Genomic DNA, 72,089 nt, shown 5'->3' with positions numbered 1-72,089 from the left:
AACACAAGAATGAATTTTTTTTGAGGTTTCACTTGCTAAACTCAAGGTTGTTTAAAATGGGGGGTCTTTTATGGGAAAAATAGGCAACAATTTTTATTGGTTAGAGGCAAAATGGACTAAATAGTTACCGTACCTCCTAGAAAGCAAGGCAAGAGAAACACATAACACGACCTAGTCAAGACTTACCAATCTGGCACAAGGTAAAACATTTCTTATAGTTCCTAACATAACAGTACATCACATTATTCACAAGTTCTTATTATTGGAATAAAGATGAGAGAAGCATGTTGATGCACAAGAGAAAATTATAATGCGACAATCATGATGCATGCTCATTCTAGTCGTCTTCTCAGACCTAACTAATTGTTCGGATGCTTCTACAACATCCTTATTAATAGTAGTAGTAGCCTTTATGGCCTATATACATCGCCACCTAGCTACCCATCTATTTCCTAAGGCTTCACGTCCTAGGTCTAACCTTATCGTCCTGATATCTATCCAACTTTGGTTTCTAAGCAAGTTTTACTTTAGAAAAGGTTGGTATTTATGACTTATTGACTTCTCTGTAATGGTATTCGCTCTGATACCAGCTGTGGCGGAACCGCCCGAATTATTCCAGCTTAAGTGCCCAAGTCGCACCCTTAAGGGCAGCAACACACTTAAACATGAATAACCCGTCAGTCCCTCGGATCTAGTCCGATAAAGCCACTTATCCAGGATCGAATACCACTAGCTCACACGAAGGTGAGGTGCAGAGAAATACAATAAAACATAATACCACAAATTTAATAAGTATCATTTGTGATTATATTATCGAAGTTTCAGAAATAATAACCATAAGTTTTAATGCAGCGGAAATAACTAACAGAGAAAACCGAGTAACATGGCGAAGCCTGGCCACGCTACTCCTCCTGGTCCTCTCCTGCGGAAGCAGTAACCCACTCGACCGTCTATCCCGGTGGCAGGGATGGAGGCCAAGTCACACCAGCAACCAATCAAGGAGGTACCTGCAAAAATTATGCCACAAGCAAGGCTGAGTATACTAATACTCAGCTAGACTTACCCGGTGTGAGGAGTCTACTCCTCTACCTCTAGACATGCAGCTGTTTGGCTGAGGGGTTTGGTTTGCCAAAAGCACTAGCTGAGTCTAAAATCAAGTTTTAGCTTTTCAAGTTTTAGTAAGATCCTTTTTAAACTAGATGTGTACCTAGCTAGTCATACATGGTATCAAACATTTTATCAATCAACATCTTTTGCCAGTCATCTCATTTCCACTTATTACTCAATGCAGTACAATGGATCAAGCAGTCTCATTAGCTGCGAGAAGCAGACGATTCGAATCGAGTTTTTATCCTTGCAAGGTAAACCTAAACACACGACGTGGCGAGGCACTCCGTCCCCACACACATCAACCATCCCCATCGATTCCCCGTCAGCAGATCAGGGCTCACCGCCTTGGCGTACAATGCCTCACTGACCCCGACTGCCGTCGTGCAGTGACCGCACTTGTACCCACCATAACCGGAATGGGAGACCACGTCTCAGGTCGCGTGAGGGGTAAAGTCCACTGCCAGGTTCAATCAGGTACTAGGCTTACTGATTTACCATATTTCTCGGCATATGTTTAGTACGTTCAAACGCTTGACACAGGTATCCGCACGTTAATCCTTATTCCAATTTCCGTCTCGTAGACCACGCGTCCCCATGGACCCGTGTCCACAGACCATCATCATTCTGTTATCAAAGTGGATACAACCAATTCCTGACCTCACACGAGTGCTAGAAAAATTACTCGACTTCTACCGAGATCCCTAATTAGCAAAGCAACTACTCGACCTAGCATACTAGTATCCATTTCAAAAAGGAATCCTGAGTTCATGCAACTAGGGTTTCAGTCAACTCCTACACTTAAGTGCACAGTACAATCCTACAAACATTAAGTGTAGTAAAATAGCATATATAAACGGTTATGCATAAAACCGGGGCTTGCCTTTTCTTTAACACTTAGATAGTGTTTGCTGGGTGGCACTCGCTTGGCGAGCATTCACTGGTTATGTCCATCCTTCCTTGGGTTGTCCACTAGCTGCATCTTGTGGTTGGCACCACATCACGTGCACGATCAGCATCTCTCGGTCCTAAATGAGATGCAAGATGCATATGGATGAATATAATGAAAGTAGCACAAGATATACAAAGACACAGTGGCGAACTAAACATTAAATTGTAAGACACTGTAACAACTATATGCTAGCATTAGCTATGTACACGTTATCGGCGTTCGACATTAATGCCATTGAAAAGACAACAACATTTTATTTATTTACGCAACACAACTACAACATCACAAGTACGCACATTTTATTTATTTGGATATGGCTTCTCAGTAGTTCTTCTAGTGATCATACAAAATCATCCCAAACAACACAAGTTTCACAGAGTACCTAGGCATCAATAACTACGGAACTCCTATCCACAGCTAACTACAACAAGCAAGCACATTAATCATGGACACATGTTAACTTAAGTTTAGACATTACAAGTCTGGGTCCGTTAAGTGCTAACTAAGCATTTTTAGTCAAAGGGTGAACTAAACAATTAAATGTGCACTTGCAGATTTTTAGGACAGCAGCACAGCAGTCACTCGTTTCAATCATAATTCTTCAAATATTAATCCAAAAATATCAAACTAAGACTTTATGAAAAGCTTAAAAGGTGAACTACAACTTCGGTATTTAGACCTCAACACGATTCAACACTTAGCAAGGTCAAAACGCGCTAATACAACAGCTCTGTCCAGATTTAGACAGATTCAGACTCGCGACTTTAAAAACTCATAACTAGAGATTCAGACATCCAAACAAGGTGATTCTAGATTTTCTGGAAAGGTAATGAAATTGTCTACAAATTATTTATAAACATCACTGGCTGGTTTAACATGTATCAAGGGTAGAATACACTATGAAGGTTGTGCTGTCCAAAACTGGACAGATTCAGACTTCACACTTCAAACGCATGTAACTTAATCTTTAGACCACCAAAAAGAGTGATCCAAGACTTTTTGGAAATCTTGGCAACCGCACTATATAACTTTTATAATCACCAAGAAGTGATTCTAGGTTTAATCAAATCAAACATTACAGTTTTCGAAATCTGTTCTGACAGAGGACTGAACAAAACAACCAGTTTGTAAATTTCATAACTCTTAAACCGTCAGGCCTATGGTTATGAAATTTTAACACAAGCAAGATGAGAAAAGCTTCTACAACTTCCTTATAATCGACAAGGACTGATTCTAACATTACATTAGGCAAACAATGCAGTTTCTGAAATCTATACAGAATTTGGATAGATTCAGTCACTGAATTTGTAAAAATCATAACTCCTAAACAATCAGACTTATGCCTGTCAAATTTTAACACCAGCAAGATAATAAAGTTATCTACCACTTTTCTTTAGCATATATTTGCAGAAAATACAATTTAGTTCATCAAACATACAGCACGACAAAAACAGCGTGTGCAGCCCAAAACAACAATTATTAAAATTCAGCTTCTATTTACTTCAAAAATTGCCGCGTTCTAGAGACTCGACTTATTCTAACTTATAGCAAGGCACACTTAAGCATAGTCACATGATAGATGACTTGACGGCTACGTAGTCATGCCATCACTTCACCCTACAATCCCAAGTAACAAAATAACTCTAACCGAACTTGGCATTTAGCCGATCGATTCCTAACCCATTTTTCATACCACCACTACACGACATGCCTAATACGTTAAATGACTCGTTCACAATTCACCTACATCTTTACCAAAACATTCCCACTTCGCTTGAAACTCAACCTAAGCTTCACTACACAATTTTAGGACATCTACTTAATTCATGAATATCATCGTCACACACATCGACTCGATTTGAATTAACCACATATGTCTATCACATGAATGGAGCATTTCAACAAATATCCTAAAACAAACTAACTTCATCACACATCTTTCATTACAAACCTACTTGACTTATTTGAAGTGTCTACTCGAAACCGTGAGTACAATCATACACTATATGTGAAGCATAATTTAAGGAACGCCTAACGTGTATAGACTCGACTTATAATTATAGAGGAAGTGATGACTACTTACGGCATGTCATCACCTCTCTACATAAGCCAAAACAATTTCTACTATCGACTAAGAGTTCTAAGTATTAAACACACGGTTACTTTCCATGCGCAAGTAAATCTCAACTTAACACTAGTGACACCGATGGATTTTTACTAAACTCATCATGCGCATAACCTTGTCTCGCATACAACCATATGGTGGCGTGCACCCGAGACACTTAAGCATTTCAAGAAACATGCACGCTTTTGTTTACTTCTAATTTGTCTCTAATTCTTCTTATAATTATAAAACGTGTGTCATTTAGCAATATATGAAACTATCTAATTTGGAGCTGGAATTTTTATGCGGCATAGGTAATAACAAATCATGACTAATGTATAAATTTCACATGCCCAGGTTTTATATTTTATTTAATACAAAAATAACAATTTGTTAATACAATAAAGCATGTGAGAGCAAGTTAAATCTAAAACTAATTATTTTCTGTGGATGCATGACCATATTAAGTTTTCTTAGCCTACTATAATGTCATGCAAGGAGAGTGGAACACCATTTTTCATTTTTACATCTATATATTATTTTTAAATCATTTAAAACTACTTAATGTGCATTAAACAAGTTAAATCACTAACTTAATCATACATGCACCACAATTCATGAAATGTTTACCTGTCACCAAGCATCACACCAAGAGTCTACTGTAAAAATTTCAACCCATTTAGAGCAAAAGAGCTACAGATCCAAAAATAACAATCAAAACAATCATCTTTTTCCTATTTAACATGTTTTAATTAACACACTAATAAAACATTGAACAACATATAAGTTTTATATTTTTCCTTGATGGAGTATGACAACATCTAACTAACAAAACATGTTTCATCATTTTTGGATTTTTATAAATAAAATTATGGAGAGAAGCAAGTTCGTTTATTCTCTAAACCAGTTTTTAAATACGAATTTCTACCGCCAAATATTTCTACTAAAACATTCCAACATATGTATCCATGGCATAGAGAATTTCACAAGGATTCCAAAATGTCCTCATTTACTTTTTTATGATTTTTACACAGTTTTCTATAGATTTTCAAAGTTAAGCATAAAATCTGGAATTTGTGCACTCTTAGACTCACCCGAGGGCCCACCTGTCATTGGCACTAGGCGTCTTCTTCAACCTTGCCTCCTGCACGTGAACAACAGGGAGGAAAAAATGGAGCTGCTGCTGTGTGGGGAAGGAGAGGGACAAGCAGAGGGGCTGCTTGCAGGGGAATGGAGGCTAGCCGACGACCCTAGGCGCAGCCATGGAGCTGTGCTCGGCCATGGGAAGAGAGATGGCAGGGGGGCGCCATGGCCAGCCGACGCTGTGGCCAAGCACGGAGGCTCCATGAGCACCTAGCAGAGGTCCGGCCATGGCTGGATGGTGGAGCTCGGGAGGTGGGCGTGGAGGTGAGAGAGGAGGCTGCTGCTGCATTTTGGAACAGAGAGAAGGAGAAGTGACGTGTGGGGGAAGGGAAGGAGAGGGGTGGGCTGCCATTTATTGAGCTGGAGCTCTAGACATGTTAGGTACCAGTGAGCAGTGGCAGGTGGAAAAATGTGGACATTGGGCGGCCATTTTTGGCATTTTCTGCTTGTTTTCTGACCCTGGTCGTTGTATAAGATTTCTTCCTTGATGTACACTCTACAAATCTTGTATAGAGATTGAGGTGATTCGGGCACTAGTTAGAAAGTTATAGGCCCACGAAAATTGGTTTGTCAGTGGGTCAGAAATCAGTGGAAACTTGTGAAAACTGAATGTCAAAGCATGTCAAACGGAATCGGATGAATACCATCTTTTAATATGTTGTGCCTCTATTAGTTATTAACAACTTTTATATTTGGGGAAAATTTAGTTGTTCAACAAAAATTTGAGAACGCGAGACGTCGACCCGAACGACACTGATTTCAGACTTAGAAGAATTCGAATCCTGAAATCAGATTTTTATTCTGTCTTGATGGCACTGTTTGGGATACTTAGAGATTGAATTAAGGCTTGGTTTAAATAAAATATTTGTTGTATAACACATGTTCTGCAACCTTTATTAAAGGTCAAACCTCATATCTCGAATTTAAATAAAAGTTTCACTTTGGTCAAGATAGTATCATTATAAAGCTTCAATTTATATTTTTAAAGCAATCGAAGTATTTTCTCGACATTTTCTTGGCATTTTCTCTACATGAACCCTTAATAACTTTTGTTGTAGAGTTGATATAGAGTTGTTTGAGCAAGATGACAAGGTTTTGTTGAATTTCAATGTTTGCATTTGTTCATACGAGCAGTTTCAAGCATGTATAGGATTTATCTTTTCATGTCAGTATTTGCTTTAAACTTCTAGAGTTCTTTAGAATACGCTTGATGGATAGAGATGAATGATGATATATAGAAAACAAGTCGAGTTGCATAAGAATTAATTAGAGGTTCGCACAAAGAGATCCTGCGGGAGAATGCGGATTCAGATTAAGTATTTGGTCGTAGACCGACTATCGAGACAGCGGTTTCGGACATAGATAGGATAATATCACAACTGTCAAGAGTCTGAATAAATGAGTCTGGACAGGAGTTACGAGACGATTTTGACTTTCGAATTTGCATTTGCTCCAAGAAATAAAAGTTTTAACAGGCTTCAAATTTGGCTGTTCTCGAGATAGAATAATTCCAATTTGGTGAAACATTCATGAGTAACTTGATAAATGGAGATAAATGTGATAAAGAGATAGAAATTTTCACTGAGCATCTGAGATTAGGATAAATCTCCCGACAAAACGCGAAATAGACACCTGGGGTGTCACACCTACCGCGCCGGTGAGGTCTGCTCCCGTCCGCCACTCGACGCGCGCACGTCGGTGAACATGGACCGGCCAACCCGAGCCGCCACTGCCGAGTCGAAGCACACGAACGACTTCACCAGAGCCTGGTGAAGCTCCTAGGCTTCTCTTTGGAAGCCTACCCACACCCGAGGTGAGGATCACCGCTGCCGGACCTTCCCCAGCCGCCCGCCTATACGCGAGGACCGGACGCCACCGGCCTCCTCCGACCAATCGCCGCTGTCACCAAGCTCGCCGGACCCCCACAAGACCCCCTGACCTCTTCCCCGACTCGCTACTGCCGCCGGTAAGGTACAATCGCTCACCGGAGTTCGTGTTTACTGTTCCGGCGAGGGTGGAGCGTGGGTTAAGGATGGGAAAAACCCACGGGGGGTTTCCACACTGTCAGTGACATGAATGAATAGTGCTCTAGGGACCTAGATTTAATACGAACAGTAGAAAAGCCCAGGGACCAGCGCAAGTTGGCTTTTCTTTCTTTTTCCTTCCTTTTATTTCAGCAGAGAACTTCAAAATTTGGTAACTTAAGTAATACTAGCCCAAAAATTGTGAAACCAATTTTGCTCCACCACAAATAAAGTGCTCTGCCTGTTAAAAATATAAAACTAGGTAGTTTATGTATCTGATCAAGGACTTTTGATTTAATGTTGAAAACTGCCTAAAACAAGAAAATAGAGGAAAAGTAGAAGAACAGTTACACTAGAACTGAGAAAATTTGTGGAGTTGCCCAGCATGTAGTTACACCATAAAAAAATACTAATTACCCCAATACACAAGGTTAAGCAAGGATTGTTTACTTAAACCTATTTCTGCCCAAACCTTGGAATATAGAAAAAGACACAAAAAATGGAAATGAGAGAGCAATAGTAGTTTTCCTAGCATGATCGAGTGATAGAGTTCATAAGAAAAATATATGAAACCCTAGTCCAGTACTGATCTAGAATTTATGATTTTATTTAGGTATTAAGTATTTAATAAAGATAATGATTAAAAATATGATGACATATGCAATAGTGGTAAGAAAAATTTAGTAGACCTCAGACCACTAATGCACCACTGTAAAAAATGGTAACCACCCCAAAGTATCATAGTAAATAGGTTAAACAAATAAAATTAGGATTTTCCAATATTTCAAAAAAATCAAAACAAAGACTAAAAGTGGGAAACAGGGAGCAACTTTATTTTTCCCCAAGTACTTATGATGTGTACTATAAGGGAAAAATATAAAACTAAGGTGAAAATACAATGGAATACACCCCACCCCTGTCCCATGAAAAGATCATATATTCTAAGAAATCATACAACCCATCCCTATAAGTAAAAATAACCAACTTTAAGAATGATTGCTCTTGTGCAAAGAAGACTCTAGAAAAATTGGGAAATCTGATGTTAGACATTTTTCAAAAAGAGTGGTAGTAGAAAGCACCACTAAGCTCCCAAACTTTAGAAAATCACCATTAATTAACCATTAGGTATCTTTGGCTAAAATTTGGCATAGAATCATGTTAATATACTTAGATACCATAAAAAATAACCCTTAGGGTAGAATCTACTCCTAGATAAGAGTTGTAGTTCAAAGTACCCTCTCTGTCATAGGTTTTAATATTTTTGTGCAGAGAAGACCACTCTCATTTTAGACCTCCATTTTTTAGAAAAACTTATGTGAACAAGTGGGAAGCCACTGTAATTTTTACAGGATTTTTGGAAATTTTTAAATCAATATTGTAGTTCAAATCCAGTCTAAAGATATAAATAGAAAAGGAAAAAGAGAGAGTTGGGAGAAGTGATTAATCCTACACATAATAACTTCAGCAAAAACCTTCTTAAGTCTTCACTAAGTCATCAAAGGATTAGTTAATTACTAAGTTAACCCAACCTTCTAGTCCTTGGCCACACCTGGTTCTAATCACTAAGTATACTACTAAAGCCTTCAATAGTAAGACTAAGCTCTGTCTTGCTAACTTAGTTACTTCACCATGCATCATAGTTACTAAATTGCATATCATAGCATACATGTATCTTATTCATTGCATTTATTAGATTGCAACCTCGCTGACGGAGAGTACGTGCTCATCCCCGAGCAAGGAGTTACCCAAGAGGAAGTCCAGGAGCCAACTCCAGAGCCTACCACCGAGGACCTCCCTGCAGCCTCAGCTTTTGAAGGCAAGCCCCGGTTTTTATGCATAACCATTTATATATGCTATTTTACTACACTTAATGGTTGTAGGATTGTAATGTGCACTTAAGTGTAGGAGTTGCTTGAAACCCTAGTTGCATGAACTCAGGATTCCTTTTTGAGATGGATACTAGTATGCTAGGGCGAGTAGCTGCTTTGCTAATTAGGGATCTCAGTAGAAGTCGAGTGATTTTTTCTAGCACTCGCATGAGGTCAGGAATTGATTGTATTCATCTTGATAACGGGATCTATGATGGTCTATGGACTTGGATCAAGAGTGGATGCCTCGTCTATGAGACAGGAATGGAATTAAGGATTAATGTGTGGATACCTGAGTCAAGCGTTTGAACGTACTAGACACATGTCAGGAAATATGGTAACCGATAAGCCTAGTACCTGATTGAACCTTCCCACGGACTTTCTCCCTCATTGGACCTGGGACGGAGTCCCCCATGCTAGCTATGGTGGGTACAAGTGCAGCCGTTGCACGGTGACAGCCGGGGACAATTGGAGCATTGTACGCTAAGGCCGTGATCCCTGTTCTGTTGCTAGAGAATTGATGGGGACGATTGATATGTGTGGGGACAGAGTGCCCCTACATGTCGTGTGTTTAAGTTTACCTTGCAAGGCTAAAACTCGATTCGAATCGTCTGCTTCTCGTAGCTAATGAGACTGCTTGACCCCTTGTACTGCATCGAGTAAAAAGTGAAATGAGGTTTCTTGAGATAACATGTTGATTTCACTAAATGATTGTTACCATGTATGCTTAGAGGAGCAAACCTAGCTTAATTAAATATGCTAGAATTGGAAAAGCTAAAACTGTTTTTAGACTTAGCTAGTGCTTTTGGCAAACTAAACCCCTCAGCCAAACAGCTTCATGGTCTAGAGGTAGAGGAGTAGACTCCTCACACCGGGTAAGTCTAGTTGAGTATTAGTATACTCAGCCTTGCTTGTGGCATGTTTTTTCAGGTACACTACAGGACATGGTTGATGGTGTGACCTGGCCTTCCATCCTGCCACCGAGTTGGACGGTCGAGTGGGATGCTGCCTTGGCAAGAGAGCACCAGGAGGAGTAGTGGGCTAGGCCTTGCCCTATTCTTCAGTATCGTCATTATCGATTATCCGCTGCATTATTAAGAACTTGTTATCTTTTATCAAACTTTGATTTATGTAATAACTCTAGTACTTAATTTGTGGTTTCATGTTTATTGTATTCTCTCTGAGCCTCACCATCGAGTGAGCTAATGGAACTCGATCCTTGGTAAGTGGCTCTATCGGACGAGATCCGAAGAACTAAACAGTTTATTCTGGTTTAAGTGTGTTGTTGCCTTTAAGGGTGCGACTTGGGCACTTAAGCTGGGATAATTGGGGTGGTTCTGCCACATAGTTGAGAGTGTCGACTCTTCGATACCTCGAGAAAAATTAGAGGAGTCTTCTAAACCCTAACTTTACATTTTGCACATACTTTGAGCAATTTACTTTGAGTTTTTACATTCCAAGCAATTGCCATGATATGCTAGGGTTTGCTTAGTATTCTTAGATTATTGCAATCTAGTTAAGTAGTTGGGTGAAGTTGGGCTTGATATTACGGTTTAATCTTTTGCAAGAAATTTAGAAATCGCTATTCACCCCCTCTTGGACATCATGATCCTTTCATTATCAAAGGAAAAATATAGCTGGTACAAATAACCTAGTTCATGATACATGTGAGGGAGTGGCACCAAGCTACAAGGATCTTTTTCTGTACGGATTTGAAGTAAATATGTGGAGCTTGGAAGACACACAAAGAGAAATAACTATATACAACACATAAGTCAGTATCAGGTAGCAATATTGAATAAGTGTCCAAAGTTGTTATCAAAGTTGCTAGCCTAAACATGTTCCTAGAAATACTTTAAGCAAGTAAGTCATGTATCCAAAGTACAAATAACACAAAGGATGCAAGAACTTATGATATTTTTTCTATTATTTTCTTTTTATGTAGCTCTTTTCTTACACTTGGTTGTTTAATCTCTTTTTTACTCAAAAGTACCACAAAAACAAGATACAACACACGATTATCAAAAATTCCTCGTTTGTTCGTCACAACTTTTCTCCTTTAACTTCAATAGACTGTTTGATAAATCTAGTGGCCTCAAACGCAAAACCTCACAACAGGAAAGTCGTAGGACTACCTTTTCTATTTCTTTTTGTTATATACAACACCTCTTTTGGATAAAGGATGTGGGACATATTGACCCCACTAGTTAGAAATTTCTAGGTCAGAAACAGATTTGTTTCCAACACTGATTACACCTATATAATGATGTTTTCTTGAAATCTATAATTGACGAAGTTGTAGATAATTGTTGAAGCTTTCTAGAAAGTATAAGAAGATCAAAATCCAAGTTTGTATGGTAGAGTTATGATCAAAATACCAAACTAGACAAAAACTAATTTGATAAATTTGGGATGATAGGATGAAAAAAGATACAATCCCTAGTTACAAAACTCAAACCACATTAAGAATATAATATATACTAGCAACAAGACCATGATCTAGGTTATAAACTCAATACGATGTTGAAACTGAATTATGCAAAGGCTATAGCACAGAAAGTTGACAGGAAACAAATTATGGTAGTGGACTATGGGATAAAGGTGAAAACACTCGAACTAGGGAATAGATGTGAACCTAATTGTTGGGTTTTTGATCTTCTATCAGATTCACAATAACTATCGATTTGTTGGAGATGCGACACACCGATCCAGCTTTAGATCATGAAGACTCGAGCCTTGCAACCTTCTCAACACTTCTCCTTTTGTTGTCAACTATGTCACAATCTGGTTGTCCTTGCCAAGAAGGCTAGTCCTTGTATGGGAACCAAAGAATACAAGAAAGAATTTAAAAGTACATAGCTCAATTAAAGTGACAACTACAGAGGTATAACGAAGATCTCGAATGTGGGGTTCTACGAAGCAATGAAACGACAAAACTGTATAAAACAAAATAATCTAAGCAAAACCCATCTAATCTAATAGATACTACTGAATATATATAATATGACTAAGGCGGTGACCAAGGAGGTGGCCGAGCAACCCTAGGGTGTACAAGGTATTTGGGCCCAAAAACAGGTGTTGTTGATTTTAGGCAGATTCTGGACATCATCTTGTTACAATGGTTACTATCGACTATAAGAAGATTTTGATGCGGGACCAGTTGGGTTAGAAAGCTTATCTCCTTAGCTTTTCAATGATATCTAGAACGACCAAAACAAAGTCTGTATGTGGCCTAGGCATTCGTTTTCATGAGGCCCACTCTTGCAGCCCGAAACGGTGAAAGTCGCCTAGAAGGGGTGGATAGGCGGAATCTGAAATTTACAACTTTAAACACACACTACAAGCCGGGGTTAGCGTTAGAATGAATATTAAGTCCGGGAGAGAGGGGAAAACAAATCAACCAAAAAATAAAGCGGATGAACACGGTGATTTGTTTTTTATCGAGGTTCGGTTCTAAAGAACCTAGTCCCTGTTGAGGTGGTCACAAAGACCGGGTCTCTTTCAACCCTTTCCCTCTCTCAAACGGTCACTTATACCGAGTGAGCTTTCTTCCTTGATTTATCGGGTCACTTAGACCCCGCAAGGACCACCACACGATTGGTGTCTCTTACTTCGCTTACAAGGCTTTGAGAATAAGAATGAGAGAAAGAAGAAAGCCAACCAAGCAACAAGAACAACTAAGAAACACAAGAATGATCCTCTCACAAGTCCTAAAGCAATAGAATTGAATTGGTGACTTTGATTAGATCGGTGGCTTTGATTTGTGTCTTGGAGTGTTGCACTTTGCTCTTGTATTGAATGAGGTGTGATGAATGCTTGGATGGTTGGAGTGGAGGTGGTTGAGGGGTATTTATAGCCCTCAACCACCAAACAACCGTTGGGGAGGGGCTGCTGTCGATGGGTGCACCGGACAGTCCGGTGCGCCACCGAACACTGTCCAGTGCGCCGCCAGCCACGTCACCCAACCGTTAGGGTTCGGGCGTAGTTGACCGTTGGAGCCTTTGTCTTCTAGTGGCACCGGACAGGTACTGTTCACTATCCGGTGCGCCTCTGACGGGCGGCTCTGCTCTGCCGCACACTGTTGCACACTGTTCCTCTGGAATTCAGCTTTTGCAGGAGACCGTTGCGCAAAGTAGTCGTTGCTCCGCTGGTGCACCGGACAGTCTGGTGGCACACCGGACAGTCCGGTGAATTATAGCGGAGCGTGTTGCTTGAAACCCGAGGTGGCGAGTTGGGCATTGTACGGTCCTGGTGAACCGGACACTGTCCGGTGGCACACCGGACAGTCTAGTGCGCCAGACCAGGGCACACTCGGTTTCTTGCTCCTTTTGAATTTGAACCCTTTCTTCAATCTTTTATTGGTTTGTGTTGAACCTTTATGCACCTGTAGAATATATAATCTAAAGCAAACTAGTTAGTCCAATTATTTGTGTTGGGCATTCAACCACCAAAATTATTTATAGGAAAAGGTTAAACCCTATTTCCTTTTCAATCTCCCCCTTTTTGGTGATTGATGCCAACACAAACCAAAGCAAGTGTATAAGTGCAGAATTGAACTAGTTTGCATAAGGTAAGTGCATAGGTTGCTTAGAATTAAACCAATTTTTACTTTTACTAGATATGCATGGTTGCTTTCTTTTATTTAACATTTTGGACCACGCTTGCACCACTTGTTTTGTTTTTTCAAATTATTTTGGAAAACCTTTTCAAAGTCTTTCTGCAAATAGTCAAAGGTATATGAATAAGATTTCGAGAAGCATTTTCAAGATTTGAAATTTTCTCCCTCTGTTTCAAATGCTTTTCCTTTGACTTAAACAAAACTCCCCCTGAATGAAATTCTCCTCTTAGTTTTCAAGAGGGTTTTAATAGATACCAATTGGAAATATATTGAGATGCTAGTGTTGAAAATATACCAATTGAAAGTAAACATACCAATTTGAAATATATCAATTAAAAATTTTCGAAGGGTGGTGGTGCGGTCCTTTTTCTTTGGGCTAATACTTTCTCCCTCTTTGGCATTAATCGCCAAAATTGGAGACCTTTGTGAGCCCTTTAAACTTTCTCCCCATTGGTACAAGTAAATATGAGTGAAAGATTATACCAATCGAAGGGTGGTGTGGAGTGATGACGAAGAATAAATGATACCGGTAGAGTGGAGTGGAAGCCTTGTCTTCATCGAGTACTCCATTTCCCTTTCAATCTATGACTTAGCATAGAAATACACTCGAAAACACATTAGTCGTAGTCATGAAAGAGATATGATCAAAGGTATATAAATGAGCTATGTGTGCAATGTTTCAATCAAAGTTCCGAGAATCAAGTATATTTAGCTCATTCCTAAGTTTGCTAAAGGTTTTCTCATCTAATGGCTTGGTAAAGATATCGGCTAATTGTTCTTTGGTGCTAACATAAGCTATCTCGATATCCCCCTTTATTGGTGATCCCTCAAAAAGTGATACTGAATGTCTATGTGCTTAGTGCGGCTGTGTTCAACGGGATTATCCGCCATGCGGATTGCACTCTCTTTGCCACATAGGAGAGGGACTTAGCTCAATTTGTAGCCATAGTCCCTGAGGGTTTGCCTCATCCAAAGTAATTGCGCACAACAATGGCCTGTGACAATGTACTCGGCTTCGGCGGTAGAAAGAGCTACAGAGTTTTGTTTCTTTGAAGCCCAAGACACTAGGGATCTCTCTAGAAACTGACAAGTCCCTAATGTGCTCTTTCTATCAGTTTTACACCCTGCCCAATCGACATCTGAATATCCTATTAAATCAAAAGTGGATCCCTTGGGGTACCAAAGTCCAAACGTAGGAGTATAAACTAGATATCTCATGATTCTTTTCACGGCCCTAAGGTGAACTTCCTTAGGATCGGCTTGGAACCTTGCACACATGCATACGGAAAGCATAATTTCCAGTTGAGATGCACATAAATAGAGTAAAGATCCTATCATCGACCGGTATACCTTTTGATCTACGGACTTACCTCCCGTGTCGAGGTCGAGATGCCCATTTGTTCCCATGGGTGTCTTGATGGTCTTGGCATCCTTCATTCCAAACTTGTTAAGTATGTCTTGAATGTACTTTGTTTGGCTAATGAAGGTGCCCTCTTGGAGTTGCTTGCCTTGAAATCCTAGGAAATACTTCAACTCCCCCATCATAGACATCTCAAATTTTTGAATCATGATCCTACTAAACTATTCACAAGTTGATTTGTTAGTAGACCCAAATATGATATCATCAACATAAATTTGGCATACAAACAAATCTTTTGCAATGGTTTTAGTAAAGAGAGTAGGATCGGCTTTACCGACTTTGAAGCCTTTAGTGATAAGGAAATCTCGCAGGCATTCATACCATGCTCTTGGGGCTTGCTTGAGCCCATAAACTGCCTTTGAGAGTTTATAAACATGGTTAGGATACTCACTATCTTCAAAGTTGGGAGGTTGCTCAACATAGACCTCTTCCTTGATTGGTCCATTGAGGAAGGCACTTTTCATGTCCATTTGATAAAGCTTAAAGCCATGGTAAGTAGCATAGGCAAGTAATATACGAATTGACTCAAGCCTAGCTACGGGTGCATAGGTTTCACCAAAGTCCAAACCTTCGACTTGTGAATATCCTTTGGCCACAAGTCGGGCTTTGTTCCTTGTCACCACACCATGCTCATCTTGCTTGTTGCAGAATACCCACTTGGTTCCTACAACATTTTGGTTAGGACGTGGAACTAAATGCCATACCTCATTCCTCGTGAAGTTGTTGAGCTCCTCTTGCATAGCCAACACCCAATCCGAATCTCTTAGTGCATCCTCTACCCTGTATGGCTCAATAGAGGAGACAAAAGAGTAATGTTCACAGAAATGAGCAACTCGAGATCTAGTAGTTACCCCCTTGTGGATATCACCGAGAATGGAGTTCATGGGGTGATCTCTTTGAATTCCTTGGTGGACTCTTGGGTGTGGTGGTCTTTGACCCTGTATCTCTTGATCATCTTTCTTGTCTTGATCAACTTCATCTCCCCCTTGATCATTGTCCTCATCTTGAGGTGGCTCATCCTCTTGATCTTCATCTTCATTGTCTTGAGCCTGATCCTCATCTTGAGTTGGTGGAGATGCTTGATTGGAAGATGACAGTTGATCTTGTGCTTGAGTGGGCTCTTCGGATTCCTTAGGACACACAACCCCAATGGACATGTTCCTTAGCGCGACACACGAAGCCTCTTCATCATCTAGCTCATCAAGATCAACTTGCTCCACTTGGGAGCCATCAGTCTCATCAAACACAATGTAACAAGAAACCTCAACTAATCCAGTGGATTTGTTGAAGACTCTATATGCCATTGTGTTTGAGTCATAACCAAGTAAAAAGCCTTCTACAGCCTTAGGAGCAAATTTATATTTTCTACCTCTTTTAACAAGAATAAAACATTTGCTACCAAAGACTCTAAAATATGAAACATTGGGCTTTTTACCGGTGAGGAGTTCGTATGATGTTTTCTTGAGGATTTGGTGAAGGTAGAGCCGGTTGATGGAGTAGCAGGCGGTGTTAATCGCCTCAGCCCAAAACCGGTCCGGAGTCTTGTACTCATCAAGCATGGTCCTCGCCATGTCCAATAGAGTTCTATTCTTCCTCTCCACTACACCATTTTGTTGAGGTGTGTAGGGAGAAGAGAACTCATGCTTGATGCCCTCGTCCTCAAGGAAGCCTTCAATTTGAGAGTTCTTGAACTCCGTCCCATTGTCGCTTCTTATCTTTTTGATTCTCAATCCGAACTCATTTTGAGCCCGTCTCAAGAATTCCTTTAAGGTCTCTTGGGTTTGTGATTTTTCCTACAAAAAGAATACCCAAGTGAAGCGAGAATAATTATCCATAATTACAAGACAATACTTACTCCCGCCGATGCTTATGTAGGCAATCGGGCCGAATAAATCCATGTGGAGTAGCTCAAGCGGCTTGTCGGTCGTCATTATGTTCTTGTGTGGATGATGAGAGCCAACTTGCTTTCCTGCTTGGCATGCGCTACAAACCCTATCTTTCTCAAAATGAACATTTGTTAGTCAAAAAATGTGCTCTCCCTTTATAAGCTTGTGAAGATTCTTCATCCCAACATGGGCTAGTCGGTGATGCTAGAGCCAACCCATATTAGTCTTAGCAATTAAGCAAGTATCGAGTTCAGCTTTGTTAAAATCAACTAAGTATAGCTGACCCTCTAATACTCCCTTAAATGCTACTGAATCATCACTTCTTCTAAAGACATTAACACCTATATCTGTAAATAGATAGTTGTAGCCCATTTTGCATAATTGAGAGACTGAAAGCAAGTTGTAATCTAAAGAATCTACAAGAAAAATATTGCAAATAGAATGGTCAGGTGATATAGCATTTTTACCAATTCCTTTGACCAAACCTTGATTTCCATCTCTGAATGTGATACCTCTTTGGGGATCTTCGTTTTTCACATAGAAGGAGAACATTCTTTTCTCCCCTGTCATGTGGTTTGTGCATCCGCTATCAATTATCCAACTTGAGCCCCCGGATGCATAAACCTGCAAAACAATTTAGGCCTTGTTCTTAGGTACCCAAACAGTCTTGGGTCCTTTGATGTTAGAAACAAGCACCTTGGGTACCCAAACACAAGTCTTTGATCCCTTGTGTTTGCCCCCAATATATTTGGCAACTATTTTTCCTGATTTGTTAGTTAAAACATAAGATGCATCAAAAGTCAAATGAAATGTTAGGCTCATTTGATGCAGTAGGAGTTTTCTTTTTAGACATCTTAACATGTGTAGAATGCCTAGAGCTAGATGCCTCATTATTATACATAAAAGCATGGTGAGAAACATAATGAGATTTCTTAGCATGAATTCACCTAATTTTGTGTTCGGGATAACCAACAGGATATAAAATATAGCCCACGTTATCCTAAACCATGGGAGCCTTGCCCTTAACAAAATTAGACAATCTTTTAGGGGCATTAAGTTTGACATTGCTTCCCTGTTGGAAACCAATGCCATCCTTGATACTAGGGCGTCTCCCATTATAGAGCATGCTTCTAACAAATTTAAATTTTTCATTTTCAATTTCATGCTCATTTATTTTAGCAGTTAGTTGAACTATATGATCATTTTGTTGTTTAATTAAAGCGAGGTGATCATGAATAGCTTCAACATTAACATCTCTACATCTAGTACAAATAGCAACATGTTCAACAGTAGATGTAGAGGGTTTGCAAGATTTTAATTCTTCTATCTTAGCATTTAAAATTGCATTCTCATCTCTAATACAGGAAATAGAATCATTGCAAACATTTAGCTCTTTAATCTTAGAAACTAAATTGTCATTTTCATTTCTACGACTAGCAATTGAATCATTACACACATTTAATTTTTCAACCTTAGCAATTAAACTAGAATTCTCAATTCTAAGGTTTGAAATGGTGCCATGGCAAATGCTAAGCTCCTTAGTCAAGTTTTCATTTTTCTCTACTTCCTGAGCATAAGCATTTTTCACTTTAACATGCTTTTTATTTTCCTTAATAAGAAATTCCTCTTGGCTATCCAAGAGTTCATCCTTCTCATGAATAGCTCCTATCAATTCATTTAATTTTTCTTTTTGTTGCATGTTAAGGTTGGCAAAAAGGGTAAGTAGATCATCTTCATCATCACTAGAACTACCCTCATCACTAGATGTAGTATACTTGGGGGTGGTTCTAGATTGTACCTTCTTCTTTTTGTTGTGCTTTGCCATGAAGCATTTGTGGCCGATGTTGGGGAAGAGGAGACCCTTGTTGACGGTGATGTTGGCGGCATCCTCGTCGGAGGAGGAGTCGGTGGAGCTCTCGTCGGAGTCCCATTCCCGACATACATGGGCATCGCCGCCCTTATTCTTGTAGTACCTCTTCTTCTCCATCTTCTTCCCCCTCTTGTTGTTGTCCCTGTCACTATCACTAGACATAGGGCATTTAGCGATAAATTGATCGGGCTTACCACATTTGTAGCACACCCTCTTGGAGCGGGGTTTGTAGTCCTTCCCCCTCCTTTGCTTGAGGATTTGGCGAAAGCTCTTGATGATGAGCGTCATCTCCTCATTATCGAGCTTGGAGGCGTCAATGGGGAGTCTACTTAATGTAGACTCTTCTTTCTTCTCTTCCGTCGCTTTGAATGCGATGGGTTGCACCTCGGGTGTGGAGGTGCCACCTTGCTCCAAGTCGACGATGTGTTTGGAGCCTTTGATCATCAACTCAAAGCTCACAAACTTCTCAATTACCTCCTCAGGAGACATTAGCTTAAATCTAGGATCACCACATATTAATTGAACTTGAGTAGGATTACGAAATACGAGGGATCTATGAATAACCTTGACCATCTCATGGTCATCCCATTTTGTGCTCCCGAGGTTGCGCACTTGATTCACCAAGGTTTTGAGCCAGTTGTACATTGCTTGTGGCTCCTCTCCTTGGTGGAGGACGAATCGACCGAGCTCCCCCTCGATCGTCTCCCGCTTGGTGATCTTGGTCACCTCATCTCCTTCATGCACGGTCTTTAGGACATCCCAAATCTCTTTGGCTCTTTTTAACCCTTCCACCTTATTATACTCCTCTCGACATAGAGAGGCGAGGAGTATAATAGTGGCTTGGGAGTTAAAGTGCCGGATTTGGGCGACCTCGTCCGAGTCGTAGCCCTCGTCCCCTGTGGTAGGTACCTGCGCTCCAAACTCAACAATGTCCCATATGCTTGCGTGGAGTGAGGTTAGGTGATGCCTAATTTTATCACTCCACATGCAATAATCCTCACCATCAAAATATGGTGGTTTGCCTAATGGAACGGAAAGTAAAGGAGCACGTTTAGAAATGTGGGGATAGCATAAGGGGATCTTACTAAACATCTTGCGCTCATGGCGCTTAGAAGTGACGGCCGCGGCATCAGAGCCGGATGTGGAGGGTGACGAAGAATCGGTCTCGTAGTAGACAACTTTCTTCATCTTCTTCTTCTTATCGCCACTCCGATGCGACTTGACGCGAGGAGGTGATTCCTCCCTTCCTTTGGCGCCGGACTCCCTTGATGGAGCCTTCCCGTGGCTTGTGGCCTTTTCGCTGGTTTCCATCTCCCTCTTGGCGGATCCTCCCGACATCACTTCGAGTGGTTAGACTCTAAATGAAGTACCAGGCTCTGATACCAATTGAAAGTCGCCTAGAGGGGTGTGGATAGGCGGAATCTGAAATTTACAATTTTAAACACACACTACAAGACGGGGTTAGCGTTAGAATGAATATTAAGTTTGGGAGAGAGGGGAAAACAAATCAACCAAGAAATAAAGCGGATGAACAGAGTGATTTGTTTTACCGAGGTTCGGTTCTAAAGAACCTAGTCCCCGTTGAGGTGGTCACAAAGACCGGGTCTCTTTCAACCCTTTCCCTCTCTCAAATGGTCACTTAGACCGAGTGAGCTTTCTTCCTTGATTTCTCGGGTCACTTAGACCCCGCAAGGACCAGCACACGATTGGTGTCTCTTGCTTCGCTTACAAGGCTTTGAGAATAAGAATGAGAGAAAGAAGAAAGCCAACCAAGCAACAAGAGCAACTAAGAAATACAAGAACGATCCTCTCACAAGTCCTAAAGCACTAGAATTGAATTAGGGACTTTGATTGGATCGGTGGCTTTGATTTGTGTCTTGGAGTGTTGCACTTTGCTCTTGTATTGAATGAGGTGTGATGAATGCTTGGATGGTTGGAGTGGAGGTGGTTGAGGGGTATTTATAGCCCTCAACCACCAAACAACCGTTGGGGAGGGGCTGCTGTCGATGGGCGCACCGGACAGTCCGGTGCGCCAGCCACGTCACCCAACCGTTAGGGTTCGGGCGCAGTCGACCGTTGGAGTCTTTGTCTTCTAGTGGAACCGGACAGTCTGGTGCCGCACCGGACAGGTACTGTTCACTGCCTGGTGCGCCTCTGACGGGCGGCTCTACTCTACCGCGCACTGTTGCGCACTGTTCCTCTGGAATTCAGCTTTTGCAGGCGACCGTTGCGCGAAGTAGTCATTGCTCCGCTGGTGCACCGGACAGTCCGGTGATTTATAGCAGAGCGCGCTGGTTGAAACCCGAGGGTGGCGAGTTCGGCGTTGTACGGTCCTGGTGCACCAGACACTGTCCGGTGCGCCAAACCAGGGCACACTCGGTTTCTTGCTCCTTTTGAATTTGAACCCTTTCTTCAATCTTTTATTGGTTTGTGTTGAACCTTTATGCACCTGTAGAATATATAATCTAGAGCAAACTAGTTAGTCCAATTATTTGTGTTGGGCATTCAACCACCAAAATTATTTATAGGAAAAGGTTAAACTCTATTTCCCTTTCAACCGGACCCGTGAATAAATTGGACTTCAACTCCACTCGGGCTTGGGATTCTATCATTGATTAGGCCTTGATCATATAGTTGGTGTGCATGTCCTCATCATATGACATCGATTGTGGAGAAACAAGCAACATATTGTGGATGCACAAGGTGTTCAAATTTTTTCATGAATAAATGGTAGCTGCTAGAGACCATTACTCTATTCAAGGAACTACACAACAAGAGGTTCTTAAGTTTGTTATAGTTAGTGATGGTTCTCTGAGGGATAAAGTGGTTCAATGGTGCACAGAAACTATTTTTGGATGTTGCTCATGCAAAGTTTTCTAAAAATTGGGAATTCCATGCTGCCATATTATTATGGAATTATGGGGCGAAAAGATATATGAACTACCATCACCTTATATTTTAAGAAATAGAATTACGATGCAAGAAGCAGGAGTTGTATGAACTACCTTCATATTAATTTCTCATCCTATTTTTACATCCTTACTTGAATATCATTTTTTTCAAATGTTATCATAGAGAGTTTGTGTATGATGATCAAGGCAACCTATTGGAAGAGAAGCCCGAAGACATTAATGAAGTGGAAAAAGGGGAAAATAGCGGTTATCTGGAACAAGATAGAGGATTTGATTCAAAGGGCAAAGAATTCAAGTGAAGCAGCTATAGATTTCTTATTTTCAAGCGTGTTGAAAATAGATGAGTCTTTAGGACACATTGTACCTAGCACGATGCAATGTTCACAACAAGAATATGATAATTTTATTGGATGCAAAATTCTAGAAGAAACAGGTTATCTCTGTAGTCGTCTAGATGATTATAAATCATCAAGAGTAATAAATACTAGACTCTCACTTGAACATGACAAGTCTAATGTAGGTGGTGGATGCACACATGTCACTCTATGCACTAATGAGGTCGATAACTACACAATTATCACTTCTCTAATCTCCTCAATATGCAAGGGATCTTCCTCACTCTCAAGTGGTTGCATCAACTATTGGAAGGGGAAGAAGTTGAGATGGAGGGGTATTTTAAATAGCTCGAAGGATTGGAACTAGCCGTTGGAACTTCACTCAACAATTTTGAGGGTGCAAAATGTGTCTTGTGCCAACTTTCTCACTACACCGGACACACTGTTGCCACTCCAACAAATATTTTTACGAACTGGCCATTATTGTATGTCATGTCCGGTGCAAGCACCAGTGTAACACCAAAAGCATCAGTGAGTAAAAATCTCAAATGCATAGTTTTCATACTCTCTGAGTACTTTGTCTGGTGCCATATCCTACACCAGAAATGTCAGTTGAGTACTCAACCAATTTGTATTAATTACATGATCTTTGGGTACCCTTATCGGTGCCATGTCTAGTGGTATACCATTCACACTGGCGAGTGTAAACTATCTAGGAACGCTTCTATAAGCTCTCTAGGTGCGTTAGCCGATGCACACCAGATATGCTGGTGCTAGGATGAAACTACACATGACACTCTACTCACTACTAAAAAATCACCCTAATGCCACGACAGATATTGCAACAACAATTTTTTTGTTGCATTAGATGTTATTTATTGCCACGACCTTTAAAAGTGGTTGCAATATATGGACCGTTTTGCCACTTTTTTTGTGCATTGCGATAACAATGACTTTCGTTGCAAGAGAAAGGTGTTATTGCGACCACTAGAACAGTTGTTGCAAAATCCCCCTAATGCCACGACAGATATTGCAACAACAATATTTTTGTTGCATTAGATGTTATTTATTGCCATGACCTTTAAAAGTGATTGCAATATATAGACCGTTTTGCCACTTTTTTGTGCATTGTGATAACCATGACTTTCATTGCAAGAGAAAGGTGTTACTGCGACCACTAGAACAGTTGTTGCAAAATTACTCTAGTGTCACACTGGATATTGCAACAACAATAAAGTTGTAGCATTGGGTGTTAGTTATTGCCACAATCTTTAAAAGTGGTTGCAATTTATGCACTTTTTTGCCACTTTACTTGTGCGTTGCAATAATCATGACTTTCGTAGCAAGAGAAAGATGTTATTGCTACCACTAGAATAGTTGTTGCAAAATGTCCCTAGTGGCTCACCAGATATTACAACATCAGTAAAGTTGTAGCATTACGTGTTAGTTATTGGCACAGCCTTTAAAAGTGGTTGCAATATATGCACCTTTTTGCCACATTATTTGTGCATTGCAATAATCATGACTTTCGTTGCAAGAGAAAGATGTTATTGCTATCACTAGAGTTACCTTCATGTGTCTCTTTTATTTTACTACCCTTTTTTTGTTTTGAGTGGTCATTTGCTATAAACTGGTTTTGCTTCCCTCTTATATGATATAGCTCCTGCTATTTTTTTAACGCAAAACAGGAGGGGCGCGCCTCTACTTCGAACTTTATTAGGGAAAAAAAACAAGGTTCAATATTACGTTGGGAACAGGCCAGAAGAGACATGAGGAATTCAAGAGACAAAGAAGAAGAGGAGGGAATAAAAGAGAAGGAAATTAAAAAGCACATCTTTGCTTTCCACTCGAAAGGAGCAGTGGGAGACTGTGAGCTTTGTCTTGCACGCCCTTCTCATATCCAAAGAAGGCAGAACTTTTAATAAAAAAAATTTAGTCCATGTCTAACCTTGCATATGTTCCAAATACGCTATATATGATGAATATTCCCATGCAGAAAGGGTATCGTACGTATCTGAGTTCTGAAACTGTCCAGGTGTCGGTGTTTTGGGTCCGACCGCGCACCCGGGGTTGCCCCTCGAGGTGCTTTTTGGAGTAGGACGGTGTTACTGACTGTAGCTCGATGGTTCGCGCTACATGCACGAGAGGCAGTGGACAATTTTGTACAGGTTCGGTCGCTTTGAGATGCGTAACACCCTATGTCCTGGCGTGAATACTTTGTGTGGTGGGTTACAAGGAGGTTCTCTAGTACTGAGGATGTTAGAGAACTGGGTGGATGGCTAAGTAGTGAGGGTTCTTTTTGAGGGGATGCCCCCTAGGCATTATATACTTGACCGTGGGGCATTACATGTGGATATGATAACAATGTGAGCCTAAGTAATAGTGAACCGACTGAACCTATCTTCCTATAATTCTGCCGACATATCCCAGCTCTGTTCCGATGTACGAGGCCCCTGCGCGGGAAGGTCAGATCCTTGTTGCGGTTTCCATTCAAACTCATCGGGCCGCCTAGGCCTGCGTCAATCCACTTTAGCGGGCGCTCCTCCCTCGGCCCACGAAGAGGTGACCTTGCGAATTATTGGGCCTTCAGGCCTTTCGCGAGGTCTTTTATCCTTCTAGTGGACCCAGGGATATCCGTCCCCCACAAGCCCCAATCTTTGGGTTGATTTTGAAATAAACGGCCCAAAGATTCTAGGTCCAGCTTGCAGTTTTTGATTTTGATAAGGAATGCCTTGAAAATAAGTCTGTCGAGCCATTGCTTCTGAACTTTGAGTGACTCAGTAAAAACGATCTTCTGTTGTCTTCTTCTGCCATTATTCATCGGCCTTCGCTTTATTCCTCAAAAATCGGTGCTCTGTCTCGGGTTTATGCTTTGGAGATCAGCATTTTCATCTTTAGAATTCAAAATTCATTGGGTGCACCGAAGGTGCACCCAATGGGTGTAGCCCCCGAGCTTCGAGTGGATTTTTGTGAATAATCCACTCGAATGTCTTCATTTCAAGTCTTCTCAGAAATCATTTATATCTTCCACTCGTACTTTTAGAAGTCAGCCTTGTCTTAGTTTCATCTTATGCTTTAGAAATCAGCATTCTGTCTCTTGGGGTTGATGGGTGTAGCCCCCGAGCTTTGAGTGGATTACTGAAAATAATCCACTCGAAGGTCTTCATCTCACGCTGTTTTTCAGAAATCATCCTTTCCTTTTTGTCGAATGCCTTAGAGATCAGCATTATATCATTAACTTTATGCTTTGGAGATCAGCATATAGTTTTTCCTTTGAGATCGAGCGTGCGATCTACCCATATCTTGTTAGGTCATGAAATTTATTTGATCTGCGACAGATTGGACGTTCGGTAGATGGCCTTTGGCTAGTCTTCATATCACTTCGTGCTTCAATACTTCTGTTGATTTGACTTGTACCTCATAGGCTATTTTTGGCTTTCCTCTGATCTCTGTCGATATCTTCCTTCTGTCTTGATACATTCATTGCGTATACTGTGTGGATGTGACTGCTTGGGAAAATCTATTGAAAATTCCTAGACGTCCCCCCCAATGGGTGTGGGCAAGGGACGGCTTGGTGCGCTGAGCGTTTAGCAAACTGTCCCTGAGTAGTAACTTGACGTGACCGCGGGTGTAATCATATCGTCCAAGCAGTTGACTTGAGTCCCAATGGGTGTCGTGTTATGTGGAATAACGCCAGCTGCCTGACGTGTTTCCAGATGGTTTGAATTGCATATTGAATTTTTGCGACTGTTCGGTGGTCGTGGTAGGAGGTGAGCGATCGCCTTCTTCTTTTATAAATAGTGTGCTTGCTTCTCCGACATCTTCACATATCTTACTGCCGCTTGTTGCTTACTCTCTTCTCTTCTCTTCTACTCCACCATGGGCAAGAGCAAGAAAGGTGGAAGTTCCTCACACCATTCTGGCGATAAGCGGAAGCGTGAGCCGACTCCTCCCTCGAAGGACTTCGGCGATTTCGAGTACTCGGAGGAGGACTTCTCCTTCGAGTCCAAGGGTTCGCCGGTCCATGCCTCTCCCCCAGCGTTGTCTGACGACTCAGACGACTCCCAGGGATCGCTGCAGAGGTCTGGACCTACATCCGGGCTGTCGAGCGTGCCGGGCTCGAGGGCTCGGATGAGTCGGAGGTCTCCTTGGACGAGGCAAACTCCTCGGACTCGTTCGAGGAGGGCGGCGGTGACGGTGATGGCGACGACGACGACAGAGGCGACGGCGATGGCGACGACGACGGCAGCGAAGGTGACCGCAAGGGCAGCAAAGGTGACGGCAAGGACGACCGCAAGGGCAGCAACAAGGCCAGTGGCTAGGCGCCACTGGTTTTAAATGTTAGTATAGATAGGTAGTAGTAGAAGTAGTATTAGTAGAATAATGTAGTAGTAGTTAGTAGTATAGTGTAGTGAAATGTAATGTAGTAGTGTAATGTAATGTAGTAGTGTAATGTATCGAACAGTGGGAAGAAGACCAACTCATAATGAGTTGGTTTTTAAGTTTGGTAATACTTCCCCTCCTTTTAAAATGAAGAAGATTTCATCCCATTCTCTGTGAGTTTCTTTGCTTTCCCATCGCTCCTTTTCCAGTCGGTCGATCGATCATGCTTATGCTTAACGTAGCCGTTGTTCCTGGAAGTAATGCTTGAGTAACGACTTGGAATCGTCGAGTCGCATTTTAGATTTGCCTCCATATTCGTAGAGAAAAAACGGCTGATTTACTGTTAGTATTTTCAGAGGTAGTAACCGAGTGGTTCTTTTTTGCGACGCCGGCGTTTTAGAGGTAACAGCCGAGTCCTTTTGAGCCACGTCGTCGTTTTAGGAATAGCGGTCGAGTGATTACTGGTGACGCCGGCGTTTAAGAAATAACAGCCGAGTGATAACGGGCCAAGTCGGTGTTTTAGAAATAACGACCGAGTGAAGACTGGTAACGTCAGCGTTTTAGAAATAACAGCTGAGTTATATTGGGCCACGTCGGCCGTTTTGGAAATAATGACCGAGTGATGACTTGGCACGTCAGCGTTTTAGAAATAACAACTAAGTTATATTGGGCCACGTTGGCGTTTTTGGAAACAACCACCGAGTGATGACTGGGCACTTTTTAGAAATGGCATCTGGCCCGGGAAAACCCCATTTGTACCGCGCTGTCGCATGCCTCTGCATTCTGAGCCCTAGCCCTGCTTTTCTGCTTCCAGACCTTCTCTGCTTCCTTGTGATCTCGCTTCCGCTTAGCTTGCCAGCGAGATTGAGATGGCGCCCAAGCGGAAGAGTCAGAATTCCTCTGCTACAATTATTCCTCCCATCGATCCCAACAGCCAGTTGCCTTTCGCAGGTAATCACATGTCTGTTGTTTCTGAGTCCGACCTTCTTCATCTTGTCTCCGTCGGAGTTCTTCCTCCGAAGGAGCTTTGTTCTTGGCGGATCTGCCGTGGGGTCACTGTCCCGACGGAGGACACCCACGAGTCCGTTATTTATATTCCTTTTCTCATCTGTGGCCTTGCTCTTCCTATTTCTCCTTTCTTCCGCTGTCTCCTTGATTTCTACCATCTGAATCTAACCCATCTGAATCCAAATTCTATTATGCAAGTTTCTGTTTTTTTTCATTTGTGCGAAGCCTACCTTGGTGTTCTGCCACATTATGGCTTGTGGAAGTACTTGTATCACTGTCGGCATGGAATGGCTGGGGGGCAGCACCAGCTCGTGGGTGGTGCGAGTTTGGAGATGCGCCATGGGAGGAAGACAGAGTACCTCTACATCCCACTCAAGGACAGCATCAAAGGATGGTGCCTGGAATGGTTTATTGTAGAGAATCACGGCAAGTCTCTCCCCCTCGGTCAGGGAGACAGTCGGATGTTCGTGCTCCAAGTTGGACTGAATCCCCCACAGACTTGGAGATAGCCGAGGCCAGGGTTCTGCTTGCCGAAGTTGGTTTGTTGAAGGAGAAAGGTCAGACTGCTGAAGCTGTATTCGCCAATTTTGTTTTTAAGAACATTCAGCCACTGAAGGACAAAGCGTACCTGTCTTATCTGTATCGTGGTATTACTGACTCAACCCGGTTACCAATAGAAGGATTCCTGCTGTGGATTTGGTAAGCTGGCTCGAGATGATTCTTAGAGGCAAGGTGTCGAATATCGGTGCTCCTGTTGTGTATTCTGCTTGGAATCTGCCTCCTTCCAAGACTTTCATCAGTTTAGTGTCAAATCCTCCTTGAAAGGGAATTAGGCTTACACCTAGTTCCTAAATAATTTTGGTGGTTGAATTGCCCAACACAAATAAGTGGACTAACTAGTTTGCTCTAGTGTACAAGTTATACAGGTACCAAAGATTCACACTTAGCCAATCAAAAGATCAAGTATTGGGTTCAAACAAAGGAGCAAGGGCCAACCGAAGGCACCCTGGACTGGTGCACCGAACTGTCCGGTGCACCACCGGACATGTCCGGTGCACCAGGGAAGACCGTCTTCAAACTCTTCACCTTCGGGAAAATCCAGAGGCGACTCCGCTATAATTCACCAGACTGTCCGGTGTACACCGGACTGTCCGGTGCTCCAAGGGAGAGCGGCCTCAGGAACTCGCCAGCCTCGGGATTTCGCTTCGGCTGCCTCGCTATAATTCACCGGACATGTCCGGTGTACACTGGACTGTCCGGTGTAACAGCGGGGCAACGGCTACCTCAGGCGCCAACGGCTACCTGCGACGCATTTATTGCGCGCCAGCGCGCGCAGAGGTCAGGCACGCCCATGCTGGCGCACCGGACACTCTATAGTACATGTCCGGTGCGCCACCAGACATCCTGGCGGGCCCAGAAGTCAGAGCTCCAACGGTCGGAACCCAACGACTTTGGTGACGTGGCTGGCGCACCGGACTGTCCGGTGCACACCGGACTGTCCGGTGCACCATCGAACAGACAGCCTCCACCAAACGGCTAGTTTGGTGGTTGGGGCTATAAATACCCCCAACCACCCCACATTCAAGTCATCCAAGTTTTCCAGCTTCCAACCACTATACAAGAGCTAGCATTCATTGCAAAGTACACCAAAAGAGATCAAATCCTCTCCCAACTCCACACAAAGCCTTAGTGACTAGAGAGAGTGATTTGTAGTGTTCATTTGAGCTCTTGCGCTTGGATCGTTTCTTTTCTTTGACATTCTTTCTTGTGATCAAACTCTCACCTGTAATTGAGGCAAGAGACACCAATTGTGTGGTGGTCCTTGCGGGAAGTTTGATTCCCAAGTGATTTGAGAAGAGAAGCTCACTCGGTCCGAGGGACCGTTTGAGAGAGGGAAAGGGTTGAAAGAGACCCGGTCTTTGTGACCACCTCAACGGGGAGTAGGTTTGCAAGAACCGAACCTCGGTAAAACAAATCCTTGTGTCACACTTCTTATTTGCTTGAGATTTGTTTTGCACCCTCTCTCGCGGACTCGTCTTTATTTCTAACGCTAACCCGGCTTGTAGTTGTGTTTATATTTGTAAATTTCAGTTTCGCCCTATTCACCCCCCTCTAGGCGACTATCAATTGGTATCGGAGCCCGGTGCTTCATTAGAGCCTAACCGCTCGAAGTGATGTCGGGAGATCACACCAAGAGGGAGATGGAGACCGGCGACAAGCCCACTACGAGCCAAGGGAGCACTTCATCGGAAGAGTCCCGCACCAAGAGGAAGGAGAAGAAGAAGGACTCCTCCAAACGGAAGGAGAAAAGATCCTCTTCTTCACACCACAAGGAGAAGAAGGAGAAATCTTCTTCTCACAAGTCGCATCGGAAAGGCGACAAGCACAAGAAGATGAGGAAGGTGGTCTACTACGAGACCGACACTTCATCAACATCGACCTCCGAGTCCGATGCGCCGTCCGTAACTTCTAAGCGCCAAGAGCGCAAGAAGTTTAGTAAGATCCCCTTACACTATCCTCGTACATCTAGACATACTCCTTTACTTTCCGTCCCTTTAGGCAAACCACCAACATTTGATGGTGAAGATTATGCTAGGTGGAGTAATATGATGCGATATCACCTAACCTCACTCCACAAAAGTATATGGGATGTTGTTGAGTTTGGTGTACAGGTACCATCCGTAGGGGATGAAGACTATGATACGGACGAAGTGGCCCAAATCGAGCACTTCAACTCCCAAGCCACAACCATACTCCTCGCCTCTCTAAGTAGAGAGGAATATAACAAGGTGCAAGGGTTGAAGAGTGCGAAGGAGATTTGGGACCTACTCAAGACCGCGCACGAGGGTGATGAACTCACCAAGATCACCAAGCGGGAAACGATCGAGGGGGAGCTCGGTCGTTTTCGCCTTGGCCAAGGGGAGGAGCCACAAGATATGTACAACCGGCTCAAAACCTTGGTGAACCAAGTGCGCAACCTCGGGAGCAAGAAGTGGGACGACCACGAGGTGGTTAAGGTTATTCTAAGATCTCTCATTTTTCTTAATCCCACTCAAGTTCAATTAATTCATGGTAATCCTAGATATACACTAATGACTCCCGAGGAAGTAATAGGGAATTTTGTGAGCTTTGAGTATATGATCAAGGGCTCGAAGAAAATCAACGAGCTAGATGATCCCTCCACATCCGCGGCACAACCGGTCGTATTTAAGGCGACAGAGGAGAAGAAGGAGGAGTCTACACCGAGTAGACAACCAATCGACGCCTCAAAGCTCGACAATGAGGAAATGGCGCTCATCATCAAGAGCTTCCGCCAAATCCTCAAACAAAGGCGGGGGAAGGACTACAAACCCCGCTCCAAGAAAGTGTGCTACAAATGTGGTAAGCCCGGTCATTTTATTGCAAAATGTCCTAAATCTAGTGACAGTGACAGGGGCGACGACAAGAAGGGAAAGAGGAGAGAAAAGAAGAGGTACTACAAGAAGAAGGGCGGCGATGCCCATGTTTGCCGGGAGTGGGACTCCGACGAGAGCTCCACCGAGTCCTCCTCCGACGAGGACGCCGCCAACATCGCCGTCACCAAGGGACTCCTCTTCCCCAACGTCGGCCACAAGTGCCTCATGGCAAAGGACGGCAAAAAGAAGAAGGTTAAATCTAAATCCTCCACAAAATATGAGTCTTCTAGTGATGAAAATGCTAGTGATGAGGAGGATAACTTGCGTACCCTTTTTGCCAACCTTAACATGGAACAAAAGGAAAAATTAAATGAATTAATTAGTGCTATTCATGAAAAGGATGACCTTTTGGATTCCCAAGAGGACTTCCTAATTAAGGAAAACAAGAAACATGTTAAGGTTAAAAATGCTTACGCTCTTGAAGTTGAAAAATGTGAAAAATTGTCTAGTGAGCTAAGCACTTGCCATGAGACCATTTACAACCTTAGAAATGAGAATGCTAAATTGTTGGCTAAGGTTGATTCACATGTTTGTAATGTTTCAATTTCCAATCCTAGAAATGATAATGTTGATTTACTTGGTAGGATTGATGAATTGAATATCTCTCTTGCTAGCCTTAGGAATGAGAATGAGAACTTGATTGCTAAGGCTAAAGATTTTGATGTTTGCAATACTACTATTTCCGACCTTAGAACTAAGAATGATATGTTGCATGCTAAGGTCGTAGAATTAAAATCTTGCAAACCCTCTACATCTACCATTGAGCACACTTCCATTTGTACTAGATGTAGAGATGTTAACATTGATGCTATTCATGATCACATGGCTTTAATTAAACAACAAAATGATCATATAGCAAAATTAGATGCTAAAATTGCCGAGCATAACTTAGAAAATGAAAAGTTTAAATTTGCTAGAAGTATGCTCTATAATGGGAGACGCCCTGGCATCAAGAATGGCATTGGCTACCAGAGGGGAGACAATGTCAAACTTAGTGTCCCTCCTAAAAGATTGTCTAATTTTGTTAAGGGCAAGGCTCCCATGCCTCAGGATAACGAGGGTTATATTTTGTACCCTGCCGGCTATCCCGAGAGCAAAATTAGGAGAATTCACTCTAGGAAGTCTCACTCTGGCCCTAACCATGCTTTTATGTATAAGGGTGAGACATCTAGCTCTAGGCAACCAACCCGTGCCAAGTTGCCTAGAAAGAAAACTCCTAATGCATCAAATGATCATGATATTTCATTTAAAACTTTTGATGCATCTTATGTTTTGACTAAAAAATCCGGCAAGGTAGTTGCCAAGTTTGTTGGGGGCAAACACAAGGGCTCCAATACTTGTGTTTGGGTACCCAAAGTTCTTGTTTCTAATGCCAAAGGACCCAAAACCGTTTGGGTACCTAAAGTCAAGAACTAAAATTTTTTTGTAGGTTTATGCATCCGGGGGCTCAAGTTGGATCATCGACAGCGGGTGCACAAACCATATGACAGGGGAGAAGAAAATGTTCTCCTCCTATGAGAAAAACCAAGATCCCCAACGAGCTATTACATTCGGGGATGGAAATCAAGGTTTGGTCAAAGGATTGGGTAAAATTGCTATATCACCTGACCATACTATTTCCAATGTTTTTCTTGTAGATTCTTTAGATTACAATTTGCTTTCCGTTTCGCAATTATGTCAAATGGGCTACAACTGTCTATTCACTGATGTAGGTGTCACTGTCTTTAGAAGAAGTGATGATTCAATAGCATTTAAGGGATTGTTAGAGGGTCAGATATACTTGGTAGATTTTGATAGAGCTGAATTCGACACTTGCTTAATTGCTAAGACTAACTTGGGTTGGCTCTGGCACCGCCGACTAGCCCATGTTGGCATGAAGAATCTTCATAAGCTTCTAAAGGGAGAACACATTTTAGGACTAACAAATGTTCATTTTGAGAAAGACAGGACTTGTAGCGCATGCCAAGCCGGGAAGCAAGTTGGCACTCATCATCCACACAAGAACATCATGACTAGTGACAGGCCACTGGAGCTCCTACACATGGACCTATTCGGCCCGATCGCTTACATAAGCATCGGCGGGAGTAAGTACTGTCTAGTTATTGTGGATGATTATTCTCGCTTCACTTGGGTGTTATTTTTGCAGGAAAAATCTCATACCCAAGAGACCTTAAAGGGATTCTTGAGACGGGCTCAAAATGAGTTTGACTTAAGGATCAAGAAAATTAGAAGCGACAATGGGACGGAGTTCAAGAACTCACAAATAGAAGGCTTCCTTGAGGAGGAGGGCATCAAGCATGAGTTCTCTTCTCCCTACACCCCACAACAAAATGGTGTAGTGGAGAGGAAGAATCGAACTCTATTGGACATGGCAAGAACCATGCTTGATGAGTACAAGACACCGGATCGGTTCTGGGCCGAGGCGGTCAACACCGCCTGCTACGCCATCAACCGGTTATATCTACACCGAATCCTCAAGAAAACATCCTATGAACTCCTAACCGGTAAAAAGCCAAATATTTCATATTTTAGAGTTTTTGGTAGCAAATGTTTTATTCTTGTCAAAAGAGGTAGAAAATCTAAATTTGCTCCTAAAACTGTAGAAGGCTTTTTACTAGGATATGACTCAAACACAAGGGCATATAGAGTCTTTAACAAGTCCTTAGGACTTGTTGAAGTTTCTTGTGACGTTGTGTTTGATGAGACTAACGGCTCTCAAGTAGAGCAAGTTGATCTTGATGAGATAGGTGAAGAACAGGCTCCGTGCATCGCGCTAAGGAACATGTCCATTGGGGATGTGTGTCCTAAGGAATCCGAAGAGTCTTCACATGCACAAGATCAACCATCTTCCTCCATACAAGCATCCCCACCAACCCAAAATGAGGACGAGGCTCAAGTTGATGAAGGAGAAGATCAAAATGATGAGCCACCTCAGGATGACGGCAACGATCAAGGGGGAGATGCAAATGATCAAGACAAGGAGGATGAACAACCAAGGCCACCACACCCAAGAGTCCATCAAGCAATACAACGAGATCACCCCGTTGACACCATCCTCGGCGACATTCATAAGGGGGTAACCACTCGTTCTCGTATTGCACATTTTTGTGAGCATTACTCTTTTGTTTTCTCTATTGAGCCACACAGGGTAGAGGAAGCACTCCAAGATTTGGATTGGGTGGTGGCGATGCAAGAGGAGCTCAACAACTTCACGAGGAACGAGGTATGGCATTTAGTTCCACGTCCTAATCAAAATGTTGTAGGAACCAAGTGGGTCTTCCGCAACAAGCAAGATGAGCATGGTGTGGTGACAAGGAACAAAGCTCGACTCGTGGCCAAGGGGTATTCACAAGTCGAAGGTTTGGATTTTGGTGAAACCTATGCACCCGTAGCTAGGCTTGAGTCAATTCGTATACTATTGGCCTATGCTACTTACCATGGCTTCAAGCTCTACCAAATGGATGTGAAGAGTGCCTTCCTCAACAGACCGATCAAGGAGGAGGTCTATGTTGAGCAACCTCCCGGCTTTGAAGATAGTGAGTACCCTAACCATGTCTATAGGCTCTCTAAGGCGCTTTATGGGCTCAAGCAAGCCCCAAGAGCATGGTATGAATGCCTTAGAGATTTCCTTATTGCAAATGGCTTCAAAGTCAGCAAGGCCGATCCTACTTTATTCACTAAAACTCTTGACAATGATTTGTTTGTATGCCAAATTTATGTTGATGATATCATATTTGGGTCTACTAACGAATCTACTTGTGAAGAATTTAGTAGGATCATGACACAAAAATTCGAGATGTCTATGATGGGGGAGTTAAAGTATTTCTTAGGATTTCAAGTCAAGCAACTCCAAGAGGGCACCTTCATTTGCCAAACGAAGTACACTCAAGACATTATAACCAAGTTTGGAATGAAGGATGCCAAGCCCATCAAGACACCCATGGGAACCAATGGGCATCTCGACCTCGACACGGGAGGTAAATCCGTCGATCAAAAGGTATACCGGTCGATAATTGGTTCATTGCTTTATTTATGTGCATCTCGACCGGACATTATGCTTTTCGTTTGCATGTGTGCAAGATTCCAATCCTACCCTAAGGAATCCCACCTTACGGCCGTAAAACGAATCTTGAGATATTTGGCTTATACTCCTAAGTTTGGGCTTTGGTACCCTCGGGGATCCACATTTGATTTGATTGGTTATTCGGATGCCGATTGGGCGGGGTGTAAAATCAATAGAAAGAGCACATCGGGGACTTGCCAGTTCTTGGGAAGATCCTTGGTGTCTTGGGCTTCAAAGAAGCAAAATTCCGTCGCTCTTTCTACCGCCGAAGCCGAGTACATTGCCGCAGGCCATTGTTGCGCGCAATTGCTTTGGATGAGGCAAACCCTGCGGGACTATGGTTACAAATTAACCAAAGTTCCTCTTCTATGTGATAATGAGAGTGCAATCCGCATGGCGGATAATCCCGTTGAGCATAGCCACACTAAACACATAGCCATTCGGTATCATTTTCTTAGGGATCACCAACAAAAGGGGGATATCGAGATTGCATACATTAACACTAAAGATCAATTTGTATTTGGCCACTATTTGTTTGGTGCAACCTATTTGTTACAACTTATGGTATGGATATAGTTAATATATGAGACAAGAGACAAATATTATGGTTGTCAATTTTGGTTCGGACGTTACAGATGTAAAATATAATTCTTTTGCATAACATTTTATACCCAATAGAAATGCAAAATGCATTGTCGTATAAAATGTGGGTTTGAATATATGTAAATGCAACGATTTGATTGGTTGTTGTATGGTTTAGTTGCAAGTTGCAATGGTTTTTTTGTTGCAATAAGATGTAATTACCATGGATCTATTTCGTTGGGACTTCAGTAGTCGCAACCTTTTCTCCTTGTTGCAACATCATTAGTTACGATATTTTTTGTTGTTGTTATAACGGTTCTTACCACAGATAATTTTTATAGCAAAAAGGTCATATAGCCATGAGACACATTATGTTGCAAAATGATCAAATGCAACGAAATTATTTGCATGACAATACATCTTGTTGCCACGAGTCACTTATGTGGCACTAGTGTTTTGTTGCCACGAAGCATCTTGTGGTAACAAAGCCATTTGCAACAGATTTAAGCGTGGCATTAACACTTATTACCATGAAATATGTTGTGGCAATAGAGTTTTTGGCAACTATCGTAAATGTTGCAATATAACTTATTGCAACAGAATAGTCCATTGTAACAACGAACTACTGCAACACTTGAATACGTTGCAAAGGATGTAGTAATTGCAATAGAACGTAAAATTGTTGCTATAGCCTATTGCCACTCTGTTTTCTGCAACAGCAGGCAACGACAGTTGTTTAATCGCAATTGATGCCTATTGCAACGATTTATAGTCTATCGCAACGATTTTTACCCATTGCAAGAAGGTGATTTTTTAGTAGTGTACTATTCGATGTTGTATACGGTGAAGCACTGTCCGATGCCACTACAAACTATCCAACTTGTTCTTTTCAATCGATTTTAAGGTGAGTTTTCCTCAAATTTTTGTGAACTCTCTTGGGCTGATCTACAACTAGTTTTCACAAGTGTGCACCATCACACCTAACTAGACTCACATAGGTCAAGTTATCCATCTCATACCCTTTTTATATATGGCTAAAGAAAAAATAAAGTTTATATCCCTACTTTAAGTGTCCATCAACTCTATTGACACCTAGAATGGGCACACCCTTAATCTTTTCGTTCCTTCCTTAAAAAACCGACCAATGATTTTCATCTATAAGAACATAAATACCTTGGTAGCCTAATCATCTTATATTATTGTGAAGTAATTTACATTGTTTGTGGCCAAAACGAGGCATCCATACTTTCAAGCCTGTTGAGGCTTTAACGTCGTGACCCTTTGGTTGAACTCGAAAGAGAATGGATTGAATACGTGGTCCCCAAGTGGACTGATAAAGTGATCAATAATACATGCTTCAAACAATCCAGTCTCAATCAATTTACTCACGACAGTATATACCCTATGGTCGAAACTAATGGTTATGACAATTCCTGTGGACACACAAGAACATAGCATTTCGACGGTTTAGACCTTATTCCCGATTGTTGTCACATATTGGACAAGCACTACCGGAATCCGGGCCTTTGTCGAGTGCCAACCTCTTTGTCGAGTGCTTTTTCTCGGGCACTCGGCAAAGAAGCCTTTGCCGAGAGCCACACTCGGCAAAGTCCTGCTCTCGGTAACGAGCTCGTTTACCGAGTATAGGACACTCGGCACAGAAACACACTCGGCAAAGACATGTTTGTCGAGTGGCAAACACTCGGCAAAGGTGGCGCTCGGCAAAAGGCCGTCAGCGGCCGTCTAAAGCTGACGGTCGTCAACCTTTGCCGAGGGCCGAGGACCGGCACTCAGCAAAGACCTCTTTACCGAGTGTCTTCTTTGGACACTCGTCAAAGCATATTTTTATTTTTTTTATTTTGGCAACCAAATTTTTTGTGGTATGTTCCTACACTATGTAGACCTACATGTACCATTTTGGGACAATTATAACAGAGTTTTCAATAGGTAGTAGATTTAGTTCGTTTATTTGAATTTCTTCAGAAAAATTAGATTTGAACTGCAGATCACTCGAAACTTTAAAAACCATGCTCACTAAACATGGTCGTGAACTTGCCATCCACATGTTTAAAAATTGTATAAAACACAAACAAAGTCAGAAAATCATGAAACTTGTCCACGTGTCATGATATCATATATAGAGGTTGTGATAAAAATTTTAGAAAGTTTCGAGAAATTTGTGACACACTGTGTGTAGAAAACTAAGAGATCCACACATGAAATCATAGAGTTTCAATGTAGATCGCTTAGGTTTCTACACATACTGCCTCACAACTTTCTCAAAACATTCTCAAATTTTTATCACAGCGTCTATATATGTTATCATGACATGTGGACAAGTTTCATGATTTTCTGACTTTGTTTGTGTTTTATACAATTTTGAAACAGTTGGATGGCAAGTTCACGACCATGTTTAGTGAGCTTGGTGCTTGAAGTTTCCGGTCCGCTTCTGAAATCGGTCGTACCTTGTGCTAAATAGCATGAATATCATTTTTACATGCACGGTTTTCCAAGTTTCGAGTGACTTGCAGTTCAATCTGAATTATCTAAAAAAATCCATTAAACGAACTAAATCCAATAGTTATAGGAAACACTTTTATAATTGTGCCAAAATTGTACATGTAAGTCTATATAGTGTGGGAACATAACACAAAAAGTTTGGTAAGAAAAATAAAAAAATAAAAATACGCTTTGCCGAGTGTCATATATATAAAGCACTCGGCAAAGAACCTGACATGGGGACCCGCTGACGGATTCTTTGCCGAGTGCTGGCCGGAAGACACTCGGCAAAGGTAACTTCTTTGCCGAGTGTATTTGGTGACACTCGGTAAAGGTAACTCCTTTGCCGAGTGTCACCTAGGACACTCGGCAAAGAAGCCATCTCCATCACCTCGGCGCTGTGACGGCGGTTTTTCTTTACCAAATACTTCCTGGCACTCGGCAACCCAAGAAAAAGTACTCGGTAAAGAAGGCTTTGCCGATAAAATATGTGTCGAGTCCTCTTTGCCGAGTGCGACACTCGGCAAAGCCTTTCCCGAGTATTTTTTAGCCGCAAAGCCATCGATTCCGGTAGTGAAGGCTACGATCAGTTTTTAGCGCATTGGAATTGTGATTCGATAGTCTTGAATAGTTAAGAAGATTCTTTCCTAGCGTCACATAAATGTATCATCTCTTGAAACATGATATGAACCTGTATTAAAGTTATCAGGTACTTATTATTTTATTCCTGTCATAACGCTCATACATGATCCTCATATTAGAGAATGTATCTTAGCAAGATGGTTCTATTTCAACTTTACCTTCTGAACCAAACGGCCGTAGAAACAGGATCGACCACCGTCTCGTGCTGTCCCTTCAATAGTCCAACCAAACTCACGTTGAGAAATTGGCTATAATGGTTTCAAAAGGCCCGTCTTTTATTTTTCATCGTCCAGTCTCATCAGCAACTACGAGCAACAGCAACTGCATATTTGCACTGTGGTAAGAAGATTCTTGCTGTCGTTTGAGCTTTTTATCCCAGCATTCTGTCCTCAGGTTCTCCTTTCATCCTCCTCCACTTTTGTTTTTCTTTTTCTCCCTTTTAATCCTTTTGGCGTGGTTAAACAGTACCTTCAGACTTATCTTTGGCACCAATCATTAGCACGGCAGACTCGAGAAGCTCGAAGGGACACATGCAGATTTAGGAGCCCTCCTTTGAAACACACAGAGGGTGTTTAGTTCGAAGAATCAATCCATGCTAGTTTAAGTGATTTATCATGAGTTTATTTTACAAATTTGATGGAATAGGCTCATTCTTCATATTATTATTAATTATTAAATTATGAAGGATAAAATGATAATGAATTAACTCATTTCATTTCAGAAACAAAAAAAAAAGTGATAAGTGAGAAGATGATAGACTTTCTTATTCTTTAAACCAAACACCCTAATAGGGATCATACAAGAATTTCATAGGAACCGACTTCATAGGAATCGGTTCATTTTTTAAAAAAGATAGAAAATAGGGGAAAACTGGTATTCCAGACAACTTTGGCCTTTTTCCGGAAAAAAATATGTACATCTCGGATGCAAACTCTCTTTTTTACAACCTCTCACATCCACTACTTGAAGGCCCACAAAAACATATGAAAATTTGCAACTAAACTCTTTAATAACTTTTTTTCTTCTATTTATATGGAGCACCAGGTGGTGGATGTGAGAGGTTGTAAAAGAGATTCTTTGCATCTCGGATGTAAAGATTTTTTCCCTTTTTTCCACTTAAGCTATCTCTAACAGTCTTACTCATCACATCTTCTATTTTAAACTTCACTATGTAAATTGTACAGTCTACGTTGCAAAATAGTGATTATATTGTCATATGGAAGATCTGCTGGCCACCGCCTTATAATTACTCCATCCATCTTTAAATAACTATAGCATAAGTTAAATATTTTCAACTTCAACCAAGTATACATAAAAACAATTTATAATAAATATTACTAAATTTATTTTTATAGTAAACTTGTTTAGAGCTATAAATATTATTAATATACTATACAATCTTCTTAAATTTAAGAAAGTTTGACAAACATGTTTTTTTATGGCGAGAATTAATAACAAACAGGAGTATCACTGATCATTTCAGTTAAAATAAAACGAACAGGCACAACCGACAGAAATTAAGGCCAGCTGTGTAGAGTGAAAATGTGAAATACTGTCTACTTGAATAGTTGAATACACAAAGGAGACTATAGTAAGATTATCAGTATAAGATCTGTCGTCGGCGCGCTTAATTTGCTTATGAAATAGAGGCTAGCTAGCTGGATGGTCTGTATGTAGATCAGTTCTAGATTAGTAATAGTAGTGATGCATTATTATTTATTGACCACCGTCATCTGCTGCTCTCTCTCCGACTCCAAATGAAGCGCCAACCCAGTCCAAGAAGCCGAAGCTGAAGGGATCGGGACCCAGCAGCAACTGCGTGCCTTCTTCCTCCGGCAGCTTCTCCAACTGCTGAGCAGTGGCCTGCTGTTGCTGCTTTTTTGGATGGAAATCGGGGGCGCACAGAACGTCGAGGGCGCCGTCCATGTCCGCAAACATGCCGAAGCCCAAGTCATGGTCAGCAGCAGCGTCCTCCGCGGGCTTGGAATTATCCATGTCGACCACCTCCTGCTTGAGCAGCTGGCGATGGACACTGGCGCTAATGATGGAACCTGGCGTCGTTGCATTGTCGGCGACGGCGACGTTGCTGGCGTGACGGTGGGCGGCCGGTGCCGTATCTGGAACGGCAGCCGCGGAGGGATGATGTCGATGGTTGTGACCATGATGGCCCCTGGCCGACGAGGAGGACGAGGAGGCCGGCCTGGTCGAGCCGGCGAGCGCGTTGCGCTGCGTAGGCCAGGGGTGGTTGTGGTCGGAGGTGTAGGTGACGACGAGCATGGAAGGGTCAGTGCGGCTGCGCTCCACCTGCTTGCGCGCGGAGCAGGCCTTGGAGCTGCTGCAGCGGTAGTACCCCCTCGGGTACGGCGACCCCTTGATCGGCTTCTGCCCGTACTTCCTCCACGCCCACAGGTCCGACGGCACCACCTCGCCGCTCGTGCTCGGCCTCCCGCCCACCCCCGGTGGCGCCGCCACCGGCGCGGGGATGCACACCACCTTCTTCGTCTGGCTCTTCCTACGAGACACCGTGCACACGTACGCAACGCATCAATATGTACGTAACGTAATGCAATTATAAAGTAGTTAAACAAAATATGATCGAACCTTCTCTTGACTGCCGAGGAATGAGGGCGATGAGGGGCCATGGCCATGTCCAGGACGTGCTCCTGTAGCACGGGAGCATCATCGTCCCTCCTCTCGACGAAGCTGGAACGAGTGGAAGCGCACAGCTGTTGCTGCGGCCCGGACGTGGGCCGAGGAATCAGTTCCTCTGCCTCTGGATGGTGATGTGGACACAGCGCAGCTGCATGATCGCAAGCGCAGCCGCCACTGCCGTTGCTGCCCAGCATGAGCTCCACCATGCCGCTACTGCTATGCACCAGCTGCTGCTGCGACTGCAGCTGCGAGCGCGCTTCATCGTGATCGTCGCCACCGAAGTTGAGTCGAGCTTGCAGCAGCAGCAACGCCTCTTCCTCCGGCAGATGATGGGAGCCCGACGAGCAGATGGCCGAGGAAGCAGGAGTGGCCGCCGGCAGTCGGTGGTGGTGTGGCGGTGGAGGCTGCAGGCTCTCCCGGACGACGTCCGAGAGGTCGCCTAGATCGGCCGGCGACAGCCAAAAGAAGTCGCACATGATACTACTTATGTACAATATATTATGGGTGGATCAAAATCCTAATTCAGAATCTTTGTTGCCGACAGAGATTCAGGGAGGCGAAAGAGTTACCCGGAAGAAGTGGTAATGATCGATAAACAAAATTGATCGGCAAAGCAAGGATCGATCTATAACTTGCATGTAAATGGAGAGAACTAAGTAACTGTCTGTGTCAGGCTGAAGCAGCACAGCACAGCACAGATATATAATGGAGCCAACGGATCGAGCTAGCCAGTGATGATCTGCTACCTGTCTAGGAGCATTTAGCAAAATGCATGCGTCCACACGACTGCACGGACCAAATAAACGACACCCGTAACGCCACGGACAGGTTCGGCACATTCCATCATCTATCGATCCAAACTATGTCGTCATGCATAGCAATTGGGTCTGCGTGGGACAACTTTTTTCTAAATAGTTTTTTTTTAGAATCTGGATCCGAGATAATCTAGTTGTCACGAGAATCTGGATGACTGGATCCAAGATAAATTTGTGCGGAGAAGAGAGGTATGCACGGTTTAAAATTTAGAAAGCAGCATATTAATATTTCTCCCATTTTAACAACTCAGCGGACTTTGCATTCACGTTGATTTTGGCGATTTTCATAGAAACAGACTAAGAAGCGAAGCATTTGACTGCCATAAACCGATTCTGATAGCTAGAATCTGACCAGAAGTCGAAACCAACAGGGCCAACGACAGACAAACATAACATACATGTTACATGCACCATTGATGAATACATCACTGAAGAAAGGGTCAAAACTGTCCAGTGACACACCAGATAGTCCGGTGCCACACAACGGACTGTCCGGTGCACCAGGGAACTACAACCCAACGGCTAGTTCCTTATGGCACTGTGGAGGAGAACCACCGGACTGTCCGGTACAAGGATGACACGCTGCAATAACGGTCAAATACAACGGACATATCTTATGGCTAGTGGGGCACCAGAGAGAGCACCAAACTGTCGGGTGTGCCGCATAGAACAACAACTTTTCTCCAACGGCTAGTTTTAAGTTGGGGCATATATATACTTCACCCAACCAACTATTTAAAGATGTGGGAGCCCAAGCAACATAGCATCACATGTTATAGACATTTTTCAAGTGCTCATACACCCAAGTGCTTAATAGAATCACTCGGCGATTAGCATAGGTGCTTTGTGAAGTACTTAGGTTAGTTAGACCGCTTATGCGCTTGCTCTGAGTGATTTCTAGTTAGTTGAGTGAGTTAAGAAAAAACCCACAAAGCCCCTCGGCTCTTATGCGAGCCGTTGTAATATTGTGCCAAGTGGGGCGAGAGTCTTGCGAGACCGTGACAACCGAGTTTGTGTCATAGCCACCACCGTGTACCGGAGGAAACGAGGCACGCGACGTTTTGACCTGAAGCTCGATAGTGGAGATGGCGGGGAGCGTCCGAGAGGAGTAGGAAGTGGAGCACCACTTGCGCGTGGAGAAGGCTCGTGGCTCTCTACGAAGTTACTCGACTGTGGTGCTTGGCCCTCACGTCGGCTACCCTTTGCGTAGGGGCACCAACGAGGATTAGTCAGGACCTTGCGTGGTTCCGGATACCTCAGTAAAAATACCGACGTTGTCCACGAGAGTTTGCTTTCTCTACTAGCTCTTTAGTCTTCCGTATTTACTCTCTCTACTTAAGTTGCAATATTTACTAGTCTTAGTGTAGATTATATAGGATTGGAACTTAGGTTGCATAACTCCTTTTGCGGTAGAGATAGCAACACATATACAAAACCTAGTTTGCACATTCTAGATTTCTTATTTGCATAGGTTTTGTTCTAGGGATTACTTTGTGGTCTAGTTTAGAAAGAAGTTTTAGAAGTCCCAAATCGCCCCCTCTTAGCCATCACTGTTTCCTACAAGTGGTATCAGAGCATGGTTTGCCTTATTTAAAACATTTTAGCTTCACCGCTAATCGAGTCGACACTTTTTAGATGAAGGGGATGGATACCTATAGGCCACCACACTTCGATGGCACTAACTTCCCATATTATAGTGCTAGAAGCGGTTGACCTAGGTGTTTGGAGAGTCACTCATGACTGGATGAAACCTCCTAAGAATCCCGACAAGCTCACCACGAGTGACGAAATATAAATTCATTTGAATGCTAGAGCCAAAAATTGATTGTATGAATCTTTTAGCATGGAAATTTTCAATCAAGTATTTACCTTGAGAACTGCTAATGAGATTTGGCTAAAATTGCATGAGCTCCATGGCGTCACATCTAATGTCCGTGAGCAAAAACATTGCCTAGTCTTAAATGAGTATAATTCTTTTGCTAAGAAAGAAAATGAGCTTGTTAGAGACATGTATTCTCGCTTAAATCTTATGATTAATGAGCTCAACTCTATCGGTATTAATAAGCTAGGTGATACGGACATTGTGAGAAAGATCATCTCCCTCCTACCACAACAAAGATATGGAAGCATCATCACCATCCTTCACAATCTTGTGGACTTGAGCCAAATGACCCCGACGATTGTGATTGAAAAGATTGCGGCATTTGAGATGTCGTGGAAAATGGGTCAAGAAGAGGAGCCAACTTCTTCGAATCCATATGCTTTTGCATGTGATGAGCACAAAAGGATGAAAGACAAGAAAAAAGCTCCAAGCACAAGTTCCTCAAGTGAAGAAGAGGAAGAATAAGATGAAAATGATCAAGGCTCAACATCATCCTCTGAGGATGAAGAAACAGTTTGACACGCTGAAAATGTAATGGGGATGATTCGCAAGATTATCTAATGGGTGTGCATCTGCAGGTCGAGGATCTTTTCATTAACATTGACAGGAAAAAGCAAAGAAAGAGAGGATGCTTTGCATGTGGGGAGAAGGGTCACTTTAGGGACAACTGTCCAAATATGGTCGAACCCAAAAAGAGGAGTAAAGGCAAGGTGCTTACAAGTGTCAAAACTTGGGATGATTCTTCAAGTGAAGATGATCCTCCAAGGACTCACAGCCATCACTCTTCATCACGCTCATCACGGTCATCTCACAAATCCCGTATGGCAACAGGTAAATCAAGTATCCCATCCTCTAGTGATGATAGTGATGGTGAGGGAAAGCCCTCCTTAGATGAGCTTATGCATACCATCAAGTTTTTTGAGGATGTTTATACTAAGCAAAAGGCTCAACTTAAAATCTTGAAAATAAGTTGATTAGCTCTCAAAATGGTTATAAATGTATGCTAGAAAAATTTGAAACATTTGCATATTTGAATTGTTAGCTAACAACTAAAATTGAGCAATTAGAGTCTAAATCTCCATCCTCAACTACCGATGATAGTTTTGTTAAAAGAATGAAAAACTTAAAGCTAAGTTAGCTAACTCTTAGGACATAGTTGAAAACTTTCTAGAGAAAATGGAAATTCTTAGCATTCACAATAATGAGTTAACTACTAAGCTAAAAACATTGGTAGCACCCGAGGGCATCTTTAGTTGAAATTCCTGAAATTATCAAGAAAGATATCTCTACTTCTTACTTTGATTTAGTTGATGATTATAATCTCTGCAATCAAGTTCTTGTAAAGAATGTTGTTATAGAAACATGTTCGAATGAAATTGTAATGGAGAATGAGCAATTAAGGCAAGAGGTGGCTCGCTTATGTAAGGCTTTGTATGATAAGAAAGGCAAAGCTAAACAACCCCAATCTCCTCAGGATAACACCACTACGGGAGTGAACAAGCATGTGGAGGGAGAAATCGTGGTTTGCAGGCTATGCCACAAGGAAGGCCACAAGTCTTACCAATGCAAGGCGAAGATCGGGGAGAAGCAAAAGAAAAGGCTAACAAGCAAAATCTCCAACACCTACATCAAGAAGGTGGACAAAAAAGCTGACACATTATATTTGATCAAGAAGAAAAAGAATGGAAAGGTGATAGCAATCAAGGCCAACAGGCAAGCCAACAAAGGAGAGGGGGCCAAACGCATCTAGGTGCCAAAGGAGATTATCTCAACCATGAAAAGCACCAAGAAGGTTTGTGTCCCAAGAGGGAAGTGAGAAGTTGAAGTATTTAAGGGGGAATTTGGAGACTTGACAAAATTGGGATGTATATCATGGGATGCATCACATCAGATCAAGTCTATTGCCAAGTGGGTTAGTGAATACTTTGGACCCAAATCCCCCACCCATGACTAAGGTAACTAGATTTATTGCTTTTCTTGTTTTTAAATATGCATATCTATTTTCTTATATCTAGTTTTTACCTTACATGCCTAGTTTTACATGTGGTATTTACTTTTGATTAGAGTTGCATGCATATTAGGTCAATCAGATGGTAGGAATGCTCGTTTTCAATTCATATCCTTGATCAAACCTACATGGTTTAAAATGTTTAGTTAAGCTCGACGCATAGCTTATTTAAAATTCCTAAATGAATGACACTAATGCTTTGTTTCCAAATTTATATTCTCCAAGTGGTGTCATTTTGACTTATATGTGCCAAAGCTTGGATTATAGATAATTTGCCCCTCTTGATCTCAAAATCAAAGTGCATGTCTCCTACAAGTATTCAAAACTTGTATGCACACCCTTAGGAGGAGGTTACTCTATAATCTAAGTATTTGAGACTAACACATGTTTTCAAGTCTATTATATGTGTAGTAGTCTCATTGAAGGAAAATGGAGTCCTCGGAGAAAGACATTAAACTCCACTGCAAACTTACAAGTAATTTCATGTTTCGCAAGTGGTTTCATTCCACCATCGGTATCATTTACATGTCTTCTCCAGATTTTGATTAGAGTATATTTCATATATTTTTCTTCCCATGTTGCCATAAATGCATATGTTGTTAAAATATATCTTTTACCTATGCATAGGGGAAGTTAGTATATTTGTCGGCGTTTCGAGACAGGGGGGTCCCTAAGCCGACGAGTGAGTGTGTTGCGTGCCCTAGCCCAGATGGGTCGAGCGCGTGGGCGAGCGCGAAGGGGGGAGAGGCGAGGTGGCCGGAGTCGAGCGTGAGAGAGGTGTAAGTCCCGCGGCCTTCGTGTTCGTCCCGCGCCCAGGTCAGGTGCGCTTGCAGTAGGGGGGTTACAAGCGTCCACGCGGGTGAGGGAAGCGAGCGGCCCCAAGAGAGCGCCTGTCCCGTCCTCGGTCCCGCGCGGCCAGCCTTCTCTGAGAAGGCCCTGGTCCTTTTATAGTCGTAAGGAGAGGATCCAGGTGTACAATGGGGATGTAGCAGAGTGCTACGTGTCTAGCGGAGGGAGAGCTAGCGCCCTAGGTACATGCCAATGTGGCAGCCGGAGAGATCTGGGCACCCTGCTGGCGTGATGTCGTGGCTGTCGGAGGTGCGGCGGAGCCTGATGGAGGGACAGCTGTTGGAGCGGTCGAGTCCCTGCTGACGTTGTCCTGCTTCCGTAAGAGAGCCGGGGGCCGCCGTCGTCACAGAGCTTGCGGAGCGCCATCATTGCCCCTCCGGCGGAGCTGGCCGGATGGGACGCCGGTCTTGTTCTCCGTGACCCGAGTCGATTCGGGGTAAGATGATGATGGCGCCTCCTGTTGACGTGGCGATCTATGCCCTAGGCAGGGCGACGTGGGGGTTCCTCCGAAGCCGAGGTTGAGTTTGCCTTTTGTTGCCGTGGCCGAGCCCGAGCCAAGGGGTCGGGCGAGGCGGAAGTCGTTCGGCCGAGGCCAGGGCGAAGTCCGAGCCCTGGGGTCGGGCGAAGCGGAGTTTCGTCGTCTTCCGGGTCTTAGCCCGAGTCCAAGCCCTGGGGTCGGGCGGAGCGGAGTTCGCCGTCTTCCGGGTCTTAGCCCGAGTCCGAGCCCTGGGGTCGGGCGGAGCGGAGTTCGCCGTCTTCCGGGTCTTAGCCCGAGTCCGAGCCCTGGGGTCGGGCGGAGCGGAGTTCGCCGTCTTCCGGGTCTTAGCCCGAGTCCGAGCCCTGGGGTCGGGCGGAGCGGAGTTCGCCGTCTTCCGGGTCTTAGCCCGAGTCCGAGCCCTGGGGTCGGGCGGAGCGGAGTTCGCCGTGGCGCCTTTGGCAAGGCCTGACTGCCTGTCAGACTCACCCTGTCGAGTGGCACTGCAGTCGGAGTGGCGCAGGCGGCGCTGTCCTTCTGTCAGACTGGCCAGTGGAGCAGTGGAGTGACGACGGTCACTTTGGCTCTGCCGGGGGCGCGTGTCAGGATAGAGGTGTCAGGCCACCTTTGCGTTAAATGCCCCTGCAATTTGGTCAGTCGGTGCGGCGATTTAGTCAAGGTTGCTTCTGAGCGAAGCCAAGGCCTTGGGCAAGCCGGTGATGTGTCCGCCATAAAAAGGGGGCCTCGGGCGAGACGGAAGTCTCTCGAGGTCGGCTGCCTTTGGCCGAGGCTAGGCTCGGGTGAAGCGTGATCGAGTCACTCGTGTGGACTGATCCCTGACTTAATCGTACCCATCAGGCCTTTGCAGCTTTATGCTGATGGGGGTTACCAGCTGAGAATTAGGCGTCTTGAGGGTACCCCTAATTATGGTCCCCGACAGTAGCCCCCGAGCCTCGAAGGGAGTGTTAGCACTCGCTTGGAGGCTTTTGTCGCACTTTTTTGCAAGGGGACCAGCCTTTCTCGGTTGCATTTTGTTCCGGTGGGTGCGCGCGAGCGCACCCGCCGGGTGTAGCCCCCGAGGCCTCGGAGGAGTGGTTACACTCCTTCGAGGTCTTAATACTTCGCTTAACGCTTCGGCTGGTCTGGTCGTTCCCTCATGCGAACTGGCCGTAGCCCGGGTGCACGGTCGGGGCCCAAGCTCTCGGGCTGGTATGTTGACGCTGTCAACGATTTGGCCGGAGCCGGTTTTTGCGAGAGCAGCCCCCGAGCCTCTGCACAGGGCGAGAGGACGATCAGGGACAGACTCGACTTTTTACATACGCCCCTACGTCGCCTTTCCGCAAGGAGGAGGGGGGGAGTGCGCCATGTTACCCTCGATGGGCACCGAACATGGTGTCTCCGGTGAGCTGCAAGCGGGTAATCCGAGTGGACGTCCGTGCCCCGTTCGTTGGGGGTCGGCTAGGGGCCCAGAGGCACGCCCAAAAGTACCTGCGGGTGATTTGCCGGACCCGGTCCCCTGGCGACGGGGTCCGAGGGCTCGATGCCTCCCTCCGATGGGATTCCGTTACAAGATCGTTCCCGCTGGTCTCAGAAATGTCCTAGGGTACCTCGGGAGCGCAGCCCGAGCCTTGGTTATGTATCGAACGTACCCCTGGTCATCCCTCGCTCGGTGTCTGAGGCGACTGTGAACCCTTCGGGGGCCAGCCTTCGAACCCCTGATCAGTAATGGGCGCGGAGCCTGAGTAGCCTGAGGCGGCCATGGAACCCTTCGGGGGGCTGGCCTTCGAACCCCTGACCAGTAGTGGGTGTCGGGCCCACGCGATCTGAGGCGACTGTTGAACCCTTCGGAGGGCCAGCCTTCGAACCCCTGATCAGTAGTGGGGGGCTCGGAGCCCGGTTCCTTCGCGGAGAAGGATCCCTTTCGGGGTATCCCCTTTCCCGGTCCATGTTGCAAGAGATAGAGAAAGAGGAAAACGGAAAAGGATACGAAATCGGACGACGTGGCGTACCTTTTCTGACGCGGTTATTTCGGCGAAGGTGAAGCGTCGCGCGCTCCTCCTGCCAGAGGCGCCGCGTGTCCTGCCGCGGAGTTAATGCGACGGGGCGAGTGGTTGGCAGGGCGGCCGTTACGCGCGTGCGATCCGTTCGAGGAACGGGTCACGGGTGCACCGTCTTCACGCCGTGAGAGGAGGCTCTCTTGCTGTCCCAGGATGGGACGTGAGCCTGGCTGACGACGTGACCGCTGCGCCCGCCCGCCTGCCACCGCTATTACTGCCGGCCCACTTTCGGTCGCTTTGACCGACGCGCCAGGCTGGCGCTGTTGGGTCGCCTCGAGTCGCGGCATAGGCTCCGCAACCGAAGAGGCGTGATGGTGGCACAAGTGGCGGTGCGGTCGCTTGCATGCAGCAACTGACGCACCGGTTGCTCGACGCGTGGGCCTGGGTTCCCAAGCTGGCGTGTCAGAAGTCGGAGAAGCGCGTCCATCTGGCGCGGTTGCATGCCGCCTGCATGGCTGCCCGCTCCTTCTGCCCGTTGGTCTGGGCGAAAATGGGGGGTCGCCTGTAACCGCCGGACGGTCGTGTGCACCACGCGCGGCGGTTTGGCTTCTTCTGCCCTGAGCCGGCTTGCATGACATGCGGGACCCAGCCCCCGAGTCGCAGGGGAGGGCCTTGGAGCGTGTTGGAGAAGACTCAGCCCGCGGCGTCTGGGGGCGCACGTAGGGAGAGTTGCCTTTAAAAGGAGGGAGACTCCTTTCGTAAGGCAACCATGTCTTCTTTCTCCCTTAAGCGTCGTGTCTTCCCATCTTCCAAGCCCCCGGATGGGGGGTATCCGCCGCCTTTCCGCCTCCTCGTTGGAGGAACGCAACTCCATGGGAGTTGGTACCTCTCGGCCGTACCCCCATGCCGACGATCACCCAGGATGGTGACCGCCGGTTTCTGGGTGGGGAAGAGCAAGCCGGGCTGCGATCTTGGTCCCACCCTCAGCTTCAAGGATGTTCATCATCCCCGCTGGGGCGGGAGCCACGCTGAGCCGGTGCTCTACCTTCCGCGCGGGTCCGCGGGTCGCCCCTTCCCGCGGCGTTTGGGGGTGGAGGCGCTCGCTGGCCCTGCGGACGGCGCGGACTTAGACAACGTGGGGCTGAACGACGGCGGGCGTCGTTACCTCCAGCGTGTCGGAGTTGTCGGCCGGGCTTCCGGCGGCCCCTCCTGCCGGAGGGTGACCGCCGCATCGTGTGCACGGGAGGACCACCCAGGATTCCGCGCGCCGTTAGGGCGGCGTTCGTGTTCTGGGGTGGTCCTGCTTTTGCGCTGGGACGGCGTCCTTGCGCAGAGGCCGGCGCCCCACTCGTCTGGGAGGATTTGAGTGGGGATCTGCCGGGGGGCTGGTGTCCCCTGCCATCGGCGCCGATGCGGAGGCGGCTCGAGAAGTCCTCGTCACCGACGGGATCACGGCCACCACCCACGCCCCGGGCCACCGCGCCGGCGTGCTTGTCCTCGCCCCTCGAGCGTCGGCGGGGGCGAGGGCAAGATCGCAGTAGCGCCGACCCACTGTCGCCGTAGTCAGGATGGGCGGCGGCGAGCCGGCCATCGGTCTTCTGTGGCTCCGCAGGCCTTCCCCATGGAGTGGGGTCGTTCGTACCTACGGAGGGGGGAACCGGAGTTCCGTTTGTGATGGCACCTTGGATGCCGGTGTGTTTGTTCATTGCGGCTGTCGGGGCCTGAACGTGTATGTAATTTCGGCACGGAGCCGTGTTTTTTCCTCATTTTCGAGCATTAAGTCTCGCCTGTTGATTATCTGAACCGCTTTACCAAGCATGAGTTGCCCCATGTCAAGGTGACGGGTGAGGTATCCGTATCCCGGAGGCGTAGGAATCCCTCGGCCCGTTCGGCCTTGTTGTCTGGGGCTCCTCTAGCTTAGTTGAAGAGACCCCTCGGCCGCCCTTCGGTGGATCGAGGCCAGGGGTAGCGATATCAGTATGAACAGAGGCGGAGTTGGCTCGAGAATGGGAACCTGTCTGGCCGGAGCCTAGCCGTGTTGTCCGTCGGCGGAGCCGACGCCGAAGTCGATCAGTCGAGGCCTCGGGTCGGGCTGGCGCCCTTGGAAGCCGGTTGACCGAGGCCCCAGGGGTAACCGGTTGAGCCGCCTGCTCGGGCCGGATTCCCGGAGGAGTCCCTGGACCGCAGCGTCGCCCGAGGCTGGGTCGGGCTTTGCTGAAGACGTCGTCGATGCCGAGGGTGCTACGGCTCCCTTCAGCGTGAAGACCCGAGCCTGCAGGATCAGATCATCTTGTAGCGTGTGCTTTCTGCGGTCGCCGAGGCCAGAAGAACACACCCTCGCCGCGCTTGCGAAGCTGCGTCTTTTTTCCTCTTGTTTCGAGCATCTGGACTCTGTCGGTAACAGGGATGTTTGTGTGAGCGAGAGCTGCTTTTCGCGGAAGGGACGAGTGAGGTATCCGTATCCCAGAGGCGTGGGAATCCCTCGGCTCGGTCGGCCTTGCGGCTTACGCGTACTTTCACCCGTCCATGAGGCCCTGTCGCCGACTCAGTCGAGAGAGCTTGAAGGACTGCTTCGGCAGGAGAGCTTCCGAGCGTGATGACTCGTTCGGTCCACGGAGTCGCTTTATCCGAGCGCAAGTTACTTATCGCAGAAGGTGATGAGTGAGGTATCCGTATCCCGGAGGCGTAGGAGTCCCTCGGCTCGGTCAGCCTTGGCTGCTTACGTGTACCTCGTCGTTTCCAGGACCCGCTTTTCCGAAGTAGTCAGGAAGCACGAAAGAAATCCTGCTAAAAAGAGATCCTTTTTCGAGGAAAAATTCGACGCAGAGGGGGTCTCCCCCCTTTTAGCCCCCGAGGGAGGGTCGGGCTTTGCCGAGGCTAGGCCGACCCTTCCTTGACGACTAAACTTTGCGTAGGTGCGAGGTATATAAACAACTTGAAAACATCTTAAGGATAGAAGCGACGTAGCTGTTTGATGTTCCAAGCGTTGCCGTAGATCTCAACTTGATTGTTGGCCAGCTTGTATGTTCCGGGCTTCAGAACTTTGGCGATGACGAATGGCCCTTCCCAGGGGGGCGTGAGCTTGTGCCTCCCTCGGGCGTCTTGCCGCAGCCGAAGCACCAGGTCGCCCACCTGGAGTTCTCGGGACCGGACCCCTCGGGCATGGTAGCGTCGCAGGGACTGTTGGTACCGCGCCGAGTGTAGTAAGGCCCTGTCCCGAGCTTCCTCCAGCTGGTCCAGCGATTCCTCTCGGCTAGCTTGGTTGCTTTGTTCGGTGTAGGCCCTCACCCTCGGGGAGCCGTACTCCAGGTCAGTGGGCAAGATAGCTTCAGCCCCGTAGACCAGGAAAAACGGCGTGAAGCCCGTGGCACGACTCGGCGTCGTCCTTAGGCTCCAGACCACCGAGGGGAGTTCCTTCATCCATCGCTTGCCGAACTTGTTGAGGTCGTTGTAGATCCGAGGCTTGAGCCCTTGTAGAATCATGCCATTGGTACGCTCTACTTGCCCATTCGACATGGGATGAGCCACGGCGGCCCAGTCCACCCGGATATGGTGATCCTCGCAAAAATCCAAGAATTTTTTGCCGGTGAACTGGGTGCCGTTGTCGGTGATGATGGAGTTCGGGACCCCGAAGCGATGGATGATGTTGGTGAAGAATGCCACCGCCTGCTCGGACCTGATGCTGTTCAGAGGTCGGACCTCGATCCACTTGGAGAATTTGTCGATGGCGACCAGCAGGTGCGTGTAGCCCCCGGGCGCCTTCTGCAAGGGACCGACGAGGTCCAGACCCCATACAGCGAAGGGCCAGGTGATGGGTATTGTCTGCAGAGCCTGAGCGGGCAGGTGTGTCCGCTTCGCATAGAATTGGCACCCTTCACAGGTGCGGACAATTCTAGTGGCGTCAGCCACTGCCGTTGGCCAGTAGAAGCCTTGCCGGAAAGCATTTCCGACAAGGGCTCGGGGCGCTGCGTGGTGGCCGCAAGCCCCCGAGTGTACTTCTTGCAGCAGTTCCCGACCTTCGGCGATGGAGATGCACCGCTGGAGGATGCCCGAGGGGCTGCGATGGTAGAGCTCCTCTTCGTCGCCCAGCAAGACGAATGACTTGGCGCGTCGCGCTACCCGCCGAGCCTCGACTTGGTCGAGGGGTAGCTCTCCTCGACAGAGATATTGCAGGTACGGGGCCTGCCAATCTTGATCTGGTGTGGCCCCGCTCTGCCCTTCCTCGACGTTCAGTGCCCTGCCCTCGGGGGCCGAGGGTACCTCGGGCTGGGCCGAGGGTGCCTCGGGCTGAGCCGAGGGTACCTCGGGCTCGGACGTGTCGTCGAGCTTGACGGAGGGTTGATGCAGATCCCGGGAGAAGACGTCCGGGGGGACTGTCGTTCGCCCCGAGGCTATCTTAGCCAGCTCGTCTGCGGTTTCGTTGTAGCGTCGAGCGATGTGGTTGAGCTCGAGCCCGAAGAACTTGTCTTCCAGGCGCCGAACCTCGTCGCAGTAGGCCTTCATCTTCGGGTCGCGGCAGTGGGAGTTCTTCATGACTTGGTCGATGACGAGCTGCGAATCACCGCGAGCGTCGAGGCGTCTGACCCCTAGCTCGATGGCGATCCGCAATCCGTTGACCAGAGCTTCGTACTCGGCCACATTGTTGGACGCCGGGAAGTGGAGGCGCAGCACGTAGCGCAAGTGCTTTCCGAGGGGCGAGATGAAGAGCAGGCCCGCGCCGGCCCCCGTCTTCATCAGCGACCCGTCGAAAAACATGGTCCAGAGCTCCGGTTGGATCGGGGTCGTTGGCAGTTGGGTGTCGACCCATTCGGCCACGAAACCCGCCAACACTTGGGACTTGATGGCCTTCCGAGGGGCGAACGAGATCGTTTCGCCCATGATTTCCACCGCCCACTTCGCGATCCTGCCCGAGGCCTCTCGGCACTGGATGATCTCCCCCAGGGGGAAGGATGACACCACAGTCACCGGATGGGACTCGAAGTAGTGTCGCAGCTTCCGCCTTGTCAGGATCACAGCATACAGCAGCTTTTGAACTTGTGGGTAGCGGATCTTAGTCTCGGACAGCACTTCGCTGATGAAGTAGACCGGCCTCTGAACGGGCAATGTATGCCCTTCCTCCTGCCTTTCGACCACAATCGCGGCGCTAACCACCTGAGTGGTTGCGGCGACGTAGACCAAGAGGGCTTCTCCGTCCGCCGGCGGCACCAAGACAGGCGCCTTTGTAAGGAGCGCCTTCAGGTTGCCGAGGGCTTCCTCGGCCTCAGGGGTCCAAGCGAAACATTCGGCCTTCCTTAAGAGGCGGTACAGAGGCAGACCTCTTTCGCCGAGGCGTGAGATGAAGCGGCTCAGGGCCGCGAGGCACCCCATGACCCTCTGTACCCCTTTTAAGTCCTTGATGGGTCCCATGCTGGTGATGGCCGCAATCTTCTCCGGGTTGGCTTCGATGCCTCGCTCGGAGACGATGAACCCTAGGAGCATGCCTCGGGGGACCCCGAAGACACACTTCTCAGGATTAAGCCTGACTCCTTTCGCCTTGAGACACCGGAATGTCACTTCAAGGTCGGAGAGGAGGTCGGAAGCCTTCCGCGTCTTGACTACGATGTCATCGACGTAGGCCTCGACTGTGCGACCGATGTGTTCGCCGAACACATGGTTCATGCACCGCTGGTACGTCGCGCCCGCATTCCTCAAACCGAACGGCATGGTGACATAGCAGTACATGCCGAACGGCGTGATGAAAGAAGTCGCGAGCTGGTCGGACTCTTTCATCCGGATCTGGTGATACCCTGAGTAGGCATCGAGGAAGGACAGGGTTTCGCACCCAGTAGTGGAATCCACGATTTGGTCGATGCGAGGCAGAGGGTAGGGAACCTTCGGACATGCTTTGTTGAGACCAGTGTAGTCTACACACATCCGCCATTTCCCCCCTTTCTTCCTCACAAGCACAGGGTTGGCAAGCCATTCGGGATGGAATACCTCTTTGATGAACCCCGCTGCCATTAGCTTGTGGATCTCTTCGCCAATCACTCTGCGCTTCTCCTCGTCGAATCGGCGCAGAGGCTGCCTGACGGGTCGGGCTCCGGCCCGAATATCCAGCGAGTGCTCGGCGACCTCCCTCGGTATGCCGGGCATGTCCGAGGGACTCCACGCAAAAACGTCGGCGTTTGCGCGGAGAAAGTCGACGAGCACTGCTTCCTATTTGGGGTCGAGCCCGGAACCGATCCGGATCTGCTTGGTGGTGTCGCCACTGGGGTCGAGGGGGACGGCCTTGACCGTCTCCGCTGGCTCGAAGTTGCCGGCATGGCGCTTCACGTCTGGCACCTCCTTGGAGAGGTTCTCCAGGTCGGCGATGAGGGCCTCGGACTCGGCGAGGGCCTCGGCGTACTCCACGCACTCCACGTCGCATTCGAACGCGTGTTTGTACGTGGGGCCGACGGTGATGACCCCGTTGGGGCCCGGCATCTTGAGCTTCAGGTAGGTGTAGTTGGGGACGGCCATGAACTTCGCATAGCATGGCCTCCCTAGCACGGCGTGGTAGGTTCCTCGGAACCCGACCACTTCGAACGTCAGGGTCTCCCTTCGGAAATTGGAGGGTGTCCCGAAGCAGACTGGGAGGTCAAGTCGCCCGAGGGGCTGGACGCGCTTCCCAGGGATGATCCCGTGGAAGGGCGCAGCGCCTGCTCGGACGGAGGACGGATCGACGCGCAGGAGCTTGAGGGTCTCGGCGTAGATGATGTTGAGGCAGCTGCCCCCGTCCATCAGGACCTTGGTGAGCCTGACATCGCCGACAACGGGGTCGACGACGAGCGGGTATTTCCCCGGGCTCGGCACATGGTCGGGGTGGTCGGCCCGGTCGAAAGTGATGGGCTTGTCGGACCAGTCTAGGTAGACTGGCGCCGCCACCTTCACCGAGCAGACCTCCCGGCGCTCCTGCTTGCGGTGCCGAGCCGAGGTATTCGCCGCATGCCCTCCATAGATCATGAAGCAGTCGCGGACCTCGGGGAACTCTCCTGCTGGGCGATCTTCGTTCTTGTCGTCGTCGTGGGCCCTGCCACCCTCGGCGGGTGGCCCGGCCCTGTGGAAATGACGCCGAAGCATAACGCACTCCTCGAGGGTGTGCTTGACGGGCCCCTGATGGTAGGGGCACGGCTCCTTGAGCATCTTGTCGAAGAGGTTTGCACCTCCGGGGGGCTTCCGAGGATTCTTATACTCGGCGGCGGCGACAAGGTCCGCGTCGGCGGCGTCGCGTTTCGATTGCGACTTCTTCTTGCCTTTCTTCTTGGCGCCGCGCGGAGCAGACGCCTCGGGAGCTTCTTCCGATGGGCGGCCCTGGGGCTGCTTGTCCTTTCGGAAGATAGCCTCGACCGCCTCCTGGCCAGAGGCGAACTTGGTGGCGATGTCCATCAGCTCGCTCGCCCTGGTGGGGGTTTTGCGACCCAGCTTGCTCACCAGGTCGCGGCAAGTGGTGCCGGCGAGGAACGCGCCGATGACATCCGAGTTGGTGATGTTGGGCAGCTCGGTGCGCTGCTTCGAGAATCGCCGGATGTAGTCTCGGAGCGACTCCCCCGGCTGTTGCCGGCAGCTTCGAAGGTCCCAGGAATTTCCGGGGCGCACGTATGTGCCCTGGAAATTGCCAGCGAAGGCTTGGACCAAGTCGTCCCAGTTGGAAATCTGCCCCGGAGGCAGGTGCTCCAACCAGGCGCGAGCAGTGTCGGAGAGGAACAGGGGGAGGTTTCGGATGATGAGGTTGTCGTCGTCCGTTCCACCCAGTTGGCAGGCAAGGCGGTAGTCCGCGAGCCACAGTTCCGGTCTCGTTTCCCCCGAGTACTTCGTGATAGTAGTCGGGGGTCGGAACCGGGTCGGGAATGGCGCCCGTCGGATGGCCCGACTGAAGGCCTGCGGACCGGGTGGCTCGGGCGAGGGACTCCGATCCTCCCCGCTGTCGTAGCGCCCCCCACGCCTGGGGTGGTAGCCTCGGCGCACCCTTTCGTCGAGGTGAGCCCGACGGTCGCGTCGATGGTGCTCGTTGCCGAGGTGGCCCGACGCCGCAGGCGCGGTGTTGCGCGTGCGCCCGGTGTAGACCGAGGCTTCCCGCATGAATCGGGAAGTCGCGGCATGAGGTTCCGAGGGATATCCTTGCCTTCGGGATGCAGTGCTCTCGGCCCGCCGGGCCGCAGCGCCTTCCAGGAGATTCTTGAGTTCTCCCTGGATTCGCCGACCCTCGGTGGTTGACGGCTCCGGCATCGCGCGGATGAGCATTGCTGCGGTTGCCAGGTTCTGACCGACCCCGCTGGATGCGGGCGGCGGCCTGATCCTGACATCGTTGGCGACGCGGTGCTGGAGACCTTGGGGCAGATGACGTATTTCTCCGGCCAGGGGTTGGCCCACCCATGCCTGTCCGACGTCCCGACGGATCGGCTCAAGCGCTCCTGTTCCCTCGTTGAGCCTGGCCTACGCCTCGCGGACTTGCTCGAGTTGTGGGTCGTAACCCCCCGCCGGAGCGGGGACCACAGCTAGCTCCCGTGGGATGTCGGCGCGAGGCACCGGCCTAGGGAGATCACCATCCTCCGGCATGCCAAGATGGTTGCTTTCGGTGGGATCCCCTAGCTCGATGTGGAAACATTCGCGGCTTGGGCCACAGCTCTCGTCGCCAAGGCTGCGGCTTCCATCGGAACAGTCGGATAGGCAGTAGTCACATGCGGTCACGAAGTCCCGCACGGCACTGGGGTTGCCAAGTCCGGAGAAATCCCAACCGATGCCGGGATCGTCATCTTCCTCGGACCCAGAGGGCCCGTAGGTCGAGACGTCCGTCAGTCGGTCCCAAGGCGACCGCATACGGAACCTCAGTGGGGTTGCACTCGCCTCAATGAGAGCGTCCGCCAAAACGAGGTCGTTTGGCGGGTTGAGGCCGAGTCGAAATGACGCAAGATGGGAGTTAGTCGTTACCTTTTGGTCGACGAGGAGCGACGTAGTCACATCGGGGACTGGTTGCGCCGTCATCTCTGGTTCGAGGGCGACGTCCTGCAGGCTTTCCGCGAGCGCGCCGGCGTCGTCTTCTTGCTCGGGATCAGCGTGCCGCGGGGGGCCGGCGCTTGCCTCCGTCTTGAACGCGAGGTCGACGTCCGGCGTGCCTTCCGTCGGGGCGTCGGGGGCGTCGATTCGCACGACGGCCGACGAAGTGCGACCTCCCGTCTGGCCTTGACGGCCCCGCCTCCTCCTCCGTTGGCGGGGGAGGGAACGGAGCGAGCCCGAATGTTGCTCTTCCACCACGCGGGGAAGACGTCGTTGATTCCGCCGCCGGCGGGCGGGTTGTCGGCCGCCATTGTCGTAGTCGCGCGGCGGTGGAAGAAGTATCATGTCGTAGCTGCCGTCGAAGGACATGAACTCAAGAGTCCCGAAACGAAGCACTGTCCCGGGCCGGAGAGGTTGCTGGAGACTGCCCATCTGGAGCTTGACGGGGAGCTGTTCGTCAGCACGCAGCGTGCCCCTACCTGGCGCGCCAATTGTCGGCTTTTCGAGACAGGGGGGTCCCTAAGCCGACGAGTGAGTGTGCTGCGTGCCCCAGCCCAGATGGGTCGAGCGCGTGGGCGAGCGCGAAGGGGGGAGAGGCGAGGTGGCCGGAGTCGAGCGTGAGAGAGGTGTAAGTCCCGCGGCCTTCGTGTTCATCCCGCGCCCAGGTCAGGTGCGCTTGCAGTAGGGGGGTTACAAGCGTCCACGCGGGTGAGGGAAGCGAGCGGCCCCAAGAGAGCGCCTGTCCCGTCCTCGGTCCCGCGCGGCCAGCCTTCTCTGAGAAGGCCCTGGTCCTTCCTTTTATAGTCGTAAGGAGAGGATCCAGGTGTACAATGGGGATGTAGCAGAGTGCTACATGTCTAGCGGAGGGACAGCTAGCGCCCTAGGTACATGCCAATGTGGCAGCCGGAGAGATCTGGGCACCCTGCTGGCGTGATGTCGTGGCTGTCGGAGGTGCGGCGGAGCCTGATGGAGGGACAGCTGTTGGAGCGGTCGAGTCCCTACTGACGTTGTCCTGCTTCCGTAAGAGAGCCGGGGGCCGCCGTCGTCACAGAGCTTGCGGAGCGCCATCATTGCCCCTCCGGCGGAGCTGGCCGGATGGGACGCCGGTCTTGTTCTCCGTGACCCGAGTCGATTCGGGGTAAGATGATGATGGCGCCTCCTGTTGACGTGGCGATCTATGCCCTAGGCAGGGCGACGTGGGGGTTCCTCCGAAGCCGAGGTTGAGTTTGCCTTTTGTTGCCGTGGCCGAGCCCGAGCCAAGGGGTCGGGCGAGGCGGAAGTCGTTCGGCCGAGGCCAGGGCGGAGTCCGAGCCCTGGGGTCGGGCGAAGCGGAGTTTCGTCGTCTTCCGGGTCTTAGCCCGAGTCCGAGCCCTGGGGTCGGGCGGAGCGGAGTTCGCCGTCTTCCGGGTCTTAGCCCGAGTCCGAGCCCTGGGGTCGGGCGGAGCGGAGTTCGCCGTCTTCCGGGTCTTAGCCCGAGTCCAAGCCCTGGGGTCGGGCGGAGCGGAGTTCGCCGTCTTCCGGGTCTTAGCCCGAGTCCGAGCCCTGGGGTCGGGCGGAGCGGAGTTCGCCGTCTTCCGGGTCTTAGCCCGAGTCCGAGCCCTGGGGTCGGGCGGAGCGGAGTTCGCCGTCTTCCGGGTCTTAGCCCGAGTCCGAGCCCTGGGGTCGGGCGGAGCGGAGTTCGCCGTGGCGCCTTTGGCAAGGCCTGACTGCCTGTCAGACTCACCCTGTCGAGTGGCACTGCAGTCGGAGTGGCGCAGGCGGCGCTGTCCTTCTGTCAGACTGGCCAGTGGAGCAGTGGAGTGACGGCGGTCACTTCGGCTCTGCCGGGGGCGCGTGTCAGGATAGAGGTGTCAGGCCACCTTTGCGTTAAATGCCCCTGCAATTTGGTCAGTCGGTGCGGCGATTTAGTCAAGGTTGCTTCTGAGCGAAGCCAAGGCCTTGGGCAAGCCGGTGATGTGTCCGCCATAAAAAGGGGGCCTCGGGCGAGACGGAAGTCTCTCGAGGTCGGCTGCCTTTGGCCGAGGCTAGGCTCGGATGAAGCGTGATCGAGTCACTCGTGTGGACTGATCCCTGACTTAATCGTACCCATCAGGCCTTTGCAGCTTTATGCTGATGGGGGTTACCAGCTGAGAATTAGGCGTCTTGAGGGTACCCCTAATTATGGTCCCCGACAATATTCAATCATGTCTTGTTTCCTCTCGTTTTCATGTGCTTTTCCTAAATAGAGGATCTTCGACAGGGGGAGTATGTCTTCCTTCATACAAAGGGAGAGAATATTCCTTCAAATGGGGAGAATACTCTTTTAGAGGTAGTAATTGTTTTAGAGGGCAAGTCTTTTAATTGCTTACTATATGATTTTTATGTCTTCCTTTTTTGGTGTTTGATTCCAAAGGGGGGAGTTTTAGGGACCAAAGCAATTCAAAATATATCAAATACCAAACACTACCTAATTTAAAATTTTAAAATCTTGAGCTTACTAGTGGTTTTGGTTCTACAAGTGGTTTTGGTCTAAAATAGGAAGTATGTGGATTATGAAGTTATGGGGAGGCTTAAGTCCATAATCTCACATTGTGGGGACATTCATGCATCCTAGCAAGTAGATTGCATATTTTCATCAAAATAATTGTTATATTCGCTTGCTTTGGTTGTGTTGTCATCAATCACCAAAAAAAGGGGAGATTGTAAGGAAAATGGACCTTGGCCCATTTGACTAAATGATTTGGTGTTTGATTATAAAAATAAGCTATGGACTAATGTGTTTGTATTTGTAGTTCACAGGATGCTAAAGTGACTTGGACTAAGACATTGAGGAAGCAACACCTCAAAAGAAGACTTTATGAAGACCATAAGTGAAGATCAACAAGTATCAAACAAAGTCCAGGACTTGAAGAAAGTGTAGCCACTTGTGGGTCGTTCGGCTAAAAACATTGGACTGTCTGGTGGCACACCAGACAGTCCGGTGCCACACGACGGACTGTTCGGTGCACCAGGTAACTGCATCCCAATGGCTAGTTCCTGGTGGCACTATGGAGCAAAGCCAACAGAATGTCTGATGAACCACCGGACTATCCGGTGCAAGGCTGACGCGCTGCAACGGTCATATCCAATGGCTAGTGGGGCATCAGACTGTCTGATGTGCGTGCGGTAGATTTTCTCCAATGGCTAGTTTCGAGTTGGGGCATATATATACTTCACCCAATGGACCATTTAAAGATGTGGGAGCTAAAGCAACATACCAACACATGTTATCGATATTTCCAAGTGCTCATACACCTAAGTGCTTAATAGAATCACTCGGTGATTAGAATAGGTGCTTTGCGAAGTGCTTAGGTTAGTTAGACTGCTTATGCGCTTGCTCTAAGTGATTCCAAGTTAGTTGAGTGAGTTTAGAAAAAAAACCACAAAACCCCTTGGTTCTTATGCGAGCCATTGTAATATTGTTCGAGTGGGGCGAGAGTCCTGCAAGACCATGACAACCAAGTTTGTGTCACGGCCGCCATCGTGTACCGGAGGGAACGAGGCCCACGCATTTTGATCGGAAGCTCGATAGTGGAGACGGTGGGGAGCGTCCAAGAGGACCCAGAAGCGCAGGACCACTTGCGTGTGGAGAAGGCCCATGGCTCTCTACGGAGTTACTCGAGCATGGTGCTTGGCCCTTGCGTGGGCTACCCTTTGTGTAGGGGCACCAACGAGGATTAGTTGGGATCTTGCTTGGTTCGGGATACCTCAGTAAAAATACTGGAGTCGTCCACGAGAGTTTGCTTTCTCTACTAGCTCTTTACTCTTCCGCATTTACTCTCTCTACTTAAGTTGCAACCTTTACTAGTCTTAGTGTAGATTATATAGGATTGGAATTTAGGTTTCATAACTCCTTTTGTGGTAGAGATGTCAACATATAGAAAAAACCTAGTTTGCACATTCTAGATTGCTTATTTGCATAGGTTTTGTTATATGGATTACTTTGTGGTCTAGTTTCAAAAGAAGTTTTAGAAGTACTAATTCACCACCCCTTTAGGCTTCACTATTTCCTACAATATCGGATTCTCAACTAATACTAAACATCCGAGACTAAAAACGTGAATCTTCAATTATAGTTGCATGACTTGGTACTAAAGAGGTGCCTTAGCTCGAACCGGTACTAAAAGGTCTCTCTTTAGTATCGGTTCTAGCAAAGACTTGACACTAAAGTGTTCAAGGACTTTAATTCTATATATTTACAATTGATATGTGCATATGTATATTTGTATATTGACAAATTAATATATATATATACATATGTATATTAATATATGCAAACGAATAGTGATAGTAATATGTGTATATTAAAATAAATTTAATAGTAATATATATATATATATATACAAGCAAGTAATATGAAGTCTCCTAACTACTCTATATCTTCATTCAATATTTTCATTATACACCGTCTTGGTCTTCTGATGGGACCCGTAGATTTTGTCTATCATAATAGAACTCTCCATTTTTAGATATGATCTCGTTATATATGGACCCTCTAAGTTATTCTTGAATTGTTTCAATCTTTCCTAAAAGGGGTCATTCTTTTTTCATCTTTATCAACTATGATTTACCAAAAGCATTAATAAGAAATATTGGTATAATAAATTCAAAGTTGACCCATTTTGTTATCATGAAATCAATATCAATAATTATTGATATCTTTTGCCACTAACTTGTTACCTACAAAGGTTTGAATAAATTCACAAACATTGTATCCAAGAAAGTTGTTCCCCATTGCCTGTGTTAAACAGTAAAATATGGAAAAGTTATGGATTATTATTGGCAAATAACTTGCGAGATGTGCAAGATTCATACATACAGAAAAATTTGGCCTAAGCTTAAGAATTTCCTTCAGTACGAGATGCTTTCTGCGTAGCCACCTCCATGCCATGCACAATTAAAGTAATCAATCCTTGTTGTATGCATGATTCAATCATTTAGAGGTTTAGAGAGTTAACTTCGAATGCTAAGAATTCCACTTTAAGAAGGTCCACTTTTTGTAACTCTGTGGTTGGCTTTCTCATGGAGTCAAAGATATATACAATATCTTAACCCATTGAGATCACCACAAGTATCTAATGGAAGTTGTACAAATATTATAAATAGATAGAGCAAATTGGACTACACATTCAATTACAAAAAGGTACGGGCTACAAAAAGGTAGTGGACACTAATTTAAAATAATAAGGTAGAATTTTGCATTGCATATAATGTTGCTTGCGAAAAAACTTGAGCAATCTTTTAGGACATCCGCACAAAAGTCCTTAATTGTTTTTTGGTTAACAACCACTGGGTCGATGAAACCCACGTTATAAATCCCTTCAGAACGGTATCTATAGATCTTCATCCTTCAGGAAACAAAGTAGGTGTAAGGGCACACCAAGTAGCATTGAACATATATTACTCAATCATGTAGAAGAGAGATGGTAAACACTCAAAACTAGCACATAAGGAGAGAGATGTCTAGCGCATTCTGCTCGTATATCTCAAATATATCTTGAAATCTAGCCACACCATGTCAAGGCCATTATATAAGTCACAATCTTTTATAAGCACACAAAAAATATGTCTTATCAGTGGCTGACTCCTTCATGTACCAGTCATGGAATCTACCCATTTGTGTTGTCAATTTTTTCACCAACTCTAGATAGACTAGAGGCTTGTCATGTTGGTATGTCCATACGAGCTCTTATGATGGCACATTTTTTGAACATTTTTATTTGCTTTACTCACCATGCACTCATAGATGGAGGCACATTGTTTCTTTGCTTTCTCACTCGTATAAATAAAGAAGGCTATTTTGAATGCATATATTGGTTTTCACTGTATGCCTAGGCCTAACTAGTAGAACACTTGATGGACAAAACATGTAGCTTCCGCATTTTTCCTTGATGTCTTGCGCCTTTGTATCACCGGGTTCTAATTTACTCCCTCCGTTCATAAATATATGACACCGTTGACTTTTTAAAAAACTTCGACCACTTGTCATATTCAAAAAAACAATGAGTTATTATTTATTTTTTTGTGATTTTGTGTTTGAGTTAAAATTTTACATTTTTGAATAAATATTTTGAATAAGACGAGTGGTCAAAGTTTTCAAAAAAAGTCAATGGTGTCATATATTTGTGAACAGAGGTAGTACTGTCTAAATCTCTTCAAAGTTAAAGGGATTGCACAAAGATATGATAATACATAAAAAATATGACAATGATGTACTCTTTAGACAAAAGCAAAAATAACTTTTATAATAGGACGAAGGCATGCATCTAGATAATCAGACTATACATATTCTAAAGTGTCAATTCTATTTATACTCCTTTGGTTCATGCATTTAACTTTCTTTAAAATAGGAGTTGTAATATCAAAATTAGATACACAACAGTATGAGCTATAATCTCAAACAATCACTACATCAGCTAAACAACAACTATGGCAACCTCTAGACATAATGAAGCTCTATAATGATGGAACTGGCCTATTCAAATTCTACACGAGGCCATCCAATGGAATAGCCACTTATGGAACAACCACCCAATGGAATAGCATAGAGCACCATAAGAAGCTAGTGGAACACAACATCATCAATCATGACCATGGTCGATGGGTCAATGGGGGCCGAGCATCTAGTACCTTGATGACATTAGGTCGACTAGGGCCGAGCAATGGTGTCGCAAGGGTGGCTCACTATCAACTGGGGGGACAAGTAGTGGCGACGCAAGGAGGACATGCAGCTAATAGGGACACTGGCACACGTGGGGAGGGTGCGGCTAGGCTCAACGGGAGCAGTGCCGATGTGGGGAGGGGCGCGGGGGCTAGACAAGAGCATGGGCTCGGTGAATGAGGGCAGGTCTAGGAAGATGAACATACTGAATAGAAGGGTGTGTGGAAGGTCGTAGTTATAGGGGGCCTTTAGTAGCGGTTGTTAAAAAAGAACCGACATTGAAGGGTCCTTTACTATAGATTATTAAATAGAACTGGTACTAGAGGTGGTTTTTCAGTTCCCATCTAGAGGGCTTTAGTATTAGTTGTTAAAAAGAACCGGTACTAAAGACATCTAGCCGAGAATTGAGAAGACACCTTTAGTAGTTGTTATTTTGAACAACTAATACTAAAGCTCTCTAGGTGGGAACTGAAAGAGCACCTTTAGTATCAGTTCTTTTTAACAACCAGTACTAAAGGCCCCCTTAGTCCTAGTTATTTTTAACAACTGCTATTAAAGGTCCCAAGTAGTACAAGTAAAGTCCATCTTATTATGATATAGAAATGAAGATATATAAATACGCTTCAGTTAATGTAATTGATTTTTAAATTCATTTGGAAGAATTCAAATAAGGACAACATCAACATATAAAATCATTAAATTAAATTCAAAGTTCAACAAATTCTCCCCTAATTACAACTTATCATTTCTAGAATTAGACTTATTCTTTACAAGTCTCTCTTCATTGTGATCATATTGCAACTAGGGAGCATCCTCATTATCTAACATGATACTTGTGTCAACATGTACTGTGAATGGAGGTGTAGCTTCAACTTTGTTGTAGTCTTCTTCATCGTTGACCTCCTAGATTTCTATGATCTTTCTTTTCCCTAGAAGAACTATGTGGCACTTATGCACTATATCGGATAGAACATTGTTTGTTGTTAGCTTCCACTTTCTTTTCATAGACATATCCATCACATAGAAAACTTGAGTGACATCCTTGGCCAGGTCCAATGGTTCATCTCTATATCTAGTCATATTGAGGTCAATACTGGTCATTCCGTACTCTTGGTAAACTATTATGCCTCTTCCATTCAGCTTCATCCATTGACAACAAAATAAGGGGATCTTCAAATAAGGTCCATACTCAAGTTACTAGATCTCATCAATGTAAATATAATATGAGTTCTTATTTCCATCATTATTTGTGGCATCTATACAAACACCACTATTTTGGTTAGTGCTCTTGTGTAAAATGTGTAACGTATATGTGACACCTGGTTTTGAGGAAAACTGAATGCACCCTTGTAAGGAAAATGGACCTCGGGCCATTTGGATCAATAGGTTTTGGTGTTTGATGACCAACACAACCTGTAGACTAATGTGTTTGCTAGTGTTTATGTTTGTAGTTCACAGGATGCGAAGAGAATTAGACTAAGGCAATGAGGATGTAACACCTCAAAAGAAGGCATAAAAAGAAGCATACAAGTCCAAGACTCAAGAACAAACGAAGCCCAAAAGAATCACCGAAGAAATCTATGAAGTGGGCAGTCAGCTAGCGCCCTGGTGGCGCACCGGACAGTGAATAGTACCCTTCTGGTGTGCACCGGACTGTCCGGTAGGACACTCGGACAGTCTGCGCAAAGAGGCCCACAATGGGCGCTCTCGGGCTGTTGCACCGGACTGTCCGGTGTGCACTGGATAGTCTAGGTAACGGTCGGATCCAACGGTCGACTACTACAGACCCAACGGTCGGCTGACGTAGCAGGCACCGAACAATGAACAGTGCCTTGTCCAGTGTGCACCAGAGTGTCTGGTGCGTCCGTCGACAGAAAGCTGCTGCTTTCTGTCCAACATCTAGAAATGGGGCTGGGGCCTATAAATACCACCCCAACCGGCCATTTCAAGGTGTGGGAGCCCAAGCAACATACCAAGGCATATAGTAGACATTCCCAAGTGCTCATACACCCAAGTGCTTAATAGAATCACTCGGTGATTAGCATAGGTGCTTTACGAAGCGCTTAGGTTAGTTAGACCGCTTTAGCGCTTGCTCTAGGTGAATCCTAGTTAGTTGAGTGAGTTTAGATAAACCACACAACCCCTCGGCTTTTACGCGAGACGTTGTAATCATACCGAGTGGGGCAAGAGTCTTGCGAGACCGTGACAACCACGTTTGTGTCAAGACCGCCACCGTGTATGGGAGGGAAACGAGGCCCGCGACATTTTCAGTCGGAAGCTCAGTAGTGGAGATGGCGGGGAGTGTCCTAGAGGAGCCGGAAGCGGAGCACCACTTGCGAGTAGAGAAGGCCCGTCTCTCTCTATGGAGTTACTCGATCAAGGTGCTTGGCCCTTGCGATGGCTTCCCTTTGCGTAGGGGCACCAACGAGGATTAGTCGGGACCTTGCGTGGTTCGAGATACCTCGATAAAAATACCGACGTCATCCACGAGAGTTTGCATCTCTACCTTGCTCTTTAGCTTCCGCATTTACATTAAGCATTTAAGTTTCAATCTTGTATTCATACTAATACTATTTAGGATTGAAACTTAAATATTGTGGTAGAGATAGCAACACTTAGACAAAACCTAGTTTGCACATTCTAGTTTGATTAATTGCGTAGGTTTAGCTCTAGGGATTTATTTGTGGCCTAGTTAAGTGAAAGTTTTAGAAGTCCTAATTCACCCCCCTCTTAGGCGTCACCTATTTCCTCCAATTGGTATCAGAACTGGTTTGGCTCATTTGAAACGCTTTAGCTTCACCGCTAAAAGAGCCGACACTTTTTAGAGGAAGGGATGGATACCCATAGGCCACCACACTTCGACAGCACTAACTTCCCATACTATAGTGCTAGAATGGCTTGTTACCTAGAGGTCGTTGATCTAGGTGTTTGGAGAGTCACTCGTGATGGGATGAAACCACCCAAAAATACCAAGAAACCCACCATGAGTGAGGAAAATGAAATTCATTTAAATGCTAAAGCCAAATATTGCTTGTATTAATCTCTTAGCATGGATATTTTTAATCAAGTTTTTACATTAAAAACTGCTAATGAGATTTGGCTAAAATTGCATGAGCTCCATGACGGCACATCAAATGTTCGTGAGCAAAAACATTGCCTGGTCTTAAATGAGTATAATTCTTTTGCTATGAAAGATAATGAGCTTGTTAGAGATATCTATTCTCGTCTGAATCTAATCATCAATGAACTCAATTCTATTGGCATAAATAAGCTAGGTGATGCGGACATTGTGAGGAAGATTATCTCACTGCTTGAGAGCATCATCACTATTCTTCACAACATGGAGGACTTGAGTACAATGACCTCGACCATTGTGATTGGGAAAATCGCGTCCTTTGAGATGTCATGAAAAATGTGTCGCGGAGAGGAGCCCACTTCTTCAAGGTCATATGCTTTTGCATGTGATGAAAGAAAAGGGAAAAAGAAGGCTCCCACTCCAAGTTCCTCAAGTGAAGAAGAGGAAGAAGAAGAAAGTGATGATGATGAAGATAATCAACATCATCCTCCAAGGACGAAGAAACAATCCGACGTGTCAGAAAGGTAATGAGGATGATTCGCAAGATTAATCTAATGGATGTGCCTCCGCAGGTCGAGGACCTTCTCTTTAATATTGATAGGAAGAAGCAAAGAAAGAGAGGATGCTTCGCATGCGGGGAGAAGGGCCACTTTAGGGACAACTGTCCAACTATGGCCGAACTGTTGGAACTTGCTCTCTGGTGCAAGGGGATCCAACGGGGGTGTGTAGTGACGTAAACAGGGTTCTCGTGGGAGATGGCAATAGCTCTGTTAATCTAGCCTCTCAAGGGCACTGTGCGGGGGTATTTATAGGTATCTGAGTGTCCAGCGTCCTGTGTTAAGGACACATGTGCCCTCAGACACCTAGGTTATCCCTGGAATATTCCTATAAAGCGGGGTTACAGATCGTAATTATAGGGATGCCTTTACAAATTAGGCCTGTAACGCGCAGCGGCCACGCAGGGCCTGTTACAATGGGCCGGATCACACGTGGGCCTCCATGCTGGACGAGGTCGCAAGATGGGACGACCTCGTCACAGGTCTTCGTCCGATGACGTATGGGGTGAAGGGTGAGCCTGTCCGTTGTCTTGTCTCCGTTGGTCCAACGATTGCGGCGAAGGCATCGAGCGAATGGTGGCGTCTTCGCCTTCGCCCCAACATTTGCCCTCCGAGGGACCAGTTCGACTAAGTCATCTGGTGCCGAAGACGTCGCTAGATGGCGGAGACACTGCCCTCGCTCGAAGTGGTTCCGCGGGGGTTTTTGACATGACCGTTGATTGACACTGTATTGTGGACTGCGGGTTTCCCGAAGCGCCGCGCCCTGTGTATAAAAAGGGAGCGGGGGCGGCGCGTTTTGAACTTTATCTTTCCGTGCTCCATGAAAACCCTAGCCGCCTTTTCCACCTTCTTGCTGCTCGTCTGCCCTCCTTGCTCTTGTTCGCCGGAGATCTGGCCCGAGTGAAGTAGACTGCTCGCCGCCGCCGACGGTACGTAGCGATGCCGACCTCTTCTTCTTCTGCTGCCGCTACACCGCCAGCCGACACGTCGTCTGAAGAGACGCTGAGCACTGTGGCGGCGGCGGAGTTGAGCGCCGGCGATACGGTGGATTTCGGTGTGTCGCGGATGTCCTCGGTCCGCGTGCAACATATGCAGCAGCTTGGTTACTTTGGCGGCGGAGTCGCTCGTGTCCCAGGGACGGAGGAGGTCCCCGAGCCGGAAGGCGAGTTGGTTGTGTTCGAGGCGTTCTTTGCCGCTGGTCTTCGCCTGCCTGCGCACCGATTTGTGGGGGAAGTCCTGCGCAGATTTAACGTTCAGATCCATCAGCTGACTCCGAATGTCGTGGTGGCTCTGTCGAAGTATGTCTGGGCGACGACTTCGTACTATTGCCTGCACTGGCAGAAGAGGATGATCGGAAATGAAGTTGCCCAGTTTGGGTCCTGTACATTTATGCCGAAGACCGGCAAGACCTCGATGGAGGTAGTTGAGTTGGTTCCTTGCGCCCGCAACAAGTGGGGCAACTGGCATGAGTTTTGGTTCTACGTCGCGGAGGGCACAGTCGAAGACCATCCGGGGCTCCCCGTGGCCGAGATGTGCTCGCATTATTACTCAGCATACCCGCCGTTTGAAGTGGCGGAGGAGGATGCGGACGAAGGGGCCCTTCGGTGCGCCACCGGCCTGAGCAGCGGGCACGATTTGGTTGAGGAGTTTGTGGCGTACGGGGTATGGCCTTTGGCGCATGGCTGGGTGTTGGGCGAAGTATGCCCTCGCTAGATGCCTTCCCATGGTGGGAAGCTGGTGCGAAGTCCCGCCTTCGCGCTGGATCTGCATAGCCGTGATCCGGCCGCCTTTGTGCGTGAGGAGGAGGATGGGGTGGTGCGGATCGTCGGTCGGTACGTGCCGAAGATAGAGGGCCAGCGTAGCTGGGATATTCGCGGGTCTAATGACCGCTTGAACAGGGTTTTCGAGTTGAACCGTCTGCTGTATGGCGGTTATCCCGGCCAAGACGATGTGGATCGTCGCGGGAAGAAAACGGTGGTAGAGACTGGAGATGACCCCGCGCCGGCGGCCGCCCCGTCCTCTAAGAAGAGGAAACTAGGTATTGCTATGGGAGGACTGGGGGTTTCTGATGGTTTTGCTAGGGAATTGATGAGGACATGCGCGGCCCCAGGGGGAAGGATGTCTTCGCCCGAGCTCCGGGAGTCTTCGACGCGGATGCTGAGGGTTACCGGGGGTTGGTGGCCTAAGAATGTTCCTATCCCCCGCGCGGCCGGCGAAGACTTTTTTACATCTCGCATGGTTCGTGATTGGAAAGTGTTTCCTTACGGGCGGAATATTGCTGCTGTTGTTTCGGCAGTGATGGACAAGGATCATCAGGGAGCTGCGCAGAAGCGTCAGGCGGTCGTCAGGCTTCATGAGTCCAGGCCGAAGAGGCCGCGGGGGGCTGCGAAGGCTGCTACCCCCGGCGGAAGCCAGCCGCCGCTGGCGGCGAAGTCGGCCGTCCCTGCATCCAGCAGGGCGCCGGAGGCTGCGAAGGCGGCTGCCGCCGGTGGTTCCAAGTCTGTGAAGGCCGCCCCTGGGTCCAGCAGGGTGCCGGAGGCTGCGAAGGCGGCCCGAGAGTTGCCGCCGCCGGGCAAGCGCGTCGTCGACTTCACCACCGACATTAGTGTGGAAGATTATCTTGTTGGTAAGTCGTTGGCTCGAGTTTTTTTTGGTTTTTTTTTAATCTGTTGATACGTCGCAGGGTCGGACGAAGGCCAACTTGTTGTTATTGCGCCTGCCGTGGCGACCGCGGCGGCTGCCGTGGTGCCCAGGGCGAAGGGCAGTGCTCTTAGTGCCGGTGGCGAGATACCGGCACTCACTGCCGTCAGGGACGAGGCGGGTGCTGTGTCCCGCCGGCTGAAGGAGCTGAAAGGGGCATTAAGTCAGGTACGTTGAGCTAGACTTCAGTTTTTTACCGGCTTCGTTGGGGCTGCAGCCTTATGTGTGTCTTGTAGGCGGCTGACTTCGCAGACCACGTGGCGTCGGGGGCCCTTACGGCAGTTGTGTCTGCCGAAGTTGAGAGACTTCGGACGCAACATGCTGACGCCGTCCGGGAAAAGTCGGTCGCCGACAGTAAGTGCCGCAAGCTGGCGGATAAGGTGGCCGCGCTGGAGGGTGAGAAGACTGACCTCCGGCGCCAACTGGCGGAGGAGAGGAAGGAAGCTAATGAGGCCCTCGCCAAGGCGCAGTCTGCGCAGGCGGAGGCCAATTTGGCGCGGGCGGAGGGCAGTCTTG

The 72,089-nt window shown here is 46.7% G+C and overlaps 1 protein-coding gene across 1 annotated transcript; it reads right to left on the bottom strand.

Moving 5' to 3' along the window:
- Positions 1-40,323: 40,323 nt before the first annotated feature.
- Positions 40,324-42,286, bottom strand: LOC103637745 (probable WRKY transcription factor 35). The gene is made up of 2 exons (XM_008660616.2): positions 41,473-42,286; positions 40,324-41,383 (listed from the first exon to the last, which is right to left on the bottom strand). Exons 1-2 carry the CDS (start codon positions 41,997-41,999, stop codon positions 40,588-40,590), a joined length of 1,323 nt encoding a protein of 440 aa, XP_008658838.1. The 5' UTR covers positions 42,000-42,286; the 3' UTR covers positions 40,324-40,587.
- Positions 42,287-72,089: the final 29,803 nt, after the last annotated feature.

Source organism: Zea mays, chromosome 1, assembly GCF_902167145.1.
Source record: "Zea mays cultivar B73 chromosome 1, Zm-B73-REFERENCE-NAM-5.0, whole genome shotgun sequence".
Classification (NCBI taxonomy): domain Eukaryota; kingdom Viridiplantae; phylum Streptophyta; class Magnoliopsida; order Poales; family Poaceae; genus Zea; species Zea mays.
This window is presented reverse-complemented; position numbering and strand designations above follow the sequence as displayed.

Coding starts and splice junctions, on each gene's coding strand:
- LOC103637745 (XM_008660616.2), bottom strand. CDS start 41,999: ATGTGCGACTTCTTTTGGCTGTCGCCGGCCGATCTAGGCGACCTCTCG. Junction 41,384..41,472: donor TCCTCGGCAGTCAAGAGAAG/GTTCGATCATAT, acceptor GGTGTCTCGTAG/GAAGAGCCAGACGAAGAAGG.